The sequence below is a fragment of the Muscardinus avellanarius genome (assembly GCF_963383645.1).
Source record: "Muscardinus avellanarius genome assembly, chromosome: 4".
NCBI lineage: Eukaryota > Metazoa > Chordata > Mammalia > Rodentia > Gliridae > Muscardinus > Muscardinus avellanarius.
This window is the reverse complement of record NC_137789.1, coordinates 62,121,325-62,193,413: the sequence shown is the minus strand read 5'-3', so window position 1 is coordinate 62,193,413 and position 72,089 is coordinate 62,121,325. Positions and strand designations below refer to the sequence as shown.

Genomic DNA, 72,089 nt, shown 5'->3' with positions numbered 1-72,089 from the left:
TTTTGTTTGGAAACAGTATTGCTAGGTTGCTAAGAGTCTCATTATGTAGCTGAGGCTATCCTTGAACCTGTAATCCTCCTGTTTCAGCCTCCCAAATACTGAAACCACTGGCATAGGCCACCATGCCCAGCTAAAATATATAATAAGAATTCTGCTTTTTTAAAAAATTGGGTAAAATTCAATACTTCCTCTTCTAACCTTATTAAAAATGTGGTGGATAGACAGCCTCAACTGCTTAGCGAGGGGTTTCGCAACTCAGTGAGACCCTGGGTTTTTTTTGTTTGTTTGTTTGTTTGTTTGTTTTTTGGTGGTACTCGGGGTGGAACCCAGAGGCTTTCTACCTCCGGGCTATACTCCCAGACCTATTTTATATTTTATTTGGAAACAGGGTCTCACTAAGTTGCTGGAAGCCTCACTGAATAGCTGAGGCTGGCTTCGAACCCGTGTGATCTACCTGTCTCAGCCTCCCAAGCACGGGGATTACAAGTGTGCGCCACCACGCCCGGCCAAGAGACCCTGTTATTTTTATTTATTTATTTTTTTTAAAAAAAAAAGACTAAAAACTAGGGCTGGGGGTATGGCTTGGAGGTATAATGTCTCTGGGTTTGATCCCGAGTATTGAAAAAAAATTAAATGCTTCTTGAATTTTGTTATTTGATGGAAATTTAGTACTCCAAATAAATAAATTAAATCCTTGCCTTCAACTATTTTTCTTTGTGAAGTATTAAATAAAGGCTATAAACATGATTGCAGTACCTTTATCTCTTACTCTTTTTTTTTTTTAAGCGGGTCTGGGGATGAAACCCAGGGTCATCCGACCTCCAAGGTACACCCCTGACCTATAGGCATTTGACCTCTGAGCTACACCCTCTGCCCTATTTTTTATTCTTTATTTTGAAACAGGGTCTCACTGAGTTGCAGAGGGCCTCACTAAGTAGCTGAGGCTGTCCGCGAACTGTGATCCTCAGGTCTCAGCCTCCCAAATGCTGGGATTACAAGCGTGCGCCACCACGCCCGACTTCTTACTCTTTTCATGAGAGAGATTTTATGAATTTTGCAGTTTCTTAGTTTAACTTCTTTTCTGCAACATTTTTTCTGTTAATTTTAAAGCCAGTAGAAGGATAATGTATGGGTGTCAGGGTGGAGGGAGAGTTCTTGGGTATAATATGCATGTTTTGGTACTATTGATACAGTATAATATGGACTTCACAGGGCTCCCAGGAAATTTTTTTTTTAGTCTTCCAGATTTTATTTTTATCAGATGTCCCCTTTATATTTACTTGTAAGAAAGAGGTGAGACTATAACATGGGAAAATGTGAGTGAATACATTCAATCCTACCTGTTAGAGACCTTCAACTTAAGGTAAAACCTCAATGAAACATATCTCTTTTGTTTTTGTTTTGTTTTTGTGGTACTGGGTATTGAACAAAGGGGTTTTCCTCCTCTGAACTATGCTTCCAGCCCTATTTATTTTTTATTTTGAAACGGTTTTCACTAAGCTACCTTGAAGTGGCCTGGAACCTGCATCCTCCTGTCTCAGCCTCCCAAGTTCTAGGATTATAGGTGTGTGCCACTCTGCCGAGGTTTTATTTTGTTTTTTTAATATGCCATCTGAAGACCTTATCAACTCTTTAATAATGTTTACCGTGAACATCAAATGACGAGAAAACATTTTTAAGAGTGTACATTTTTTTCCTTGAAATACTTCACTTTCTCTATGTTTAAAACATGGGGTCCCTTATGAACTAAGGCCAGTATTAGGGGAAAAGTGACTTTATTCTAAACTGTTTCTAACATATACAAAAATATCTTACAATGGTCCAAAACAGACTATATATTTACTCATTGTGGTCCAGGGGACTGAATCCAGAAGCATTCTATCTCCAAGCTATATCCCTAGCCCTTCTTAAAATAATTTTGGTTTGAAACAAAGTCTCACTAGGTTTTTTAGATTCTTACTAATTTGTTGAGGCTGCTCTTAAATCTGCAATTTTCTTGTTTCAGCCTCCTTTGAACTTTATTTATAAAACTGCTATCCTGTTAAAAATGTAAGGCTGAGGAGACTGAGGGTGGAGTTTAGGTGCTATTGTCTATTCTAGTGGGGCTGAAGTTGCTTATTAGTCCTATTATTCTACTGTAGAAATAGATAGCAATAATGTAAACAAAATTATTACTTAACTAAAATTGGCCTGTGAAAAGAAAGAAAAGGGTCCCTTGAAATATAAGTACAGAGGAAGTTTTCTTTCAAGTATATGTGAATTTCTTTTCATTATTTTTTACTAGACTCAGCTAGGCATACTCAGGACTCTGTTATATTCTTATCAATTTTTAGCATTTATATTTCTTCTTAGAGAGTAGCTATGAATCTGAGTTGGGATAGTATTTTTCTTTACAATATTTGTCTTTTGTGATTTAAAATAAATTTTGTTCAAGAGCTGGGCATGGTGGTACATGCCTCTATTCCCAGTACTTGGGAGGATGAGAGGCTAAGAAAGGAGGATCCCAGGTTTAAGACCAGCCTCAGCAATTTAGTGAGACTCTCAGCAACCTAGCAAGATCCAGTTCAAAAAAAAAAGAGAGAAAGCTGTGGATACACCTCAGAGGTAGACTGTTCCTGGGTTCCATCCAGATAAATAAATAAATAAATAAATAAATAAATAAATAAATAACTGAAAAAGATACTGGTTCCACTTGACTTACTTTGGAAGTGTCTACATTTTTTTTCTCTAAATCACTGATTTGTTGACATTGTTTCATTTATTTTTTTCTCTACTGCTGCCAATGAAGCTATACTTCACTTTTTTCATTTATATTCTCCTTAATTTCTCGTATAAATCTATGCAGTATTTTATTTTACATTGCAGTCTATTAGCTTTGAGTTTCATCTTATTATCCTTTGACCTTAGTTTATGTATTTGAAAGATTAGGAGGTTATTACTTATCCTTGCCTTTCTGGTTCTTTCTGGTTTGCAAAATATTAGTGCATACATGTGAAATTCCTAATAATATTGGAAGAAAATTTAACATTCATCACCTAATTAAGACATTTAAATCCAACTAATGAAAACAACATTAAGGCCAGATTTATGAAATTATGGTAGCTCAAATACTTAACTTTGTTGCCCTCCCCTCATAAGTTCTACTCAACCATTTGCTTTTTTTTTTCAAGAGGAGCGTCTTTAACTAGCAATCAAACCAGGAGAGTGTGAACAAAGCAAGTCAGAGTGAGTCTGCAGAGGCCATTGTCCTTGGACTAGTTACGAACCTGGGGACCTGGGCCAGGAGCTCTTGGGCAGGAAGCAGGGTTTCACCTGAGATACCTACCTTCTAGGTTAGGGCGTACCAACCCAAACATACTGTCATCAGATGACTCCTGCTCTTCTAATCCCCTTTGAAAAATTGGAGAACTGTGATGTTAAACTGGGCTCCCCTATTCTCGAGACCTCGGGGCACTGGACACAGATGGCTTTGCCTTTCACCAAGAAATGGCAACAATAACTTTGTAGCTAATCTCTCACATGCCCACAGGGCTGCTGCGCCTTCCACTCCTGTGTGACTCTTCCATTTATGATACTGGAGCAGGCAGATCTGAATCTGAGGGTGAGTAGGGTCATGACTAATCAAAATGATAAGTGCTTAAGAAAACCTAGCAGCCAGAGAACTTCTGCAGCTAACTGATGATAATTATAAGAAAATGAATTATGTATTTATGTATTTATTTGTACTGGAGATGGAACCCAGGGGCATTCTACCTTCAAGCTATACCTTCAGCCCAATTTTGTTCTTTCAGGGTCTCACTAAGTTACTGAGGCTGGTTGTGAACTTGTGATCCTCCTGTCTCAGCCTTCCAAGTACTGGGATTACAAGCATGTACCACCATGCCTACCTAGAAAAATAGTATTTACATTTAAATAATATAGTGTGATTAGTGAGCATGATTTTAAGTTTATTTATATTTCAGAGACCATGGTCTCTGTGGAGGTCCAAATTAGTGGGCCATAAAACGTATTATAGTAAATGTGTGTGTGTGTGTGTGTGTGTGTGTGTGTGTGTGTGTGTGTGTTGTACTGAAGATGGAACTCAGGGGTCTTCTATCTCTGGACTATACCCCCAGACCTATTTGTTACTTATTTGGGAACAGGTTTTGTTTGTTTGTTTGTTTGTTTGTTTGTTTTTTGCAGTACCGGGATGGAGCCCAGGGGCATTGTACCTCTGAGCTATAACCTCCATTTCTAATGTTTAGTCTTTTTATTTATTTTAATTTTAATTAATTAATTTATTTTTTGCAATATTAAGGATGAAACCCAGGGGCATTCCACCTTTGAGCTGCATCCCCAGCCTTATTTTTTATTCTTCATTTTGAAACCAGGTCTCACTGAGTTGCCAAGAGACTCACTAAGTAGATGAGATTGACCTCGAAGTGCAGTCCTCCAGTGTCAGCCTCCCAAATGCTGGGATTACAAGCATGCGCCACCACCACGCCAGCTCAGCTTTTCTTTTTATTTTCAAAACAGGATCTCACTAAATTGCGAAAGGCCCAGCTAAGTAGCTGAGGCTGTCAGCAAACTGCAATCCTCTGATCTCAGCCTCTGAATGCTGGAATTACAAGCGTGTGCCACTATGCCAGGCTTGGAAACAGGGTATTGCTAAGTTACTGAGAGCCTCATTATGTTTCTGGGACTGGCTTCAAACCTGTAATCCTTTTGTCTCAGCCTCCCAAGTACTGGAATTACAAGCATGAGACACTATGCATGCCTATCTCTGTAGTAAATATCTTAACGTAACCAAACTTGAAAGAAATGGAAACCAAAAAGAAAACATGAGAAACTTGGAGGGTGGGTAATAGGACCTTACCTTTCTGATGTCTGCCTTGTGCCAAGCATTGTTTAATGTGCTTTTCAGTTTCCAGTTCATTTAATATTCATAAGAATCCTTTGAGATATAAATGCTAGAGAAATCCAACATGAGAATAGCAAGAGATTTTTGAAAGAAAAGATAAAGAAGAGGAAATAACCATAAAAATACTTAAGTCTATGCTGGGCGAGGTGACACACGCTTGTAATCCCAGCATTCTGGAGGCTGAGACCAGAGGATTGCAATTCGAGGACAGCCTCAGCTACTACTTGGTGAGGCTCTTTGAAACTCAGTGAGACCTGTTTCAAAATAAAGAATAATAAATAGGGCTGGGGGTGCATCTCGGACGTAGAATGCCCCCCGGGTTCCATCCACAGTACCGCAAAACAAAACAAAACAAAAATATAGAAGTCTCCTTGATGAAAAATATTTACTACAGATAGGGCTTACCAAGTTCCATAGAAGACTATTTTTAAAAAAAGGAGACAAATTCCTAGAAAATTAGTAAAATTCTTTAATTATAAATATTGTTCAAATTTTGTTTTTCAATACATGAAAGTAGAATGGATAGGAATTACTTTTACATCTTGAAACGAAAAGTCTTTGACATCTTTTCCTTATCCAATATATTATTTATCAGTATAAAAGCAAGGTATTTCTACTTAGTATGCATTATTATACATTGCCATCATTTTCCTACTTATGTATGAAATTTATATTTATTTGTAATATGCCGTATGAGTCCAATTTAACAATTTCCAGGAGATTCAAAATACCAAACCAATTATTTAGATGAATTAGCCTTTTCTCCTCACATTGAGTTAAAATAACCACCTTTGTAACTTCTTATGTAGAACAGATAGTTCTCTTCTGTCTCCTATCTATCTATTCTGCTACCATACTCTTTGTATTATAGTGCTTTATATTTTGTTTGCGTATCATACGAGATCAGCCCTGCTTTTTTCATTTATTATTTTTGACTGCAATTTTTAAATTCTTCAAGATGATTGTGAAGTCATGTCATCTAAAGCCACTCTACCCCATCAAAAATAAATCAATAAAACCTAACCTATAATTGGCTTTTTAATTGGAATTACACGTTATTTTGAGAGATTTGTTAATTTTATGGTACTAGATTTTGTATAAAATAATTTTGTACCTTTCTGTCTTTATTTTTACCTGAACATTTTCTAATGATAATCTTTACATAATTTTCTAAGATGTACCAAGGATTTAATCTTATTGCCCTTACAAATGCTAAAACCTAGAAGTACTGGTGAAATTGGACACTTCTTGTAGTATTCTATGATTCAAGGGAATGGCTTTAATGCTTCATGATTTAGAACACATTTAGTGTTGAGTTTTGGTAAGCATTCTTTATAAGATTTATGTGGACACCTGCTATTCCAGTGTTTGCTTTTTAACCACAGGATCATGCTTCCCAAAGATGACCTCTGACCTTTATCTCTAGAGTTCAAGTGACTAGGGCAACTAGAAGAATGTTTTTGGTGTTTTGGAAAGTCTCAGTATTGATATCATGATATAGATACCCAATAATATGCATGAGACTGCATCACAAATCAAGTAGCCCAACAGAGTGACCCATGCCTGAAATCCCAGTACTTGGCAGGTTGAGACAGAAGAAAAAGAAGTTTAAGACTAGCCTCATCAACTTAGTGAGACACTCAACAATTTAGTGAAACCATGTTTAAAAACAAAACAACATGGGGTTGATGGTGTAGTTCAGCAATAGAATGCTCCTCCCCTGGATTCAACCCTGCTACAAAAAAAAAAAAAAAAGAAAAGAAAAGAAAAGAAAAGAAAAGAAAAGAAAAGAAAAGAAAAGAAAAATCAGGATAAGGGATAAGTTTGACTTTTGATTTAAACTAGTAGTAAAGTTGACTATAATATATATGACTATATATATATTGTAGTCAACGTTCCATCGACATACCTTAGAATCAACAACAATGCATTCAGAAGTCAGGGGGCTTCCACCCTTTTTTATCTACATGCAAAACAAGTGTATTGCTGTTTCAGAAGTCTTTATGTGTAGGACATCAATGTTTTTCCATTCCTGAGTTATAGATATTGTCTCTTTCTAGAGCTATCATCATCAGTATCCATCATGAAAGCAATAGCTCCCAGACTTGGCTTTCACACTGAAACCACCTAACGAGTTTTTAAAACACAAATAGCAATCTATTATCACCAAAGATTCTTATTGAGTTGATATCTGATGCAAATTGGACCTGGGCTGGGAAGTATTTAAGCTTTCCCGAGGATTCTGATGTGCAGCAGAACTTGTGCATCACTGGACTGATGTGTAAGTTAGGCACTAAGCCATCTCAAGCTAGATGAGAGTGAGAACAGCATATGTTACAAAAGCCACCACCTTACCTAAGATGCTTAGTTCATATTAAATTCATATGTATACTGCTGACCTCATTATAATTGTGCCTATATTTTCATCCAAAGGCAGTATTTTGTTATGGTAGTTTCTAAAAACCAACCAATGCTTTAAATATGTGTATATACATATATAAATTTATTAAAAGGAGGGGAATATATAGCATTTTCGTTGAGTAAACAATATGCCTACCTTTATTAACGGTAGGTGCAGATTTTGCTTAGTTTCATCAAATCTACATTCCCAAGGTACCTAAAAAAGCTCTAAGGAGAAATGCCGAGCAGATCTAGACTGCCCGACTCTACATATTTGAACCTATTATTGCATTTTTAAATGGAGAAATTGCAACTCTTACTTATTTGGCTTCCAGTTGCTAAAGTTTATGGTTATTATAGTTCATTTGTTTAAAATGTTCAAGTCTACATGTGCACTCAGCATAATAAAACTGCTGCTATTTTTCTTAAACATTTATGCCTCTTCAGAATGTATTTGAAGCAGGTACCAGCCCAAACAGATAACTTCTATCCCTTCATTTTGCATAAAGCAGCAAATTTAGTGTCAGAGTGTTCCCACAATCTTAAATGTTCTGACTAGCTTTGCTGAGTTGGCAGTAGTGACAGTAACACCTCTTGTAAAAAACAAAACAAAACCAAAAAACTAAAAACAAAAAAAGGAAAGAAAGGAAAGGGGGAAAAAAACCAGAAAAGTACCTGTCCAATGTTAATACATATCTGCATGCTTCTCGTATCCATGATATTTTTAAATTTTTCTTACCAGTACAATCTATATTTCAGTTAATAATTTAGTGCTAATCAGTTCCTTATCTTCTGAAAAGGAGAGTCTGTTTTGAATCACAAGGCAACTGACCTTGAAAGTAGTTTTAATACATGCACATTTCTTTATCACCTCTAAGCTCTTATTCAGAGTATGTTCTTGGTTACACTAGAGTCTCAGCTATACAATCTTCATTTTGGCTATTTTAGCTGATTTAATTGTTATTCAGTTCTCATTCCTTAGTTATGAATTTTTACATTTTTAGTTTGAGGTAATAATCTGACGGCTTAATGAGCAAATAAAGATAAATAGTTGAAGTAAATAATAAATACCATAAAAATAGGCACATCTTTCTAAACAAATTCATTTATTTCACAAGGTGCTTGTGCAATTTAAATTTTACTATAAAATATCATTTCTAGCAGTGATACGAATGTTTGCATTGGCCAGAAAAAAAAAAAAAAGATATGGATTAGCTGTAAAACTAAAATAAGGATTTAAAGTCAGTTCCTTGGACTTGAGAAATAAGGTATAGAATATATTGTAAAAGTATGTTAGCAAAGCTATAAAAGTTCAATTTATATTTAAGAAATCTTCGGCAATGCTAGGACAGGAATATGTTTCCAGAAGAACAATAAAAATAGCCTTTTTAAATGTTGAGAATGACTTTAGTTAAATGTACTAATGGACTTATGTAATTCTTATGGTCATTGCATAGAGCTGCTACATCAAAAAACAAGGAGATTTATTCTTTTGTATTAACAATTGCATATAACCTGGCTTTTAAAACAGTTTATTACTCTCTTTGAAAATAGGATATCATTGTAAGCAATTTTTTTTTTTTGGTGGTACTAAAGATCTAATCCAGAGGCATTCTACCTCTGAGCGATACCTCCAACCCTTATTTATTTACTTACGTATTTATTTATTTTCATTGGTACATTTCATCCCACATCGCAGTGTAATTGAGAATGATAGTGACATACATGCCTACAGCACTTGATGAGCTTTCCCCGGCTCCCTCCCCACTCCCCCTCCCCATACAAGATATGGCCATTGGCCTTGGTATCCTCACGTAAATACATGATGTCAAAGTGTTTCCTAAATTAATTCTCCTTCTCACCCTGTCACCTTCCCCAGGACCACCTCTCTTGCTTCCCTGAGGATTTTTTCTCCATTATTTAAAGTTCCTGTCATATCCCAGGTACTCCCTAGTTTCCACATATGAGAAAAAACATACGGCCCTTCACTTTCTGTGACCGGCTAAGGTCTCACTAAAGTTCTGAGGTTGACTTGAACTTGCCGTCCTCCTGCCTCAGCTTCCCAAGTACTAAGATTACAGGTGTGGACCACCATGCCTGGCTTGATGACAGTCAACTTTAAATTTTTTTATATGTCAGTGACAGCAGCTTACTTTGAAGAATAATATTCCTATTTTTATTTGTTTTAAGTGGTGTGTGTGTGTGTGTGTGTGTGTGTGTGTGTGCGCGTGTGTGTATTTTACTGCAGATTGAACCAGAGCCTCTCTACCTCTGAACTACACCCCCAGCCCTATTTTATTTTTATTTTGAAACAGAGTCTCACTAAGTTGCCAAAGGGACCAAGTTGCTGAGACTTGCCTTGAATCTGTGTTCCTCCTGTCTCAGCCTCACAAGGCTGGGGTGTTTTATAGTTTTCATAATCTTGTTTTCTCACATCAAAATTAGGAAGAAGAAAAGACTAAATTTTTTATTTTCAAAGAGGAGTGAGAAATGTTAGTGGGAAAAAGGAGACACGATGTTTTTTTAAAATTGAGAATTGACTTTTGAGAAATAAAAAAATTGCTTTGCTTTGGGTTAATGAGCATTTTGGTTGGATAGAGTTCTCCACTTAATCGTGTTCTTTTTACAGTGAAAAATACACTGGTTTGATTTGGGTTGTTATTGTTCTTTGTCTAGCTTTTAGTGATCATATTTATGTAATCTTCATACTTGAAAAGTGGGATATGGGAAAGACAAAAACTACAGGTGTGCTTTGGGGATTAATATTTTACTTTGGGTAGTGTAAAGTGATCTCAAAGGAATGAATTTAATGAACAGATTTTATTAACTATACTTTAAAATAATTGTTTTTAAATTGGTATTACCATTCTAAATTGTTTTCATGAAAATTCTCTTATGGAAATAATCTCAATTTTTATTAGCTTGTTTTCTATTTTAAGTCATGCTATGAAGGAATGACTAAATCAAATATAAAGTATAGAACCATTTAACAGTCTTAATAGTCTTACAGATAAGATAGAAATGTTTCTGCTATTACCTTAACAGTCAGTAGTGAACTGAGTTGTCTTTTTAAATGCTGTGCTGTTTTCATCTCTTATTATGTTGCTTTAAAGAAATTTCACATGCCAGTTTATAGAACCATTGCTTTGAGAAAAACATTTTTCATGATCATTAGTTTGTCTCTTTAAAATTGACCTTTTATCTACAAATAACATTGTCATTCTCTCTGGAATATATGACTTGATTAGGGTTAAGACAGGACATCTTACCTTACAAAACATGAAATCTCAGTAACCAACAGTAATATTTTGCTCAGCTTTGAGAACAGATGCAACAAAGTATGTTTTCTTATATTGGGAGATTTTTAGCAAAGATGCAGATTATCCAGACCAGATACAGAAAAGCATCTGAACTCTTCTGTTTAGAAATTTCCAGTGAATCATAGTTCATCAGTTACATTTTTGGATGTAAAATAAGTTTACATATTTCTATTTTTAAAAATGAGTGCTACTTTTTCTGAATAATTATTTATTAGAATGTAAACACAATTTATTTTTCCCATTAAACTTTTAGAAATAAGGTACTCATTAATTTATGTTAAATGTAGGATTTAATAAAATTAAGTATTATTTATTCAAGGATAATTGTTTCTAATGTCACTCATGCATAAAATTAATTTTTTTCTTTAACTTAAGTGCTAAATCTAAGGTAGGCTTAATGAATTTGCCATCAGGAATTACTTGATAAAGCAGTAACAAACAACGGCCTGGCTGCTGCCCATCTGCCCTTTTCCTGAAAAGAACTAAATTTTAATGTTAAAGCATACGAACAAATACTATTATTTGTTTCTTGTATCTAGGGCTTCTTTATACAGTTTATAATTTCATTTTGATGAACTGTGCTATGGATGTATCTTTCAAATTATGAAAACTTCACAGTCACCACTGAATGGAAACCACAAGGCACACCAGAGAGCAATACTTGTTTTGACTGTGCCGCGTAACTAAAAGTCCCAATGGCGACTACATTTGTTTCTTTGTGACATTTTCTTCTTTTCTCCTATTTTTTTGTTGTTGTTTTGTTTTTTCTTCTTTATTGTCTTTCATCTTCACTTCCTTCTCGGCACAAATAAAAATATTCTTAATAATTGAATAACTGAATAACTAATTGGTTTAGAAGTAGAGAATAAAGATATTCATAAAGAGAAATGTAAGTTAATTTATAAATACAAATTATCTTAAGTTAAAATCAATACACGAACAACATTCATCTTAATAACAACTCCTAGGATTATCTCAAGTTTTCTTTGTTGAACATACTAATTATTTTCCAGGTTAGCTACATGGTACCAAGTTTATATACCTATCAAGAGTCACATATGTTTGTTATCTAGCATATATATTATTGCCTTTTCTTTTTGTTAGTTCATTTCATAATTTACTTAAATATTGTAAAATTTTTAAAAATGAAAGGTAGGACAACTTTATTCTCTTCGATGAACTAAGGGAAATACTTGGAAGTGAATGAAAGTAAGTTGACTAAATTATGTAAAACACATCAAGAATGCTATAAAATTCAACAAGGCTTTTGTTTATAGTTTTCTTTACAAGAGATTTGATTTTTTCCTTAAAAAATACTACTAATCCAAAGTAGCACGTGAGATTTATAAAATTAGTAAAAAAAATCTCAAACAATACGTTCTTATTCAAATTTTTTTTTTTTTGGTTCTACAACAAAACTATAGCACTTCTATTTACTTAAGCCAAATATGCCATTTTTGATTCTCAATTTTTTTTTTTTTTTTTTTTTTTTGCGTACTGGGGATGGAACCCAGGGACATCCTACTTCTGAGCTCCACTGCCAGCATATTTTTATTCTTTATTTTGAAACAGTGTCTTAGCGAATTGCCAAGGGCCTCACTAAGTAGCTGAGGCTGTCTTCAAACTACGATCCTCCTGTGTCTGCCTCCCAAATGCTGAGATTACAAGCGTGCACAACTATGCTCAACTAGATTCTCAATTTTAATTATTGTTTACTTAAGTGAATCAGTAAATCTAAGAAAGGTGGACTTTTATTTTACTTTGTAATGCCTTAGAAAAAAGAAGAGAATTCTACTGTTGCTAGACCAAAGCTGACTAAATTCTGTGGGTGTTTTAGCACCTGAATATCATTAGGAAGACAAACTGCCCACTTGAAGAGATCCGCCTGCCATTTTGAATGTTCTATAGCATTTTGAATCTCTCAGGTTCTTAGTAAATGAAATCAGTAAAGTAATTTATAATACAGTGGTTGGTGTAGTTTTCTCTTAAAAGCAAGCTCTGCAGAGATGACCCTTGAGCCCCTTCCACCTTAGAGCAGGATGTCATGCCTGCCATTGCAAAAGGATGGGGTAGAATAATAAAGCAACGACAACATTATTCTACTGAGTTATATCCACACTGTTTTTAGTGTTTGCAGTCTTGGAGGCGAACATTTCCCTAAATTTTCTTTTATTTTTTCCTTCTATTGATACCCTTCAGTTTTAGTTAGTTACTGGATAGATGAAAAGGATTGTGGCCTGTGATTAATTCATTCCCTACAAGAAACAGATTTTTTTTTTTTTTACCACAAATGAGAACTGCTTCACACAAATGAAAATGAAAGGATTTTCTTGCTGTCACTTCTCCCAAAACTGAATAACTGCAACTTGTTCTTGTGCCTAAAATATATTAAAAATTATTAGTATAAATAAAATAAAAATATTGTTATCATATTATTAATACAGTCCAAGAAAACCAGTCCCTAAAATTTGTTCAAAATATTATTATATTATGCCGGGTGTGGTGGCTCACACTTGTAATCCCCGCGCTTGGGAGGCAGAGACAGGAGGATCGCGCAGGTTGGAAGCCAGCCGCGCACGCTGGCTTAGGAGACCCTGTTTCCAAATAAAATTGTAAAAAAATAGGTCTGAGAGTGTAGCCCGGAGATAGAAGGGCTTCTAGGAACCCCAATACCACCAAATATATATACACACATATATATGTATATATGTATATATATGTACATATATGTATATATATTATATTATTATATTAGTAGTATAATTAAAATATACAAAATAGGAGGGCAAGAGGACTATTCTAGTGATCACTAATCACTATTGAATTTGGTGAATTTGACTAATATGACTACTGTTTTCTTCGCAAGACATTAAGTTTATCTGAGAGACCAGCCTTTCTTTCTTTCTTTTCTTTCTTTCTTTCTTTCTTTCTTTCTTTCTTTCTTTCTTTCTTTCTTTCTTTCTTTCTTTTGTTTTGCTGTACTGGGGTTGGAAACCAGAGCATTCTACCTCCAGGCTACACTCCCAGCCCTCTTTTTTATTCTTTATTTTGAAACCAGGTCTCACTAAGTTGTAAAAGGCCTCAATAAGTAGCTAAGGCTGTCCTCAAACCACGATTCTCCTGTTTCAGCCTCCCAAATGCTGTAATTACAAGTGTGTGCCACCACGTGTGAGACTAGTCATTCTGAATGAAAAATATAGTAGTATCTAAGAGTATCCACAAGGTGTATGGGTATTAAGAAATTGATTAACAAAGATTGTTTTGTTGTATTATTTAATAATTGTGGAAAGTGAAATTCTTAATTTATAATGTAAAAGGGGCTATAAATCTTTCTTTGAAGATAAAATCTGTAAACATTCAGAAGTGATATGTACTCATTGAATACTATGAGTATTCACGTTTAGATATATCATTTAAATATTCCCCAAACTCTAAATGATCCTAGCTGTATATACACATAAAAGACAAGATATGCTATACAAATGAAGGTTGATGGTAATGTGTTAGGGGCAATTTTGGTTCAGTTTAATAACTGATATGTAATAAGGATGACAAAAAATGAAACCTTATTCATATAATAATTATTAATTGAATAGCTACTACATACTATCAATGGTACTGTTTCTGCCCATGGAAAGTTTACAAACATGGAGGGGACACAAACCTATAATCTAACAAAAGGGATATTTTAAGCCAGAGTGTTGGTGCAGGCATGTACTTGTGAAGTTAAGAAAAGATGATTGCAGCTTTCCAGCCAGCCCTAGCAACTTGACAAGACCCTCAGCAACTTAGCAAGACACTGCTGTAAAATAAAATATAAAATAGAGGTGGGGTTCTAGTTCAGAGGTAGAATACTCCTGGGTTCAGTCTTCAGGAGAGAGAGAAAGAGAGAGAGAGAGAGAGAGAGAGAGAGAGAGAGAGAGAGAGAGAGAGGGGAGAGGGGAGAGGGGAGAGGGGAGAGGGGAGAGGGGAGAGGGGAGAGGGGAGAGGGGAGAGGGGAGAGGGGAGAGGGGAGAGGGGAGAGGGGAGAGGGGAGAGGGGAGAGGGGAGAGGGGAGAGGGGAGAGGGGAGAGAGGAGAGAGGAGAGAGGAGAGAGGAGAGAGGAGAGAGGAGAGAGGGAGAGAAAACTTTAATGATGACATTAAATTCCTGCCAAGAACCTATTAGAATATGCCATAAATTCCTGTCAGTACAAATTAAAATTTGTTTTACCCTCAAATAAACTAGTTTTATTGTATATGTAAGAAAACCCCAAAGTGTTAAGTGCTTATATTATATATTAAGTATTAACTTAGATTCACAACAGTAAAATCCATCTCATGTGATATGTGGTCTCAGGCCCCTGAAATGGGCTACTACTCATCATAATTGTAGCTTCAAACCTGAGAGATTCTCTTTTCTATGTTTAATCCTTCACTTAATGACAGCATTTATTGTCTACAGGAAATCAATTTAGGAAATCATATTAGTCCACTAAGCACTTCAGATAAGGCAATTCCATGAAACATTCCAAGATTATCACAAGGAATTACTCTCAGATGCCATAAAAAGAAATAAGCAGAATATGGCCTGCTAGGGAAGGTTACAGTTTTACAGCCCCTCCCACTGCACCACCTAGGTCACTCAGTTACAGTTAGCTCCGGATTATCACGCACAGATTGAAAGTAAAACACTCTGGGCTCCTCTGGGCTTGTGGTGCCATTTCTATGTGTGTCTCAGTCGATGATGAGGGTATCAGAACCGATGCTGGGCATGGATATGGGAAACTACAGCGAGGTTTTGGACCCCACTTACACAACTTTGGAGTTTGAAACTATGCAGATCCTATATAACTCAAATGGTGAGTTCTCTTCTGCTTCTAGGTATGTTAAAAAAAAGCAAGCACAGGGGAAGAAGTCAAATTGAGCTTCCCGAGATGGAGGCTCAGTGTTTTATTGCTGGAGAAGTCGAGAGCACACATTTCTGTGTGAGGCCACAAATCTGAGCTTTTGCATTTCATCACGAAATTTAAATTAATAATGCTCTGGCTACTTTATGTGAGAGGTAGAAAAGACTAGTTTTGTGTAATAAAGCAACCTTGGAATTCTGTCATGAGCCAGTTAGAGAGGCAGAAAGAGTAGTTTCAGCAGATATTTTATTTGCTCTAAATCATAGTAATAAATAACATTGGCATATTGTCTGTGAACGTATATTTTCTCTGTGATATTTAAAGTGACTTATGGAGCAAAGTTGTTTTAGGACACTGGGGAGTTTCAGGGATTGTTCCTCCTTTTCTTATTCCTCTTCTCAATTGCTGCTGATGAGAAACTACATTTAAATTTACTGTCAAATTTTTGCATGGGACACAAATATGAAAAGAAATAAAGGTTTATATTATAACCTCACTTGACAGGCTAATGTTTAGCCAGACAAAAACTCTGGTATTTATCTGTTGTAACATTTTAACTTTAAATGAGGTATGAATTGTTTGTATATAAGCAGTTTACTCTTGTCTTTGAATTTAGATTTTTTTTCCAAGTAAATGTCTCATCCAAGACAGATTTGAGATTGCTAGAACTTATAAAATCTCATAATTATATATACTTTGGAAAAGTGTGTGTGTGTGTGTGTGTGTGTGTGTGTGTGTGTGTGTGTGATTAGTTCAGGACTGAGAAAGCATCTTATAGTAAGAGTGTCTTAATATTGGACTATAATGTGCAATTTGCATGACTGAAGTTTAGTATCCTGGTTATATTTCTAGTAAGCAATAGCTTATTAGTGGTTAGATTTTTAACTATTGTCATGAGGTCTAAAACTTAAAGTTTAAAATTAAAGAGTTAATATGAACCAAATCTTAGAAAGTCACTGTTTTGGTTAAACATATTTAATGGTATTCATCTTAGTAAAGTGATGACTTTAAAAAAATATTCTAGATTTTTTAATTCATAAGGACAGATTTACCACAAATATTTACCAATATATACTAAAAAAAACTAACTTGTTTGACATTTTCTAATTGTTAATTAACTTGTTTAATTATAAATCAATTATTTAGTATTATTAAACTGAGAAAGAGTTGAATTTGTTTTCGGAATGTCCATATCATCTCCCAAAACAGTCAATTTCAAGTACTTCTAAATTCCACACTGGTAGTATCTATTTTGTTAATGTCACCAAGAGAAAAATCTTTAGCATTATTTTCAGTACTGGGGATTGAACCCAGGGGCATTCTACCTCCAAGCTATACCCCAGCCTTATTTTTTATTCTTTATTTTGAAACAGGGTCTCAAAATGTTGTGGATGGCCTCACTAAGTATCTGAGGCTGGCCAGGAGCCTGTGAACCTCCTGTCTCAGCCTTCCAAGTACCGGGATTACAAGTGTGCATCACCACCCCTGGCTCTTTGCTTTTAACTGCTAAAATGTCACATGATTAGCCTTAAGTATATTCTCTTTAAAGTTTTTTTCCAACTTTATGAAAGTATATGACTGCATTTGCTCACAAATATTAGTTAATTAGAATATATGTAATGTCACAGGAAATGATTAGGATCTGACAATCTTTTACCTATTATTTTGTTATACTAAATAGAGAGATATGGTGAATATTATGTCTATATTATTATATAATTTATGATAAATTAAAATTTTAGTATATTACCTTCTTTTGAGGTACGGAGGATTAAACCCAGGGGTATTCCATCTCTGAGCTGCATCTCCAGACTTTTTATTTATTTATTTATTTTTTGAGAAAGGTTCTCACAAATCTGCCTACCAGAGGCTGGCTCTACCTTGCAATTCTCTTGCATCAGCCTCCCCAGAACCTGACACAACAGGTCCACACCTTATATAGTTAAAATATTTTGAGTCTATACAGACTTTTAAAGATATTTTCAGCAATATTAATTTAAGAAATATTTATTTTGTATAAATACCTACATATATATTTTTATTGAACCCTCCTTTAAAATTATACATTAGATACTTGCTATATGTTGGACACAATTCTAAGAACTGGAAAATAGCACAGTGAAAAGACAGAGATCTTCTCTGATATCATTAAGTTTATATTCTGTTTGTAAAGATGGGTAATAAATATACAAACCTACACATAATCCTAGGTAAGGACTTTATTATTAAAAGAATAATAATATGCAAGTTTCCAGGTTATACTTGAAGGGCAGATGGCAGTGATTCTTTTAGATTTGTTTTCAGAGGTTTTATACAAAATGTGACATTTGAACAAACACCTCAGAGCTAGCTCAAAGAAAGTTTGGAAGAACTTTCCTTATAGGCAAGTGTCAAAGTTTTATAATAAGAATTGAGATTTAAAGAAAAAAAAAAGAAAAAAGTTAATATTAATGGAGAATGGGGACAGGATGGAAAGTGGTACCAGATGCTGGGATCAGAGAGGTGGGGCTGGCAAGGGCTTTGCAGGTCATAGTGAAGTGCAGAGACTTTATTATGTCTCTAGTGAAAAGTCATGGCCAGGTTGGATTCAGAAGAATAACAAGATAGGGGTTTCTTATACCAAGATCATATTGGTGGTTTGGGGCTCATAATTAGTAGAGGCACAAGCTTGAAACCAGATATTAGGAAGCTTTTGCATAAGTCATAGGAAGGGTGATAGTCAACAGAATAAGGGTGATCATGTAAAAGGGTGCAAAGTTGTGGATTAATATGTATTTCAAATATGTTTTAGTACTATGGATTGAATCCAGGGTCATTCTGACTTTGAGTTGTACCCCTAAACTCTCCTCCACTTATTTTTTTTTTCTTTCTTTTATTTTTTTGGTGGTACTGGGATGTAACCCAGGGGCATTCTACCCCAAATGATACCCCCAGCCTTATTTTTTATTCTTTATTTTGAAACAGGATCTCACTGAGTTGCAAAGGGCCTCACTAAGTAGCTGAAGCTATCTGCAAACCACGATCCTCCTGTCTCAGCCTCCCAAATGCTGGGATTACAAGTGTGCGCCACCATGCCCAGCTCCTCCACTTATTTTTGAAACAGGGTCTCACTAGATTGCTTAGGGTCTAACTAAGCTACTGAGATTGGTCTCAAACATGTGATACTTCTTTCTCAGCCTCCAAAGCACTGGGATTACAGTTCTGTGCCATCACATCTGGTTTAAATATTTATTTTAAACGTGGATATGTATTTTAAGCTGGGTTGGATAGGAAGGAGAAAAAAAATCAAGGAAGACTCCACAGATTGGATTGAACCATTGGCTATTATCAAGAAGACTGAAGGAAGAACAAGTTCTACAGGACAAAAAAGTTTTGTTTATAATACATTAAATTATGATTTTTGTGTGTGTGTATGTGTGTGTGTGTGTGTGTGTGTGTGTGTGTGTGTGTGTGTGTGTATGGTACTGCAGAATGACTTACTTTAGGGACATTCTACCTCTGAGCTATATCCCCAGCTTTTTTATTTTTTATTTTAAAACAAAGTCACCCTAAGTTACTGTGTTGGTGGCCTTGAACCTGCCATTCTTCCATCTCAGTCTTCCAAGAACTGGGATTACAGGAGTACATCACCATACCTGGATTTAATTTGTAATTGTTATCTGACTCTGAAGTGAAGTTATCAAATAGGCACTCAAGCATTTCAGGCTGATGCCTGTGGGAAACATCAGAGTAGAAATGAAATTTGAGTATTTTTCCATCATAGAGATAATATTTAATGTCAGGTTATTGCATGGGTTTCCCTAGGGAAAGAATGTAGTTGGGGGACTGAGCCCTAGAACCCTAGAATGTTTCCAAATTTAATGGTCAGAAATATGAGATGACAGCTGGGAATGAAAATGACCAGTGGTTAAAAGGTAAACCCTAGACTGAAAACTCCAGGAAGCCGGCCAGTGGACTCACTGGGGCCTATCAAGAAATACTCAGTAGTGATGGTAACTCTAGTTTTCACTTTTTTTTAACAGATAGTTCTGCCCCAGAGACAACAAGTATGAACACCACAGACAATGGAGTCAACTGTTTGTGTGCAATATGTGGAGACAGAGCAACGGGAAAGCACTACGGGGCATCGAGCTGTGACGGATGCAAGGGCTTCTTCAGACGCAGCATACGCAAGAGCCACGTTTATTCCTGCAGGTACTCGGGTGCTCCTTTTAGAAAGTCATCCTCATAAGTGCTTGAAAAGGGCATTGTTCACTCAGCATCCTTGCTGCTGTCAATCAAAACAGCTGGCAAAACACAATGTAGAGGAAGGGAGATTTATTTGCTCATATAGATTTCAAGTCTTCAGTTTATGTGAGGCCAGGTTTATTGAAGTAGCTCAGGGTGTGGTTGTGGGAGGACAGAGGGAGAGAGCAAGTGCTGTGCTGTGATATCATGGAGGCCAGAAGAGAAAACAAGGGCTTTGAAAACACAAGCCCAATCTTTTTAGCCACACCCTCAGAAACTCAGCTCCTCTAGCCACACCTCACCTGCCTAGTTACCACCCAGTAAATCCATTACAATGGATTTTTCTATTGATGAGATTACAACCCTTATAATTTAATTTATCAGTGTCAAACATTAATACATGAGCCCTTCAGGGAACAATCTATATCTAACTATAACAGGCATGCAAGAAGCAAAGGAAGGAAAGTTAGAGCTTTCATGTATCTGTCACTCTAGGAACAAAATCTCCAAGTAGCAATAAAAGTGAGAATGTGTGGATATGTTTGCAGAATGCTTCCACATAGGTAGGCCTGTCTATGAAGCATTTTAGACTTATAAAATATATATTAAAAATCCACTCCCCCGCCACCCAGTTCAAACCAATATTGTTGACTCCTCCAGTGGACACTTCCCCTGCTGCTTTCTCTTTCTCCCTCCTGTCTGGGAGGTAGCTACATCTGGAATTTGGTGTTGATCTTTTCCTTGTGTCTTTTTATTGTTTTACCATATGATCATATACTACTTAACAGTTTAAAATCTGCATATAAACAATTTTCAAGGTATGTATTTTTCCATATGTTGATTTTATTTTCAGTGCCACTACATCCTGGGTCTTTTAAAACAAAATTATAAAAGTGTGGATAATTTCAGAGCTTGCTGACTTTCAAAGAATAAAATTTAATTTTTAGTGCTAAAATTTAAAAGACATTTCTCATACTATATTTTTATCACTGAATTTAAATATTTTGTGTACATCTTACTTAATGAACCTGTCACATTTCTAATAGATTTTTTTCAGTATTGCCTAAGCAACATATGTCACAGGTTAGGTTTAGATATTGCACCCTAATTGATTATCATGAAAGTTCTTGAATACATATTATATCTAGGTTGATTTTTGACTATTGGCAAATATGCCTGATTTTAGCAGAAGAAAATATGTATTTGCTCTATGAAAGGAATGTTCACATTGTTAAATTGATTTAAGAGTAAGTTGGACATTTGGAAGGAATGTATCTCCCTCACAATGAAGTACTATTTGATTTCTCAGGATACAATAAAGTTAACTCATAACTCCACAAATACCTACCTAGGGTTCTCTAATAAATTTTCTAGAAGAGTGCGATGTAGGTTAAAAATCATAAATCATCTACTTTAAAAACTTGAGAGCTGGCTGTGATGGCACACACTTGTAATCCCAGCATTTGGTAGGCTGAGACAGGAGGATTGCTGTTCGCAGACAGCCTCAGCCACTACTTAGTGAGGCCCTTTGCAAGTCAGTGAGACCCTCTTTTAAAATAAAGAATAAAAAGTAGGGCTGGGAGTATAGCTCAGAGGTAGAATGCCCCTGGGTCCCATTCCCAGTACCGTAAAAAAAAAAAAAAAAAAAAAAAAATCTTGATAAACAACAAGAAAAGTATTTAAATGTGTTTTGCTTATATATGTCTAGAGGTTAAAAATAAATTTTCTTCATTATAAGCATTTTTCTATCATTACATTAATTATTGAGTATCCCTAAGAAAGGAAATACTAAAATAAAACCAAAGTAAGATGTAAACAACATTTTTTTGAAGTCATGTATTCTGTTAAAAATGAAATACTCCTATATGAAAAATGACAATTTAGATAAATAAATCCAACAACAACTTTTGTAAGAAGCTGAGAGGAACAGCACAGGGGCTTTTGAGATTTGTGCCCTTTTTGTATGGGAAGAATAGGAAGTACTGTTCTTCAAGCAGCATTTGGAAATTTAAATGTTATCCTGAGAGTCTTGCTAAATTGCTGAGACTGTTCTCAAATCTTCAATCTTCCTGTCTCAGCCTCCCAAGTACTTATATTACAGATGTGCACCACCATGCCCAGCTGCATGCTGCTATTTATATTGGCTATTTAAAATTGTATATTTCATGTTATAAGGTTGTATTTTCCTTAAATGGAGGAGACAGGTGGAATTTATCTGTTTAATCTTTGTGCTATCAACTTGTACATGGAACGTACATTCAGTCTTACTACTAGTTTAGTATTAATTGGATATATTTTACTTGTTGTGATTTTTAGTCATTGATCCTCTTTCCTGAGTTTCCCTAGCATGCATTCAAAATCAACAATATAGCTGGATTGTTGGCACAATCCTGTAATCCTAGTACTTGGGAGGCTGAGACAGGAGGATTGCAAGTTCGAAGACAGCCTCAAGAAGTAGTGAGACTCATCAATCTAGTGAGGCCCTGTTTCAAAATAAAATATAAAATCTGGCCGAAGTTGTAGCTCAAAGGTAGAATGTGGTACTGGGTTCAATCCCCAGTACCGCAAAAGAAAAACAAAAAACAAAAAAACAAAAACAAACATAGCCAGGTGTGGTGACACACACCTGTAATCCCAGTTGTTGGGAGGTAGAGCTAGAAGGATAGCAGGTCTAAGGCCAGCCTCAGCAACTTAGTGAGGCCCTCTTTCAAAATAAAAATAAAAAGGGCTTGGTGTTTAGCTTGGAGGTAGAATGCCCCTGAATTTAATCTTTAGTACCGTACACAAAAAAACGAACAGTATGTTTTTTTCCCACTCTGCAAGCACATCTCTTTTAGCTCAACTCATTTGAAGTAGGTTCCCTTATTCTTAAAATTTAAGCGGTCACCCATACATTTTAAATAATTTTGTATAGATTGCAAAATATATTGCTTTATTCTCATCATTTAATAATCAACTACAAATAATCAGGATAAGCAAGTAATCATATGGGTAATCATTTTAGAGAAATATTTATTGCTATATGATCAATATAGTTCTCAAACTCTAAAATACAATCACACAACAATCTTTTAAGGCCAGATCTCTTTTCTATTTTACAATTGTAAATACATTGTCATTTAACGTCACCAAGTTCTACCAGGAGTGAATGGTGAGCCGGGGAGTCAGGCTTAAGTCTAACTTTAGCGACTATCTATACATAAGTATATAATACATTCTCTTATCTTATTGTGATCTGTGTGAACATCATTACAATTGATTTAGAATATTTTCATTACACTGTATGTAAACTCTTAGCAGTTACTTCTCAATTCCCTAACTTCCTCTCCAACAATATCAGGCAATTACCAGTCTACTTATAATATCTGTAATGCCTCTTCTGAACATTTCATATATATGAATCATACAAATATAAGGCCTTTTGTCTGACTCCATTTAGATTAGAAGAGTGTTCTCAGCACCTCCCCACCACTGTAGAATGCACCAGAATTTATTCCTATTTATTGGCAAATAGCAATATTCCACTGTACAGGCATACCACATTTGCTCACCACTTCTCTTTTGGCTCATATGAATAAAGCTGCTATGGACATATATTTTCTCTTTTGAGTGTATACCTAGTATATCATATGACAGACTTAAGAAACTGCTAAACTTTTCCAAATCAGCAGTATCAGTTAATATTCTAATTTAAATGCTGTCCTCAATGTCACTTTGACATGTAATTTGGTTTTTAATTCTTTTTCATTTATTGATAAGGGTGGGAATTGAACCAGGGTCTCACGTATGCAAGGCAAGAACTCCACCACTGAGCCACATCCTCAGCCTTATAATTTGGCATGAAGAGTAGATCCAGTTGGACTTGAAACCATTTAAAATTAATAGAAGAATGTTTAAAAAGATAAAAAGCACAAAAGTGTTGGTGAATGAAGTTCTGAGTTTCCATTACAGTGAAATTGTTTAGCAATAAGCAACAAGAATTTATATGCAGAAGATTTTTTAAACTATGTTTGACTTCCATGACTCATGATATAAAGGATTGTGTATAATGACCAAAAATGAGATAGTCATTCAGTTTTATTTTATTATAAAGACTGTGTGAGAGGTGAGGATTGTATTTCCATGTACATACTGATCATGAGATTAAAAATGTCTTCGGTAATTGTTTTTCACATTCTTTCTGTTGAGCCAAATTTGACTATACTTACTTAAAGTTTATCTGTTGGTTTATTTGTTTTTTGATAATTGATAGTTTTCTGTAAGCTAACCTATCTTTGTTTGATGTTACAGGTTCAGTCGCCAATGTGTTGTTGACAAGGATAAAAGGAATCAGTGCAGATACTGTCGATTAAGAAAATGTTTTAGAGCAGGAATGAAAAAGGAAGGTAATAGTAACAACAATATTGATAATGATATAACTGAGGAAAAATAATGAGCATACAAAACCTTCTCTTAAACAATAGTGCCCTTCTTACACAGGTTCTCCTTTTCCTCTGAAAAAATTTTAACTTAAAAAATTTAGCCCTAGGATATCCAGCTAGTTAGAGGCAGAAACAGACTGCATCTGGTGACTGTCTAATTGGTGACACATTCTCTCAACTCTACACTACCGCCTACATTATTGTGTAAATAACATTCCAATAACATTCTCTTCAAATGATAAATGGCAAAATCTATGAATAGATTGAAGTTATAAATGTATTTTAAACAGTTTTACTCGTAATAACAAATATCTTTATTCATTTCATGAACATTAACAAAACATCTACTTTTCATACATTGATCCATCTAACAATTACTTATTGAGTTGCTGCTGCTTCTCAAATATTATCCTAGGTGCTAAGCTTTCTGCACTGAACAGAGTAGAAAAAATCATCCTTCCTCTTAGGGAGTTTATGTTCTATCAAGGGACAGAGATAATAGATTTTTTTTTAGTGTGTACAAATTTCATTTTGAATGTATTAAATAATCTGATTATATTCTTGTATATTCTGAATATGGTTAAGTTAGACACAAATATGTTGAACAAACTCTAAACTCTGAGCACACATAGTAGCTACAAGAGTTTATACCTATTCTGCTGCATGCCTGTGCCTATCTCATGTGCAATAAGATATTGTTCACAGTATATTACAAACTTAATAAATCACATTAAATTAACTCACTCTACAATGGAAGCTTAAAATGTATCAGATACATATGGAATATAGTTAGCTTTGTTTATCTTTCAGTATTTTAGAATTACAAAAATTATTTATTTTAGTCATGCTTCTAGTCTTCAAAAAGATGACAAAAAATGAAGTTCACAAAATTAATGGGAAAACACTCTCCTATTTCAAAAATGACATTGCTAATGTTCCAAAGCTCTATTGAATAGTTTACGGGATTAATCACATACTTTGTCAATTGTCTTTATCCATTTCTGTTTGAACTCCAGTTTTTACCCCTACAAAATTGCAAACAATCACAATCCAATTTTTTTATACATTTTACAATTTTAAAATAATATTACTTTTGAAAATACTGGAATTATATGGTCTACATTCATGAAATGATGCTTTAATTTTTAAAAATAGATTGGAAAGTAACTTTAGAGTTTTAAAGTTGGTATATTCATCTTCTATAGAGTAAAAACAAAATATCAAGATTAATTAAATAGAAACATGTAAACTTGGATTTATGTAGAAAATGAGAGTAATGAAAATATACCAAATGTTAACTGTAACTTTTAGTATTTTCATAAAGCAATAATATAAATGAGATTTGCAAAGCATGAAAACATCTATTTTTATCTAATCACATATGCATTTCCAAATTAGACAGTTTAGTTTGAAAATCAATAACAATTTCTGTTAATGAAAAAAGAGTAATCTACCAGTAAGTATGATTTTAAAATAAAATATTAACACTTCACTTCAATTTAAAAACTATTTACTATTCCTTAAAGGCAAGAAATCTTAGTATATTCTCTTCTAACTTAATGGAGTTGATAGTTCTAAGTTTCAGGCATCTATTATAAGACTTCGGCATAGAAAACAGAAAAATGATAGTTTAATGCCTTATCTTTTCAGCAGAAAAGATTACAATATTAACCTGTAAATAATATGAGGCCATGGGCCTTGTTTGTATTCTCTTTGGTTAATGGAAGATAAGTTTACTTCCTAAGTTTTGAAATCAAACTTTGATATCTGACATATATTATTTCACATGTGAATAGGGTTTGTACAAAAATATGTGTTAATACTTCTCATTCTTATTCATACTTAAAATTTAATTTTCAATAAAGGATTAAAATAAACATGTTATTTTTTCTTTTTGAAATAAGCAGACATAGCTCTCAAAGAATTTTTTTAATAATAAAAGAAACTTCTTATTCGGGTGTGGTGGTACATGCTTGTATCCTGGTATTTGGAAATCTGAGACAGGAATATTATGGGTTCGAGACCAGCCTCAGCAATTTAGTGAGGCCCTCTGCAACTTAGTGAGACCCTGTTTCAAAATAAATAAGTAAAACATGGCTGTAGGTGTAGCTCAGAGTCAAAATGCCCCTGGGTTTTGTCCCAAGTATTATGTACACACACACACACACACAGAGAGAGAGAGAGAGAGAGAGAGAGAGAGAGAGAGAGAGAGAGAGAGGAGAGAGAGAGAGAGAGAGAGAGAGAGAGAGAGAGAGAGAGAGAGTATTAACTTATTCACCTTTCCAAAAAACTAATACTAAAACCTTGGTCTTCTCAGAAGATACCTCTGACTGGGACTTTTTTTTTTTTTAAATTAATGCCTATCTCAAGGACAGGGTTTTATAAGAGATCATGAGGTTGCTATCCTAAACTACCTTAACTAAAATGAACTTACTTTCCATTTTGGTGGTGTTGTATAGGAAAAAGAAAATAGAATTTCAAAATCTATGACTCATTTCTTCTGACAGTGAGTACTCTTATCTTTGACCTGGTCAGTTTCATACTGATACTTTTCCTCTAGTTATCTCATAGTTTTATTAATGTTGAGGGAATAGAAAGCCATCTTACTACAAATACAGCATGGCATAACTGGTTGACCCTACACTGTCTAATATGCATATCATCATGAAGTTCCAAAGAACCTATTTACGAACTGTGGTGACCAGCCTGGCTTTCTTTACTTTCGAAAGTGGTACGGAATGAAAAATACCTTACTTTCTACCACCAAACCATTTTGTAAAGACTCTTTCTTACTATTTGTATACTTCTAAAATTTATAATGTATGTCCTGACATAGATTAAGGAAATCTGACCATCTAATCCTGCAATTTTTCTTTTCTAGCTGTGCAAAATGAACGTGATAGAATAAGCACCAGGAGAAGCACATTTGACGGCAGCAACATCCCTTCCATTAACACACTGTCCCAAGCCGAAATCCGGTCTCGCCAGGTACCTGCTACATACCAACATCCAGCTCTTTAAAATAGAACCAAATTTCTATTTGTGCATAATGCTGAAATAATCTTTCATTCAAATATCTCATTACTAATGAACTTACATCTGCACAAATTCAAGAGTTTTACTTTGATAATATTCATGGGCTGCTGGCTTAATTTTGTGCTATTTTTATATGGAATATGAAATGTTTGACAAAAGTTTGTTTATATAGCACTGATTAATGCATTAAGCTTTTATTGCATAGCACAATGTTCTAGGGGAGGAGTATTTTATTGGTTGGATCTGTAAAATTGGCTGGTACAACTTTTGGGAAGCTTGGTTGAGACTTGTCATCAGAGTTTCTTTCCTTGAAAATGATTTCAGAATTCAAGAAGTCAGTCACCTTGACATCTGCCTTGGAAATGGGTTTTTAAATGTAGATCCAGAGCCGGGCGTGGTGGCGCACGCTTGTAATCCCCACACTTGGGAGGCTGAGACAGGAGGATCGCACAGGTTCCAAGCCAGCCTCAGCTATTTAGTGAGGCTCTCAGCAACTTAGTGAGACCCTGTTTCCAAATAAACTATAAAATAAGTCTGGGAGGATAGCCTAGAGGTAGAAAGCCTCTGGGTTCTACCCCAGTACCATCAAAAATAAATAAATAAATAAATAAATAAATAAATAAATAATTGTAGATCCAGAATTCAGAAACCATAGGAAAAAGACAGCTTTATTATTTAAATTATTTTAGAGTATCAGGATTAATGTTTAAAAGGTCATTAGCCATATATATATGTATAATATATATATAATATGTATATATATATATATGTATAATAAGTCATTTCAGAGTGCAATAAATCCTTTTAAGAAGGTTTATTTTAGCATCACCCCATTAGAAATGTTAATCATACTTTTGTATTATAAAGCAAATTATGAAGTAGGTAAGCAGTCAGTTCCTATAAGAGTCAGTGAGACTACTTTCGTTTTTGATAACACAGGGGTAATATGATGAGGTTAACATTCCTATTATCATCATTATTACTTGAAGATTACTTGATGATTCAATAAAGCATTTAGAGGACGATTTAAAGTGAAATTTGAGGAAATATCCTTATGCACAGAAAGACACACTCACACATATGTGTTAAAAAATTAAGTTCATTAAAACTTTAGATAGTGTTTTTTCCACCACTTTTAACACACTTATAGTTTAATACTATATGCAATTTAAAAAATGTATCACTGTATGGTAATCTCGTCAACATTTCTGAATCAAAGTTTGGTTACTTTATTTTATAAGCTTCCACTTAATGCAGCATCAGAAACAGTTCTGGCTTCTTATCTAAATCTTTTATTTGCAGTTTGATAAACTTCACCCACTGTATATATTTTTGTCATTAAGACCATCAAATTAAAAATGGACTTCCTAAAGGGAAATATCACTTTTTAATTAAAAATACAACTGCAGAGCAAATTTCATGGCAGTACTACCTAGCTCTTTATATAGCTTACTGAAGTATCAAACACCCCCAAGGTTGTAGTAACTTAGTGTACAGATTTGGCTTTTAAAATCAGATACTGCTCCCAGAGCCTGGTGCTATTTACTGAATTCTTTCAATTTTATCTGTATTTTATTTTTCAATCTAAAATGTTTACTATAATTTAAGATACTGTGGTAATGATAATGCCTGCTTCAATTGTGTTCACTTAACAGTCATAGCAAAAAAGGGAAATAATGACCAACTACTCGTTTAAATGATAAATTAATATGATGTTCTTCTTAATGCTAGATTTCGGTCTCAAGCCCTGGGGCAAGCACTGACATAAATGTTAAGAAAATCGCAAGTATTGGTGATGTCTGTGAATCCATGAAACAGCAGCTCTTAGTTTTGGTGGAATGGGCTAAATATATTCCTGCCTTCTGTGAGTTACCACTAGATGATCAGGTAAAGCTAAAGAAATTATAACTGCTTTAAAAAGTGTTTTATGAACTCTAAGATTTGTGTTCAGTGACTCATATTTGTGAACCACTTACTATAGTAGACACTGGATAAAGTATCTTATAGAAAAAGATTGGGTTTTCATATTTTTTCAACTTCTGTTTCTATCAAGAGGCACAACTGTTTGACTTCTGTTTTAGGGGTCTAGCCAAGTTGGATAGATTGGATAAGAGTTAGTGGAGACACTGCTCTCTGCCCTCTTGGAGTTTAAAGTGCTTATGTAAGAAAGAAAGACAACAGGTAACTACCATTGCAAGACATGGTACTGGAAAATTAAATATCTGGGAGGTAAATGTATTATGTAGCTATTGGGTTTTCTGAAGCTTCCATACAAATTTCTTCAGAAGTACCTGGCCACTCCTGGAAAGAAGCCAAATAAGATGTGTCGGTGGCCGGGCGTGGTGGCACACGCTTGTAATCCCAGCATTTGGGAGGTTGAGACAGGAGGATTGTGGTTTGCTGTCAGACTCAGCTTCTTAGTGAGGCTGTCTGCAACTCAGTGAGACCCTGTTTCAAAATAAAGAATAAAAAAAAAAAATAGAGCCGGGAGGTAGAATGCTCCTGGGTTCCATCCCCTGTACTGTAAAAAAAAAAAAAAAAAAGTGTTGGTGTCTTTGTAGACACTTTATACAGTTAACATAAAAGTTTTGACTTTTGTACTGTCAAATTTGTTTTAGTGTTCATTGTGTAAAATTGTAGGTGTGACAACAATCTGTAGATTCATGATCTAAAAATCTATACTGAAATAGAGCTAATTAGATAGAGTTACCTTTCCCTAATATATGCATTTGTATTCTTCTTCATAGATACATCATATTTTAAATGGATAATTAGAAACTCACATTTTCTAATTAGCCTATGAAGATTAGAACATTGACAGATTCATTTGAACTTTTTACTAAGTACTTTTGTCGATGAAAATTCCCATTTTTCTCATATTTAGAAAATTAATCATAACAAGTATTATACCCAGCACATAATTATATACTCTTTGGCTGGTATTCTTTATTTTGATACACAAAATTAAAGAAAAAATAAAGGAAAAAGAGCATAGTTGTTTAAAAAAATCACAAAATATTTATACATCAGAACAAAAATCCTCATAGATAAATTGAAGTTATATTTTTAAGGGAACATTTCACCTAGTTACAGGAAAAAAATACTGTGAAATCTGAAGTCATTCTTAAAATGTTCTGTAACTGTCTTCCTGGAGTGAGTCATTGTTATTGGCATATCATAAAGATAGCTTGGCTAGGAAGGTAATGCCAGAGTGAATAATGCTACATTGCTAAAACCTACTAGTCTCACCCCAAGCAATATAAGTAAAGTTATGCTATTTATCAGTTTTATATTTTTATTATCATTCTTCTTTAATAGTTGCTGAGTTATGTATGAAGACAATGATTTAAATATGGGGAGATTAAAACCCAGGAACTAGTCATAAATAGTTTGCATTTGCTGATACTTACCACTAACAGTACAACATTAATTGCCATAGATTATTAAATGTGTATCATGGGTAAGGCGCTGGGGAATTAGCTTTCAGATTTCTGGTGTACATGTGATCTCCATTTTATAATTTCTAAAACAGAGCCCTAGCTCATCTAAATTCATTCTCCAAATTCATCACATGAGTATGTATTAGGAGACAAATGTTCAGTTTTAGGAACTGTGGTGATTTCTGTAGTAAAAATACAGATTGCCTCACTAGTCTCATAAAGTTTGTGTTCTATTTGGAAGAGACAGACAATAAAAAATATACAAATTATGAGTAAGTTATTTCTAGGTGGGGATAAGTTCTATAAACTGCTATAAAGTGGAATAGCTTGTGTTGCTGGAAAATGGCTGGGGAAGCAAAGAGACAGTTTGTAGTGAGAATCAGAGAAAACCATCCTGAGACCTGACTGACAAGGGCCCAGCAGTGAGACCTGGGAAGAGCATTCCACTGCCAGAACAGAATGTTCAAGGGCTCTGAGTCAGGCAGAAGCCAAGAGTGTTGCCAGATAAAGCCAGAGACTCGGAGGAGGTAGAAGGCAAAGCCTTGAGCCTCCCCCACCCCATTCTTTCTTCCACCTCTGACACCATGTTGAACAGATTGGATTTTATTTTAAGGACACCAAGAAACTTGAAGAGTTTTCAGCAGAGGGGTGATATTAAGTGATAAACCATTCTTTTTTTTTTTTTTTTTTTTTTGCGGTACTGGGGATGGAACCCCAGTACATCTGAGCTACACCCCCAGCCCTATTTTTTGGTCTTTTTATTTTTGAAACAGGATCTCACTGAGTTGCAAAGGGCTTTGCTAATTATCTGAGGCTGTCCATGAACCACGATCCTCTGGTCTCTGACTCTAGAATGCTGGGATTATAAGGTGTGCCACGCCCAGCTGTGATTACCATTCTTAAAACATCATCTTGGAATTCTGTCAAGAAGGAAGTAGGACAGGAGGTCCAGAAAGAAAGCAGGAATACCCCTTGAGTGTATCAGGGTGACCTAAGCATCAGATGGCAAGGTGTGAACAGGGGTTTACACCTGGGTTACGTTTTGAGAAACAGGAGAAAACTCAAGAAACAGCCTCAAAGCTAGGGAGAAAAAAGGTCATAGGGGAAACTCTAGATGAAGGAAAAACCATAGATAAGCAAATAAGGTGACCAAATGGAACGGAATGGGTGGGGGAAAGAAGGAAATTCTCTAATGTACATAACATACATTCACAATTATATCAATAACTAAGCCAAACACGAGAAGGAATGGGGTGGGAATTGGGGAAGGGCCAAATGAGTGATGTGTGCATGTATGTCTCTATCATCTTCTACCCCATTAAGATGTATGACTATAAGCTGGGCTTGGTGGCACACGCTTATACTGCCAGCATTTGGGAGGCTGAGACAGGAGGATCTTGGTTCACGTACAGCCCCAGCTACTTAGTGAGCCCCTTTGCAACTCAGTGAGACCCTGTTTCAAAATAAAGAATAAAAAATAGGGTTGGGGGTGTAGCTCGGAGCTAGAATGCCCCTGGGTTTTATCCTCAGTACAACAAAAAAAGAAAAAAAGAAAAAGATGTATGACTACAACGCTCCGAGAAAGGAAAGAAAGAAAGAAAGAAAGAAAGAAAGAAAGAAAGAAAGAAAGAAAGAAGAAAGGGAAAGAAAGAAAGAAAGGGAAAGAAAGAAAGAAAGAAAGAAAGAGAGAAAGAAAGAAAGGGAAAGAAAGAAAGAAAGAAAGAAAGACTTGTTTGGATGTAAACAGCCACTTTGGATGGTGGTATCCTTTACTAAGGCGATGAAAGCATCAGAGAGCATCACTTTGGTGCACATCACATTTGAAATCCTTCATCCCTCGTCTTTCTAGTGGCGATGCTCAGCATGCCCTTGAGCATATATATGAATGAAACCCAGTGGAGAACTTACTGCCCAATCAGAAACTCAATATAGAAAATGACAGAACCCAGACCTCTGTCTTTTCTTCTTGCTTGACTTTTGATTGCTCAATTTATTAAGTATAGGAGATTATGTTTTACATATATTTTATCCTCTTGAGTGAGGTCTGTTTTTTTTTTTTTTTCATTACTGCCTTCATTTTATAGTGAGTCTCAAACATACAGGTCAATTTAACAAAAGTTAAGCAGCTCTAGATCTGAACTTTAGCGTGTTTGCTTCTCTTTCTGTCTACAATAGCCAACGGGTCTGCTTTTTTTCTCCTTCCATTGTAACTCACTGTTAGGTAATTTTTAGAAATTCTGAAAATAAACTCTATTGCCATACTAAGATAGAAAACTAGAAGGCCGAAAGATGGCACTTACAAATTATAGTGTGTTAGAACAAAGGGAAAAAAGTAAAAGTTAATCAGACTCATATTATGCTGTCTTTTAATCATTATATTCCATAATTAATTGTTAAGCTTGGAATTTTTCATTAAGGTGGCCCTGTTGAGAGCTCACGCGGGGGAACACTTATTGCTTGGAGCTACAAAGAGATCCATGATGTATAAAGATATTTTGCTTTTGGGTAAGTTTTTTTTTTTAATTTAAGAGGAGAATATGCATATTTCATCTGTATAATAATATGCAGGATCTCTCTTGAATGTTCCAGGCAGTGAAGACTGTGTCAAATGGTGCTTTTGCTTCACAGGCTGGACTTAATTGTGTCCTCACTCAGCCTGTTTGTCCTTGTCTTAACTGCATGGAAGTCTAGAGTGCAGTGAGATGAGCAGGGAGCATTACGATTTAAAAATCGGCCGGGTGTGGTGGCGCACACTTGTAATCCCAGCACTTGGGAGGCTGATGACAGGAGGATCACACAGGTTCGAAGCTAGCCTCAGCCATTTAGTGAGGCTCTCATCAACTTAGGTGAGACACTGTTTCCAAATAAAATATAAAATAGGTCTTGGAGTGTAGTCTGGAGGTATAAGGCCCCTGGGTTTCATCCCCAGCACCACAAATAGAAAAAAAAAAAAAAAAAGATTTTAAAACTGAGATGTTGCTCAATAAATACAATATTGAGGTGTGTTTACATCTTATCAGGATGAAGAATTAGTGATTGAAATGACCACCTATGAAATCCCAATGTGAATTTACACTCTGTCACTGCCTAATTATTAGTTCCCACTTTTATGTAACATGTCTGTCCCCCATGATCTCTTTACCCATTATAAACTATAAAATAATCAGGCAAAAAAAATTGGTGAAATGTCTGAGAAAGCAAGTTCTAGAAAAAGTAGAATGGCAGCAGGAGAAGAGTAAAAGACACAAAGGAGCTGGGCATGGCGGCACACACCTGGAATCCCAAAATATATATTTGCAGGTCTGGGGATAGAACTCAGGGGCATTCGACCTCCAACCTATATCCCTTGCCCTATTTTTTAATTTTTATTTTGAAATAGCGCTATGTAACTGAGGCTGTCCGTGAACTACTATCCTCCGGTCTCAGACTCCCGAATGCTGAGATTACAAGACTGCGCCACCACACCGGACTAAATCCCAATATTTGAGAGGCTGAGATAGGAGGATTGCAGGTTTAAGAACACCTTCGACAGTGTAGCGAGACTTTCAACAACCTAGTGAGACCCTGTTTCAATATAAAATAAGGCTGGGGTTATACCTCACAAGTAGACCCTGGGTTCAGTCTCCAATACTACACACACACACACACACACACACACACACACACGACGGAAAGGAAAAACTTATCTTCTATAAGTAATGATTCCAATTGCCCACTGTACTTAATTCATAAAATTGGGCTTCAAGGACTGAGATTCTTCTAATGCTTTTTACATTTACCTCTCTGTGGCTCGTACAAAATGAGGACTGAATTGTTTTGTTTTTTGTGTGTGATAGATATTTTGGCCACAAATACAAATGAGCTAAACACAGTATAATAATAGCAGTGAATAAAAAATTGAGGCCTTACTCTCAGTGTGTTCATGTGCACGTATTCTTATTTCATCATTGAAATAAGTCCTCTTCTCTCCAGCCCATGTGCAGGTAAAGAAACAGAAGCCAAGGTAGTATATATATGAGCATAAAGCTAGGAAAGGAGAGAGCTGGGATTCTCAACCACTGATGTGACTATGCCCTGAAATTCTATTAGTTACTTTGCATTCCTGGCAAATACATCAAATATTGCTTTCACTATGAGCCTGAGTACAATATATCCTAGAAAACAAAGTATCTCCTATGTCAGCTTAAATTATTTTACCCTGAATAAATAGGTAAGATCATTTTTAATAGGAAGGATTAATTAAGACTCATACAAAATAAAATAAATAAGTGAGGTGATGGATATGCTAATTAGCTTGACCATTGTAATAATTTCTCAATGTGTGTATATCCAAACATCACATGGTAAACTTTAAATATATATACTATTTTATATATTTTTGTTCAGCATACCTCAATAAGCTGGGTAGAAGAAAGAGTAGGGTTTATATTGGATGAAAATATTTTTTTTGTGTGTGGTACTGGGAATTAAAGCCAAGGGCATTTCACCTCCAAACTATACTCCCAGCCCTTATTTACTTATTTATTTTTGTTTTAAAACAGGGTCTCACTAGACTACTGGAAGTCTTGTTAAGTTGCTGAGGCTGATCTTTAACTCACAATCCTAGTTTAGCCTCCTAAGTATTGGGATTACAGCTGTGTGCCATCACATCTGGCTGAATGAATACTTCTGGACATCTTGTTACCCTGAAAACTCTTATATTAATCAGCTTTCCATGGCTGTGACCTGAGATGAGGAGAGATTCATTGTGGCTCAGAGTTTTAGTTCAGGTCACTTTGGGTCTCTGGCAAGGCAGGACATCATAGCCAGGATTGAGTTCATGGTGCAGAACAGCTGCTCACTTAATGGTGGCCATGAAACAGAGAGAAAGAGGGAGAGAGAAGAAGAAGGAGAGGTCAGGGTTCCAGTATCGTCCTCAAGGGCACACCTCCTGTCACCCAACTTCTGCCCCCTAGGTCCCACCTTCTAAAGGATCTCCCAACTTCCAAAAGCACCATGGCTGGCGACCAAGCCTTTAACATGTGCGTTTGGGGGACATTCAAGATCCAAACTATAACAATCATCTTTGCCTCCAATGGAAGAATTTAGAATATTCTGCTTTATACAAAACTCCCAAGAATCAATCTATCTTGCTTTTAGAAGACATAATAAAAATTCATCATATCATAGCCAGAGAATATTAAAGCTAGAAAGATCTTGAGGAATTGGGAGATTGAGCCTCTCTAGCCAGTCTCTGAACTCCATTGAAAGTGGTCATCATGCTCTTGTTTTAAAGAAGCCCAGAGAGAGAATACATTATCTAGCAAAGCAACTCATGAGAATACATGCACTCATTTTTAAAAGCCAGCCTCCTTTACCAAGGCTTGTTGGAACTGTGTCTCAATAATCCTTGCTCCTTCATAGTCCTAGAGCATCAAAGGAATGCTGTTGTTAGTTCTCTGCAAGTGAGGAAGATTCCTTAGGATTTGAATTATGTTCATTAATGAGTAAAACACTAATAAATAACTGACAAGGTGGAAAGCTAATCATTATATTCTGATTCTCCCTGGTCAATCATTACCTTGTTATTGGTCTGTACTTTTTTGTTATCACCAGTGACTGAGGCTGTTAAAATGCATGTGATCACCTTATCATGATTATTGATCCTTTAAGTGTTCTTACGTTCTTCTCACACCACTAGCTGAACACTACTGAGAGATAAAGTATTGTTTCCTTGAGAGTAAGCCATTTTAAACATTGATCTGTAAAAAGTTCAACAATGTCTGGCAATTTTAGGAAGGAGGTGGTTAATTTTTCTTTTTCTCTTAGGAAACAACTACGTTATTCACCGCAATAGCTGTGAAGTTGAGATCAGCCGTGTGGCCAATCGGGTTCTAGACGAGCTGGTTCGACCATTTCAAGAAATTCAGATTGATGACAATGAGTATGCTTGCTTGAAGGCAATTGTGTTTTTTGATCCAGGTTTGTTTTCAAAATCGCATTAAAACAATAGGATGGAAAAGGAAACTACCTGCTCATATTAGAATATTTACTCTCACACTCTAGTTAGAGTAAAACTTCAGGTTACCTCTTTTTTTCCTTTGATAGATGCAAAAGGGTTAAGTGACCCCGTAAAAATTAAGAACATGCGGTTCCAAGTGCAGATCAGCTTGGAGGACTACATCAACGACCGGCAGTACGACTCCCGGGGACGGTTTGGGGAGCTGCTGCTGCTCCTGCCCACACTGCAGAGCATCACCTGGCAGATGATCGAGCAGATACAGTTCGTGAAGCTTTTTGGCATGGTTAAAATTGACAACCTACTTCAGGAAATGTTACTGGGGGGTGAGTGCATTAACGGTTTTCTATTTCATTGATTGACATCATACTAAGTATATTAGAACGAGTTGCTCTATTTATTTACTTTTGTCCATATTATTTTCATCTTTCGAAGTTGTTGTATGTTCTTGCTTTTTTTTTTTTTTTTTTGGTGGTACTGGGGTTCCTGGAAGCCCTTCTACCACCACGCTACACTCCATGACCTATTTTATACATTTTTATTTGAAGCAGGGTCTCTTAAAGACAGAAAGGCTGGCTTCGAACCTGTGTGATCCTCCTGTCTCCGCCTCCCAAGCGGGGGGATTACAAGCATGCACCACCACGCCCGGCCTATGTTCTTGCTTTTTAAAAAAAAAAATTCCCGAAGGTTTAAAGCCAGACACACTGGCTTAAGAGACCCTGTTTCCAAATAAAAAAGTATAAAAATAGGTCTGGGAGTGTAGCCTGTAGGTAGAAGGGCTTCCAGGAACCCCAGTACCACCAAAAAAATAAAAATAAAAATAAAAAAAATTCCCATGACACAATACATTTAATTTGTTACATTTAGAAAGTCTGCAAAGCTCAATGGAATCGGATAAAAATACTTGAAAAGATTGAAATCCCCATTCTTACCAGCCTCAACCACCTTTCTTCCACTAAATCCATTTTACTTCAGTTTTCAGATCCTTCCATATATATGGCAAATAGAAATCTACTTCCTGATTTTAGGCCCTTCTGAAGTAGTGTGTGTGTGTGTGTGTGTGTGTGTGTGTGTGTGTGTGTATTTTATTGCCTAGGTGCTGTAAAACTTCAAGAATACAGGAATTGCAACATAAACTCTATTTCTCTCTCTCTCTCTCTCCCCACACACACTAGCTTAAAAATGAACATTTTGCTTCTAATTTATTAATTGGCACAACAAAGTAGAAAAGGAAAATGATATTTTAATGCTGCAATAAATGTCAGGAATAAGTTAAGAAACCATTTATTTTAGGTTCTGATTGAGATTAAATTTCCTTGGAAAATCACTTGTACGTATTTTTAGTTTTCTGTTGCTTAATGTGTTTCTAATGATATATTTCTGAAATAAAGGTTTATCATGCTATTAGGGTTATCCCAAATACTATAAACTTAAGGTAAGTGATTCTTGGAATTGTTTTAATAACAGACAGAAAACTCAATGATTCCAGGAAACAGTATACAAGATCCATTAGTAATATACAACATTATGATACAATATTAATCTAACCAGTCTAATGGTGAAAGCTGACATTGTTTTAATATGGTGGCAGTGATTCTGTCAATTTACATTTAAATTCTTAAGTACTTTGAAAAAATAGCAATATTTAGGTTGTCTGGCAAAGCATTTGTGCCAAAGTAAACTTGCCATTCTTGATAAATATCTCTAATGCAGTATTTTTTTTTCTCTAGGTGCTTCCAATGATGGTAGCCATCTCCATCACCCAATGCACCCACATTTGTCTCAAGATCCATTAACTGGACAAACCATACTTTTAGGTCCCATGTCAACACTGGTTCACACAGACCAGATCTGTAAGTTTCTGGGCTACTTTTCACCATAAATTTTTGTAAACTTTGTTATTTAAGAAAAAGTGAAATTTGAGGGAAAAATCTAGTAGTATCTATAAGTTAAAAAAACTGGGTATAACTTCCTTTTGGGGACTCAACTGTGGGAGATTGTTAAGACTGTTATATTCTGCTACTCGCTTGTTACACTAAAGGTGTAAGATCTTAAAGTTCTCTAGTACATGGGTTTTAGGACCACACAAAAACCATCAGGTAGTCCTAGTTTTGCATGGAAGTACAGGATCATAAATATGGCCACGCAAGTTGAAACCATGCAAAGGTATTCTAATAATCCATGGGAAAATTATGGTTTTTTAGCACCTTTAAAAAGGTCAAAGCAGCCAGGTATGTTAACACACAGTTGTAATCCTAGTACTTGAGAAGCTAAGACAAGAGGATCACAGGTTCATGACTAGCCTCGTCTACTTAGTGAGACCCTCTGCAACTTAATGTGACCCTGTTTCAAACTAGAAAATAGGGCTGGGGGTGTAACTCCCAGAGGAGAATGCCCCTGGACTCAATCCCTAGCACCACATATACACACAAAAGAAAGTCAAAGCACTTAGCTCTCACTAAGCATCCAGTCTCCTCGTTTTATGTGGATATGTTTTGCTTCACTAAGTTTCAAGCTGCATATTTAGAGACCCAGACAATGGCACTGTCTCGCTGCCCATATTTCTATGCTCAGCTTTATTTTCTATGACTCCACCTTCGTTTGGAACTTCACTTCTAGCATTATCACTGTGTTTCTTTGCTCCACTTTATTTTCTTTTCGGTACTACGGATGGAACCCAGGGGCATTCTACCTCTGAACTACACCTCCAGCCCTATTTTTTTCATTCTTTATTCTCATTAAGTTGTGGAGAGCCTCATGAAGCTGCTGAGGCTGACCGAAAACCTGCGGTCCTCCTGTCTCAGCCTCCCAAGTACTAAGATTACAAGTGTGTGCCACCACACCCGACTTCATCGATGTTGGACAATTCTCTTTATCCATTTTTGTAAAATACTACATCAGTTTACCTCTGGGAAGCAAGGAATCAACACAACACTATACTTCGTCATCAGCATGTGAACTAAGTAGAAGATGTTAGGTGACAAATCGCAGATCGACTGAGAGATGTGCCTGTGGGCAGTGACTGACCACAAAGCATATCTGTTATTTAGGGAGTTTTTTGAAGAGTTGGCAGTGAAGTTGGTATTTATACAGTTATGTACAGTGAATTATGACTTACTATAGTAATTGAGGTTTGAACGACTTTTTTTTTTTTTTTTTTTTTTTTTTTTTTTTTTGCAAAAGTCTGCCATTTAAGCCATGGTAACCGGAATTTCCACACATCAGAATTGTGCAGAATGGGGGCTTCTTATGGAAAGTCTTTGCACCTCAAAGGACTATCTAAGCATTAAGAGTTATTAGTAGCTAAATTATCTGGATAATATTTCAGCTTTAATGCAGATTCTATTTTAGTCTGAGCTACTACAGGGATAAAAATTTTATTTCACAAAATATCTACAATTGATTAATTGCTTTTAAATTTAACTAATGAACTCCAAATTTTCTTTGATCCATTGCTTCTGAATACTAACTCACTGAGATAACTTGAGTTATTATGATGTAATTATTATGCATTGTTGTATTACCTACTGATTTTTTTTTACGATATTGAATGCTGAACCCAGGGGCATTCTACCTTCAAGCTACACCCCCATCCCTATTTTATATTTTATTTGGAGACAGAGTCTCACTAAGTTGCTGAGGCTGGCTTTGAACCGGTGCGATCCTTTCTCAGCCTCCCAAGTACTGAGATAACAAGTGTGGGCCACCATGCCCAGCTACCTACTGATTTTATAATGGTCTTTAATAACTAGTTATTCTCCCATTTTACCAAAATTCTCCATGCTATGCAGCAATTGGAAAGTATGACCAGTGAGCTAGTAGCAGGTAAAGCAGAGGCCACAAAACTGCATGTTATCATACTGTCCTTTAGATACAAGCCCTGGTAGACCTTAGGGTAAATTCTGTCTGAACCACACAATATTCTCTGAGTATATGAGAGAGAAATTAAATTATTTGGAAAAAATAAAAATTCTCGAAATAATATGGCATACTTAATATATGACTTTCTAGGTACTTGAAAGATATTAATTTGAGACCATTTTACTTTTTTCATTTAATAAATAGTTAAGATCAGAGAGAGAGAGGAGAGCCCAATACCATGGCAGAAAGCAAGTGGAATTGTGTCTCTTACAGGTCAGTTATTCATAAACTTGAAAAGTAAAACACATTAACAACACATCAGACATGGTAGGCATCAACTGGCGAGAGACTGACAATTTTGCTGACAATTCTGCAGTAGAATCTTTTACCTTTTAAATGCTAGTGTTCTGGTATTTTAAAAAGCAAATTTGCTGGCCCTGATATTTTGAGAATCACATCATCACAATGTTCATTTTTACTTTTTTAATACAACATATGTGAGAATCACTTGTAAAGGAAAATCTGGCTTTTCTGTACTTATGAAAGTGGTTTATAGTGCATGCAAGGCAAGACGTTAAATTACTTCAATCAAAAATTTAAGTTAATGCTTATAGTTTGGTCTTTCACAGAAGCCTGCTCCAATTTTAATTCCATTCTAAATATCCATAAATAATTTTAAAAATTTTTGAAACTGAACTTTTGTCAATTAAACTTCATTTTTTTTTTTTTTGGTGGTGGTGGTACTGGGGTTCCTGGAAACCCTTATACCTCCGGGCTACACTCCTAGACCTTTTTTATACTTTTTTATTTGGAAACAGGGTCTCTTAAACCAGTGTGGCTGGCTTCAAACCTGTGCGATCCGATCCTCCTGTCTCTGCCTCCCAAGAGTGGAAATTACAAGCGTGCACCACCACCCCAGCTAAACTTCATTTAAGATGTTATTTCTAAGCAATTACTAATCTATGTTTAACAATAATATAATGTTTGTATATTAAAGAACACCAGTAAAAGGAGACTGTTTTTGGTTTTGGAATTTTTTTTTTTTTAACTAAGAATTGAACCCAGGGGCATTCTTCCTCTGGCTATCCTCTCACCTCTATTTTATTTTTAAACAGTGTCTTAGAATTGAAAAGGGCCTCGGTAACTGACTAGGGCTAGCCTCAAACCTGCAATTCTCCTGTACTAGCCTCCCAAATACTAGGATTATAGGCATGCACCAGAAAAACTGACTTAAAGTTTTTTAAAACTCTGAAAAAGAAGAGAAAATCTCCATGTAAAGTTTAGAATGCCATATTCTGATCACACTTTCTATTAGTTCCATTTACTATAGATTGTTTGTGAGTACAAAAATATTTCAACTTTTGGAAAAATACAGAAAAGCTTCTAGATTATCTTGTAACATGGTAAAAATTGATATTAAGAAGAAATCCTATTCTAGACAATGAAGTATTCAACCTACAACTTTTTATATTCAATTCAATTTTTTCTATTAAATTACTTTCTATTCAATTATTCAGCCTTGCTTTTTTCAGTGAAGGGGAAGGGACAGGCAGGTTCAATTGTAATAGAATAACTGTGAAGCAACAAAGCCACTAGGTTTCAGATGCTTTTGATTATAGCCTAGATTTCAAAACACTTATAAAGTATCTTAACTCTAATTGTGTATGTCACCTAATATATCTGAATTACTGCAATCTAAATCAAATATATTTAATTTTTTGTGTATTTTGATTTCAAACATTATGAAGATTGTTTCTAATATTTGAAAAGCTGGCTGGGCAGGGTGGTGCACGCTTGTAATCCCAGGACTTGGGAGGCTGAGACAGGAGGTTCCCAGGTTCGCAGCCAGTCTCAGCTACTGATGCCCTCCCCAACTTAGTGAGACCTTGTTTTAAAATAAAGAATAAAAAAATATGGCTGGAAGAATAGCTTGGGGGTAGAATGCCCCTTGATGCAATTCCTAGTACTGCAAAAAAAAAAAAAAAAAAAGGGAGAGATAAGAGTAAAAAAAATCACTGAAAATCACTGACGTTTTCCCCCACAACTTCTTTCTACTGAGCTGTTAGAGAATTAAATGCTTATAAATGCTTTTAAGAAAGGTTGAAAATAAGCTGGGGATGGTGATTCACATTTGTAATTACAGTATTTGGGAGACTGAGACTAGAGAGAGTATCACAGGTTCAAGTTTAGCTTCAACAAGTTATCAAGATCCTGTTTAAAAATTAAAAAAAAAACATAAAAAGGGCTGAAGATGTAGCTCAGAGGTAGAATGCCCTTGGGTTCAATCTCAAATACCAAATAAATACATAAATAAATAAATAAATACATACATACATACATACATACATACATACATACATAATTGGTAGAAAATAAAACGGGCATGTGGCATATGCCTGTAATCCCAGTTCTTGGGAAGCTACAGGTTCAAGACCAGCCTCAGCAATTTAGGAAGACCCTGTTTCATATAAAAATTAAAAGGTTTGGGGTGTATCTAAGCAGTAGAATGCATCTGAGATCAAGCCTCAGAAAAAATTCCTAAAAAAAGAAAGGTAGAATATTATCTAAAGTGATTATGAAGATATTTTAGCTTGATCTATTGCTGTTTAGTTCTCATGAGGGAGGTAAGCGAGATTGCCTCTCCATCAGCGTGCCAATGGGCTGATGATGCATTTTACAAATTAATATTTTATCTATGATCTTTTAAAAACATTTCAATAATATAATAGTGCATATTGGCATTGTGTAGAATTAAATGGTATGTATGTATATGGGGCTGCAGTTTGAGTGTAACTGTCACATACAATTCTGATTCTTTTCCAGCAACTCCTGAAACTCCACTCCCTTCCCCACCACAAGGCTCTGGACAAGAACAGTACAAAATAGCTGCAAACCAAGCTTCAGTCATTTCCCACCAATCCCTCTCCAAACAAAAGCAATTGTGAGAACATTTTTCTTCTGCACGGCACTGTGTCAATGTGAAAAGTTGTTGGTTTTGCAATATCTCAGGATAGTACTTTTGGCAAGCTCTTAGCCAAGGCTTCTTCATGGTGCTGTTTATAAGATGGTATCTCATTTTCTTGTTTATATGCTCATTTTGTTTGTTGTTGCTATGGTGTGGATTTTACATGCAACCAATGTATATTTAAGTTTGAAAATGTTTATATAGTGTATTGTTTTCAACTGCCTCTGCACTGTGCCCGAGCCAGTTAAATCTTATGTACTACTTTCATTTGTTTTCGTAATATTAATTTAAATCTGTAAATAATTGCTTTATTGTGATGTGATGCAGAACTAAGTGTTCTTTTTTGACTAAGAAGAGTAGATCAGAAATCCAAGGTTAATGTAAAATGAACCATGTTGTTTTTATAAATTATAAATTTACAGATTAGAAACCTAAAGCGGTAGAGTAGAGAATATTTCTTTGAAGAATCAGGCGTTCTGTGGCTAGGAAGCATCTCTTCAGTGCACAGTTCGATGTCTATACAGTTCAGAAAATTATAAAAAGACATTCCAAGGATGACTGGATATTCTTGGAAAATTAGGTTGGAAGATATGTCTTCAGCTATCAGGATACAAGCTAAACTGTAACAACAAAAAATCCAAGAGAACAGTGGTTCAACTAAGAGACACATTCATCTCTCCTAAAGCAATCTAGAAACAGTTATCCATTGACTAGAAATTAGCACATGCAGCTTCGGGGAGGCCAGAAAAAGTAGTCCTGAAGTGGAAAGCCTGTGTGGGCTAAACAGGACAACTCTGGGAGACCCATACTAGGATAGGAATTTGCCATCTACCACACGTGTGCCTCACTTAATCCTCACAATCTCATAAGAGAGGTAGTCTCTCTCTCTCTCTCTCTCTCTCTCTCTCTCTCTCTCTCTCTCTCTCTCTCTCTCTCTCTCTCTCACACACACACACACACACACACACACACACACACCCCACACACAAAACACATACACAGAAACCTTCAGCTTGCGGGTTTATGTATTATAACCAAAATTCATAAACTTAAGGGATAGGAGAGCTACATGTAGACCCAGCTCTAGTCAGCTTCCATGAGAAAATTTCTTTGGTGTGGAAAAACAAAGGTGAACTTCTTATTCACAGTAGTGTGTTTTTAAAATAAATGTCATCAAGTCATGATTGAATACTATCCATTATGCTACCTGTAAAACAGTGTAGGTAGAACTGTTGCTACGTGAAAAAAAAAAAAGACCACTTTTGTACTTTTAACAAGAATCTTCCCCTTACAAAAAGCAAAACAAAGCAGTAAAGAATTTAAAAACACTAGAATGAACATCAAAACAGTGGAATTACTGCCTTAAAAGAGTTCCAAAAACTCAATATTTCAGGAAGATACTGAATGTCTGATTCCAGGCTGAGAAACATGTTCATGATAGACCTAAACAATCTGATATCATATGAAGCTGGAGTTTATTTTAAACCAGTTAATGAAGGCTGCCTTATGAAGCAGTGATTCTTCTCTGTCTCTTACCATTTCAGAGGCAGGGTAAGCCAGATATGCAATTGATGATATAAAAGAAGAAAACAATATTCCAAGCTCTATGATATTGAATCAAATAATTTTTCTCACCTCAGGGCACTTCAAAATTTCTAAGAATATAATTTCATAGCTACCATTTATCCTACAAAGAAAAGTGTTGTGTTAATGTTAATTTGTTGGCTGTTAAAGTAAAATTGAACTCCAGAAAACTTTTATGTAAAGCTACCATTGATTTAGTAGAATCAATACTATTCCTTTAAGAGATGGTATCTTGTGTAACTCTAAATATATGTATCACTGAGTAAAGGAAAATTGACAAAGGGAGAGAAAGTTTTTTAATTCTTATTTTATGAAAACTTACTCTAGTGTCTATTTCATGAATAGGAATGCTTTTTATTTTTATAAATACAAATATCTTTTTGATTTTTGTTTACTTTTATAGGGTTGGTCTCTTAGAAATTATTTTTTAAAAAATCTTAGTCCCTTCAGGTTCCCATAACAAATACCATATACTGGGAAGTATATAAATAAGAGAAATTAGTTTCCTCTGGTTCTCCACCTTGGGAAGCCTAAGGTCATGGTGCTGGTTCATAAATGGAAAATTCTAGTTTATGTCCTTATGTGGTGGAGGAGCAAGGCTGCTTTCTGGGTGTCTTGTTTAAGGGCACTAATCCTATCCAAAAGGGCTCCATGATGTTCAGACCATAGTAAATATATTTCAAATGTAAAACATAAAATTTGGCCTTGATGAATCCTCTAATTTATCTACAAATATTTACTAAACAGTTATCTTTTAGAAATTATTACTAATGATTTTATTTTAATAACTAAAGTCAGGGAATTTGTAATATATTTTTATATGCTGGACTGCCAAAATTGCTAAACAAAGAGGAAGTAATGTTTTCAGTACATTTCAAAATGTTGATAAGAAAAGTTTTTGCTTTTATATAATATACTGTTTTTAGGTAATAGAAATGAATAATTTATTGTGAAATAAGAATTCATTTTATAAATGTAAAATTATTTTTATAAATTTCATTGTTGAAAATCAAAAATTAGATTTTTAATGTTAAATTATAGTGAAATTAAAATATTTCTAAACTATGATACTTTGTTGTTTCACTGGACTTTCTAAATAAAAACAGAAAAAATTAACTGAAATGAGTGCTGTATTAGTTATCATAAATGATTTCATGATCTAAAAGATATTGAGAAAAATTTTCATATGTTATTAAGTTGATATAGAGTCTAACACTGGTTGTTAATATCAAATGCAAAATTAATTAACACATTCTCAAATAGAATAGAATTGGATGGTGATTGAAGAGACAATTCTCAGCATTTATACTTTTAGCATTTTTTTTTTTTTTTTGCTTTTTGGTAAGTTACATTAATTAAAATATGTGCCCTTAGTTTAAATGGTATATGTGACTACTTTGATGCAGAAATTGTTAACTTAGATATCTTAATTGCTGGTATCCTCTATATTTAAAACTTCTTTGTAAAATTTCTAAACATGAGGATCAGTAAATCTTATTTTTATAGATTTCTACTGTTTTATTTTTACTTCTGTGAAGGTGTCACTTCTGCCCTGATGCACCAGGGCAGTGGGATAGGTCGCTAGAATGCCAAAGAATGTGCCCGCAGACAGTATGGCGGCATATGGTTTATTAGGGAAAACTCAGGAGAGTTCAGTGACTGTTTCCTGGTGAGAGGCTCACAGATAGTAGCATTGTTCCTCAATGTACTTTTTAAGCAGTGCCTTAGTCCCTCACAGTGCTTTGTCCAGTGGTGACCGACTGGATGAATGCCATATGTTTTCTCCATGATGCCCTTGATTCTGCACCTTTCTCCCCTCAGAGAGGGTTTATATGTGGGCTGCAGAAGCAGCCATGTCATCAGCATCAGCTGGCTTATAGCTTGTATGAACACCACCCCAAGGAGTGACTGACCTGGCCCACATGCAAGATGGTGGATTTCTACAAATGGCATTAGCTTGCCCTCAGTCCCACTGTGAGTAAGAGAAAGCCAGTGTCCTTCAAGATAATACATATCTGGACTTTCTGCCCAGGCTCGCTCTCATTGTTCCCTTAATTTGGCTAGGATTTTGGGAGCAGAAAGGGATCATTCTGGAACATGTGTCCCCCACTTAAGGGCAGTCCCCTTGTAGCCCCTCTTGTAGTTGTCTATCTCTCTGTTCTGTTCTTCAATAAAATTAAAATACTATAGTTATTTTATTTGTTATGTTTTATTCCATGATTTGAAAACACATTTATATCATACTTTAAAAAAAAAAAACATTTGAAACCTTACCGGTTGACTTTCTACAATGAAAGAACCCACCTACATTTTTCAAATGTTCTTTTTTCATGGGGTATTAAGGGTTTGAACCCAGGGTTTTGTATATATAAGGCAATCATCTTTCCATTGAGATACATACCAGCTCTAAGTTTCCTCTCCTCTCCTCTCTTTTCTCTCTCCTTCCTTCCTTCCTTCCTTCCTTCCTTTTTTCCTTCCTTCCTTCCTTTTTTCCTTCCTTCCTTCCTTCTTTTCTTCCTCCCTCCTTCTTGCTTTTTGGTACCAGATACTGAATCCAAGGACATTCTACCTCTGAGCAACACGCCCAGTCCTTTCTTGTTTTTCATTATTTTGAAACAGGAGTTACTAAATTACTGAGGGGATCCAGTTGTTGAGGCAGCTCTCAAACTTGTGATCCTCCTGTCTCAGCCTCTCAAATACATGGATTACAGGTGTGTGCGCCACTATACCCATCTCAATTTCTTAATAAATATTTTTATTTATTTTAGCAGTTACTGTTCAAAAAACTTCAAGCCACTTTTTAAAATCAAAACAAATATTTTTATTACCTCAATGGAGAGTAGAGAGCATATATCCTAATGCCATAAAATGAGAAGAGAAGAAATACTCCTCCCTGTTTCCAAATAAAATGTAAAATAGGTCTGGGAGTGTAGCCCAGAGGTAGAAGGCTCCTGAGTTTTATCCCAAGTACAACACACACACACACACACACACACACACACACACACACACACACATACACACACAAAAAAACCCCAAAAAACACAATTCATCACACTATAGAGTGTAATATAAAAGTCAAATTAGTAAAAGTCATATTTATGCAGTATAGGCTACATTATCATCAAAATTCAAAGTTATAATCTATTGAGTAATGTTTATGCCCAAATGTTGACAATTATGAAAGAGTTCTGATTTTAATTCATTTCTAGGTAAATTTGAGCATAAAGATGTATGGATTGGGAAAGAAGGAAGATGTAAAAAGATGTTAACAATGTAGATAAGACTGAATGACAGCTGTTTGGAATACAAATAACATGGAAATGCTGGCCAGATTTGAGTTTTGGTTAGAGAGAGAGAGAGAGAAATTGTAGTTGAGGATGTTCCAGTGGAAGAATCCCACATGGCAAATGTCTAGGTTCATTCTTTGTGTAGATTGCTTCTTTTGACCAGCTTTTCCTTTCTGATTTTCAATCTCAGGGCTTCCTCCTTCATCTCCATAAAGATTCAGTTAACATATTAGACTCAACCAACTATGAACACTTTTACAAACTTTTGAGTAAAATTCATGACTTCCCTCTTGTGCCTTATTGTTTCATATACTTCTGTTTATAGCATTTATTTCTACATTGTTGTTTATTGCTAATTACAACAAATCCCAGGTGAGCAGGGGCCACATTGGATACATTTCTGAATTTCCAAGATAAACTGAATTCTCAGCAATTATTAAGTGACCAATAGTGATTTCTAAATTATACAAGAGGATAGTCACAATTTTCTTTTTTTAATAAATATTTTTATTGGTGCATTGTAGTCAAACATTTTAATGGAATACAAGACTTGTGAGGGTATACAACCACACATCATCCAATTGGCCTTTATCAGATACCCATACCATTCCCTCCCCATCCCTCGAGCCCATGCTTGATTTAGTGATTAACTTTGATATATTTGTTTACATAGATCATGTGCTTTAAAGAGATTCCATCTTCCCCCATCCCATCCCCTCTGATTGGTCACCTTAATTGCTCCTCCATAGAGCCCTTTCTTCAACTGGATTTCCTCCTATCACCCATTTCTTTCTAGTTTTTGCATACTAGGGAAAGCATCTGATTATTTATTTTCTGTGATATTTCTCTAAGTATGCTGCATTGTAAGTACCTATCCCACTCTTGGAGCCTCCGGCACCTGCCTCACCCCTCAGCAGGCTCGAATCTCAGCCTTGGAGGCCCAAGCACTGGCCTTGCCTCACAGCAGGCTCTGATCACAGCCGTGCTGGCCCTGGCACAGGCCTCACCCCTCGGCAGGCTTGGATCCTGGCCTCGGAGGCTCAAAGCACAGGACTTGCCTCATGGCAGGCTCCAATCCCAGCCTCACTGGCCCCGGCACTGACTTCACCCCTCGGCAGGCACCGATTCCAGCCTCAGAAGCCCCAGCACTGGCCTTGCCTCACAGCAGGCTCCGATCCCAGCCCCGCTGGCCCTGGCACCGGCCTCACCGGCCCTGGCACCGGCCTCACCCCTCAGCAGGCTCTGATTCTGGCCTTGGAGACCCCGGCACCAGCCTCACCCCTCAGCAGTCTCTGATCCCGGCCTTCTACCTCCTGGCTACACTCCCAGACCTATTTTTTTTTTAAATATTTTTGTTTGGAAACAGAGTCTCTTAAGCCAGCGAGGCTGGCTTTGAACCTGCATGATCCTCCTGTCTCTGCCTCCCAAGCACAGGGATTTCAAGCATGCACCACTATGCCCGGCATTCTTTCATTTTCTTTTTAATATGACAAAGCAGTACATGGCTTTTGCAAAAGCTGGAACCCCACATACCTAGTGGCAATGAATTTTTTTCTTCCTCCAAAGGCAGAGGTCCACAGCTTCACTTCAGAGAGCAGGCTCTGCTGCTCCATGTGCACCTTTGTGTCCTGCTCTTTGCAGAGGAGTGCGGTGGCCATGAAGGCTGATGTCTCCCAGAATACGCAGCATGGCAGCCCATCCTGGCTATGCGGGCCTCACTCTGATACCACCCAAACCCTTTTACCACTTGGCAGGTTGTCCAGAATTCCTGAGCTTGTGTGGCAGAAGCAGTCTACTTTTGGGGAGATTTCCGCCAAAGTTAAAGGTGTATTGGGCTGGTTCTGTCTGCCCCTCCAAATATTGGTCACCACCTCCGCCACTGCTGCCACGCCACCTCGGATCTCTCCTGAACATCTTTCCCCCACAGTATGATTTCCAGAACTCTGGAGCATGTGTGGCAGTAGCAGTCTACCTTTGAGGACATTTATTCAAATTTTTTTTGTTTTGTTTTTTTGGTGGTGCTGGGGTTCCTGGAAGCCCTTCTACCTCTGGGCTACACTCCCAGACCTATTTTATATCTCTTATTTATTTGGAAACAGGGTCTCTTAAGTCAGAGAGGCTGACTACGAACCTGGGTGATCCTCCTGTCTCTGCCTCCCAAGTGTGGGGATTACAAGTGTGCACTGCCACACCTGGCTAATTTTTTTTTTTTTTTTTGTGGTACTGGGGTTCCTGGAAACCCTTCTACCCTAGGCTATGCTCCCAGACCTATTTTTATATTTTTATTTGGAAACATGGTATCTTAATCCAGTGAGGCTGGCTTCAAACCTATGCCATCCTCCCATCTCTGCTTCACAAGTTTGGGGATTAGAAGCATGTGCCACCATGCCTGGCATTTTTTTTTAATTTTTATGATGGGTTGGATTGGATCTCTATATCTATCAAATACTGACTGCCACTGCTGCTGCCACAGCCATCTCAGTTCTCTTCGGAGCACCTTATTCACAAAGCATGTTGTCTCAAATTCCCGAGCATGTGCGGCGGTAGCATTCTACTTTTGAGGCAATTTCTTCAAAAGTTCAAGGTGGATTGAATCAGATCTCTACCTCTCCTGAATACTGGCCATCACCATTGCGCTGCCTCCACCATCTTAATTCTCTACCAAACATGTTTCCCACATAGCATGTTGTCCAGAATTCCTGAGCATGTGCAGAGGTAACAATCTACCTTTGGGGAGATTTCTTCAGAATATCAAGGTGGAATGGGTCAGATCTCTGCCTCTCCCAAACACTGTCGGCCAAATTGGCAAACAATTGGCAGCCATTGTCCCTGCCGCCAATTGGGTCTAATCTCTGCCTCTCCCAAATACCCACCTCTGCCACCCCTGCCGCCGCCACCTTCCTCCTGGTTTTCCACTGGGCTCCTTCCTTACATGGTATGAAGTCCAGAATTCTTAAGCATGTGCAGTGGTAGTAATCAGCCTTTGGGACAGTTTCTTCAAAATATCACGGTGGATTGGGTCTGATCTCTGCCTCTCCCATGTACTTGCTGCTGCTGCTGCGACAGCCATCGCTGCCACTGATTGGGTTGGATCTCTGTCTCTCCCAAATACTGGCCTCTGCCACCCCTACCACCGCCACCTTCTTCCTGGTTCTCCACTGAGCTCCACTGGGCTTACATGGTATGAAGCCCAGAATTCTTAAGCATGTGTGACAGGAGCAGTTCCTCTTCCCAGAGATTTTTTTCCCCAAAAAGTTCAAGGTGGATTGGTTAGGATTTGTCTGCATCTCCTGAATCCTGGCTGCCACTGCTGCTATCTTGGCCCCTCTTCAATATATTTAATAAGAGAAGACAGTATATGTGTTTTGAAGAGGTTGTGAGATCGAGCCCTCAGCAGCAATGAATTTTATCTCCCCTCCATGAGTGGAGGCCACAGTCTCACCACAAAGAGCAGGATCTTCTGGGCTCCCTCTACCATGTCCGGATTATTTTTCTTACAAGGTATGTTGTTAAGAGTTCCCCAGCATGTGCAGCTGAAGCAGTCTTTTCTCTAATCTCTTCTGGGATGTTCTTCCAAAAATCACTTTTCTTGCGTGGCAGGTGCCTCCTTATCATATTGCTTCTAATTCCGCCATTATCCACTCCTAATCACAACTTTCAATTATTTCATTAGAATTAGTTAAAAATAGAAATTTGCTAAAAAATATACTTCTCATCTGATGTATTTTAGATAATTACATTAATTTTATTAAGACTATCTTGTCATGTTAATTTTTTAATGAAAATAAAATTAGTAAAACAATTCAACTTTTTAGTAAGTGGAATATTATCACTAATCTCCATTACTAATCTGCATTACTTGCTTAATTTTCCCACACATTTCCAAAATAGATTTCAACTTACATAAACTTCATAAAATAATATTTTATTTTATTTATTTATTTTTATTTATTTATTTTTTAATTGGTGCATTGCAGTCATATATCAATCACATTGGAGTACAAGACTTGAGAGGATATACGAGCACACATCATCCAATTAGCCCTCATCCAGCCCCCATCACATTCCCTCCCCCTCCCACGATCCCATGCTTGTTTGGTAATTATCTTTGATACATTTGTTTATGTACCACCTGCGTTTTAAAGAGGCTCCATCCTCCCCTATTTCATACCCTCTGATTGGTCACCTTAGTTGCTTCACTATAGGGCCCTTTCTATAGCTCAACCTCTTCCTGTTGCCCCTTTCCTCCAAGTTCTTGCTGATTAGGGGAAGCATCTGATTTATATTTTCTGCGATATTTCTCTGTGCATGCCGTGTTGCAAGTACCAATCCCATGCTTGACAGCCCCAGTAGTGGCCTGGCTACCCGGTGGACTGATCCAGACCTCACTGGCTCAAGCAGCGGCATTGCCTCATGGGAGGCCCCGATTCTGGTCTCACAGGTCCCGACACCAGCCTAACCCCTCAGCTGGCTCTGATCCCAGCCTCGGAGGCCCCAGTAGCAGTGGCCTTGCCTCATGGCAGGCTCCGATGCTGGCCATTGGCCCCGGCACCAGCCTAACCCCTCGGCAGGCTCCGATCCCAGCCTTCCTGGCCCCAGCACCAGCCTAACCCCTCGACAGGCTCCGATCCCGGCCTTGGCAGCCCCAGCACTGGCCTAGCCTCATGGCAGGCTCTGATTCCAGCCTCGCTGGCCCCAGCACCGGCCTAACCCATCGGCAGGCTCTGATCCCAGCCTCGGAGGCCCCAGTAGCGGCTTTGCCTCACGGTGAGCTCCGATCCCGGCCTTGCTGGCCCCGGCACCGGCCTACCCCCTTGGCAGTCTCCAATCCCAACCTCGGAGGCACCAGCACCAGCCTTTCCTCACGGCAAGCTCCGTTCCCAGCCTCGCTGGCCCCAGCCCCGGTCTAACCCCTTGGCAGGTTCCAATCGGGCCTCGGAGGCCTCAGTAGCGGCCTTGCCTCACAAAAGGCTCCAATGCTAGCCATTGGCCCCGGCACCAGCCTAACCTCTCGGCAGGCTGTTATCTCAGCCTCGTAGGCCCCAGCACCGGCCTTGCCTCACGGCAGGCTCCAATGCTGGCCGCTGGCCCCGGTTTCGGCCTAACCCCTTGGCAGGCTCCGATCCCAGCCTCGGAGGCCCCAGCACCAGTCTTGCCGCATGGCAGGCTCCGATGCCAGCCATTGGCCCTAGCACCAGCCTAACACCTTGGCAGGCTCCAATCTGAGCCTCGGAGGCCCCAATAGCGGCCTAGCCTCATGGCAGGCTCCGATGCTATTCATTGGCTCCGGCACCAGCCTAACCCCTCGGCTGGCTTTTATCCTGGCCTCAGAGGCCCCAGCACTGGCCTTGCTTCATGGCAGGCTCCAATGCCAGCCTCACAGGCCCCAGCACCGGCCTAACCCCTTGGTGGGGTCCGATCCCAGCCTCGGAGGCCTCAATAGTGGCCTTGCCTCATGGAAGGCTCTGATGCCGGCCGCTGGCCCCAGCACCGGCCTAACCCCTCGGCAGGCTCTTATCCTGGCCTCGAAGGCCCTAGCACTGGCCTTGCCTCATGGCAGGCTCCGATGCCAGCCTCGGAGGCCCCAGCACCAGCCTTTCCTCACGGTGAGCTCCGATCCCGGTCTTGCTGGCCCGGACATCAGCCTAACCCCTCGGCAGACTCTGATCCTGGCCTCGATGGCCCCAGCACTGGCCTAACCCCTAGGCAGGCTCTGATCCCAGCCTCAGAGGCCCCAGTAGTGGCCTTGCCTCCTGTCAGGCTCCGATGCCGGCCACTGGCCCCTGCATTGGTCTAACCCCTCGGCAGGTTTCGATCCCAGCTTTGGAGGCCCCAGCACCAGCCTTGCCTCATGGTGAGCTCCGATGATGGCCTCGCTGGCCCCAGCAATGGCCTAACCCCTCGGCAGTCTCTGATCCCAGCCTCGGAGGCCCCACCACTGGCCTTGCCTCATGGCAGGCTCCAATAATGGCCTCGCTGGCCCCAGCCCCAGTCTAACCCCTCGGCAGCCTCCTATTCGGCCTCGGAGGCCTCAGTAGCGGCCTTGCCTCACAGAAGGCTCCAATGCCGGCTGCTGGTCCCTGGACTGGCCTAACCCCTTGGCAGGCTCTGATCCCATCCTTGGAGGCCCCAGCACCAGCCTTGCCTCATGACAGGCTCCAGTCCTGGCCTCGGAGGCCCCAGCACTGGCCTTCCTCACGGCAGGCTCCAATGCTAGCCAATGGCCCCAGCACTGACCTAACACCTCAGTTGGCTCTTATCCTGGCCTTGGAGGCCCCAGCACCGGCCTTGCATCACGACAGGCTCTGATACCGGCCATTGGCCCCAGCACCATCCTAACCACATGGCAGGCTTTGATCCCAGCCTCAGAGGCCTCAGTAGCAGCCTTGCCTCAAGGAAGGCTCCGATGATGGCCTCGCTGGCCCCGGCACCGGCCTAAATATTCAGCAGGCTCCTATCTGGCCTCGGAGGCCTAAGTAGCGGCCTTGCCTCATGGAAGGCTCCAATTTCGGCCACTGGCCCCAGCACCGGCCTAACCCCTCGGCAGGCTCTTATCCTGGCCTCGGAGGCTCCAGCACTGGACTTGCCTCATGGCAGGCTCCTATGCTGGCCGCTGGCCCCGGCATCAGCCTAACCCCTTGGCAGGCTCTGATCCCAGCCTTGGAGGCCACAGCACCGGCCTTGCCTCACAGTGAGCTCCGATCCCGGCCTTGCTGGACCCGGCACCGGCATAACCCCTCAGCAGGCTCTGATCCCGGCCTCGGAGGCCTCAGCACCAGCCTTGCCTCATGGCAGGCTCCGATCCCGGCCTCGCTGGCCCCAGCACCGGCCTAACCCCTCGGCAGTCTCCGATCCCAGCCTCGTAGGACCCAGTAGCGGCCTTGACTCCTCTCAGGCTCCAATGCCACCTGTTGGCCCCAGCACCGGCCTAACCCCTCAGCAGGCTCTGATCCCGGCCTTGGAGGCCTCAGCACTGGCCTTGCCTCATGAAAGACTCCAATGCTGGCTATTGGCCCTGGCACCAGCCTAACCCCTCAGCAGGCTCTTATCCCGGCCTCAGAGGCCCCAGCACTGGCCTTGCCTCATGGCAGGCTCCAATGCTGGCTGCTGGCCCTGGCATCAGCTCTGATCCCAGCCTCAGAGGCCCCAGTAGCGGCCTTGCTTCATGGCAGGCTCAGATTTTGGCCATTGCCCCAGCACCAGCCTAACCCCTTGGCAGGCTCCAATCCCAGCCTCGGAGGCCCTAATAGCAGCCTTGCCTCATGGCAGGCTCCAGTGGCGTCCATTGGCCCTGGCACCGGCCTAACCCCTCGGCTGGTTCTTATCCTGGCCTTGCTGGCCGCAGCACTGGCCTAACCCCTCAGTAGGCTCCGATCCCAGCCTCGGAGGCCTCAGTAGCGGCCTTGCCTCATGGAAGGCTCCGATGTCAGCCACTGGCCCTGGCAAAGGCCTAACACCTCAGCAGGCTCCGATCACTGTCTCGAAGCTGCAGCACAAGCCTTGCCTCATGGCTGGCTCTGATCCAGGCCTTGCTGGCCCCAGCACCAGCCTAACCCCTTGGCAGGCTCTGATCCTGGTCTCAATGGCCCCAGCACAGGCCTTGCCTCACAGCAGGCTCCGATCCTGGCCTCACTGGCCCCATCACCAGCCTAACCCCTCGGCAGGGTCCGATCCTGGCCTCAGAGGCTCCAGCACCAGCCTTGCCTCATGGCAGGCTCCAATCCCAGCTTTGCTGTGTCTGTCACCGGCCTCACCCCTCAGCAGGCTCCAATCCAAGCACCCTTTTCCCCAACCAATTGTCCCACATTCTCGAGGGTGCATGGTGGTAACATTCTGCCTCTGGGGTTATTTCAAAGGTACCAGGTGTAATACATCAGATCTCTGCCTCCTCTGAGTACAGGCCACTGCCATTGCCACTGCCTCCACCATGTCAAATCCTTCCCAGGCTCTTTTTCCACTCTGAATGCTGTCCAGTGTTCCTAAGCATGCGTGACGGTAGCATTCGACATTTGGTGTAATTTCTCCAAAAAAATAAGGTTGGTAGGATCCAATTTCTGCTTCTCCTGAATATAAGTCTCCACTGCCATTGTGGAGACCGCTTTCAACACCGCCTTTCTCCTTGTTCTCTGCTAAACTCTCTCCTTACAGGTGATGTCCAAGATTCTTAACATTATAGAGAAACAGCAGTCCTTCATGGGGAATTTTTCCATAAGTTCCACTGCATTTGGATAAGTTTTGTCTGCATCTCCAGTGTCTTGGCATCCGCCACAGCTTTCTTAACTCCTCTCCAATATTTTTTCCTTTTCTTTTTATTTTTCTATTCCTTTTTTTTTTTTTAATAAGAGAAGACAGTATATGTGGTTTGAGGTTTGAGGAGGTAGTGGGATCAGGCACTCAGTAGCACTGTGACCCGGTCTGTTTCCCCATGGGTTCAGCGTGCTCCGCACTACTCCGCCTGGGGCCCAGAGTCCTGTGACCCAGGCCCCGGCTGGTGTGCCCCGCGTGACCCCCAACCGAGACCCAGGGTACTGGGCCTGGTTTCTCCAGGGGTCTGGTATGTTACTCGTGGTCCGGCCTGGGGCCCATAAAATACTATTTTAATGTAAATAGTATTTTGTTTTATATGACAAATATCCTTAAAACACAAATGATTTTTTTCTTTTTCTCTTACAGTATGTCAGAATTTCATATTCACTTAATCCAAAATATCATTCACACAAATAATTTTTCTGCCTGCTTCAGACATTAGGGTCACAATCATCTTAGTAAACACAGTTATGATATTGCCTTCTTATTTTATTTTTTAATTACGGAATAACATAGATTCAATAGACTGATAATATTAAAAATGTAAAACCTATTTGCTTTAAGATAATGAAAGAAAAAGACCGAAATGGGTTAAAGTTAATTATTGCCTTATTTATACCTTATTTATAAATCACTGTATTTTTAATATTTATTTACTAATTCAATTTGTGTGAGAGTGTGTTGTACTAGGAATTAAAGCCAGGGGTGTTCTTCCTCAGAGCTATACCCTCACACCCTTTTAAATTGTTTTTAAGTTTGGAAACAATGTTTCACTAAATTGCCAAGGCTGGCCTCAAACCTGCCATCATCCTGTATCAGCCTCCCAAGTACTGGGATGGAAACTATGTTCCACCATGCCAGGCTATAAGAATACAATTTAAATAAAGTTTATGAGCACTTAACTGACAGGTAATTATGGTCAGAAGTGCATATCAAAACCTGTAGTTCTATTTCTTTGGAAAAACACTCATTTTCTTCTGAAGTCAAAAGGCTCCATCTAAATAAAATAATTTTATTGTTGTTGCTGCTCTGCTGGGCATCAAACCCGGGGCCTTGACCATTAAAGAATGCCATTCGGATGGGGTACACAGCTGCATGGTATTTCAGGAGCATAAGTACGGTGTTACTGCATTCACACAAAGTTGTTTCCACATTTCTCTACCAATATACAGAGCAGATTCTTCCAATAAGAGGCATTATGGTTATTCTAGAATAAAAATGTAACTAGAAAGAAATGTAAGCATAGATAATACTTCAGAAATATTTATCTTGTACATGCTATGATCAAGAAAGACTCTTAGCAGCATGTGCTCAGAAACACAAAGATGAATGGCATATCTTTGTTCTGTAGGAGTTAGAAATCTAGTGAGGAAGATTGGCATGTTGTTAATATTTACAGTAGAGAATGCAATAAATATTAGGATGCATTGTATTTGAGAAATCAAGAGTATAGTCTTAGCCCATATTTACATGTAGAGTCTAGTGTGTAATTGATATAAAGTTATTTGGAAGTTTTTCCAGAATATTAACTTCCAAACAAAGCAAAGAGAACAAAACAAAACAGAATAATAGTTATTATAGTAACTACAGTTATATTATTATCAGGGCAAAATAAAATGTGATTTTCCAGTTCCATCCATTTCTCTGTACATGACATAATTTTGTTCTTCTTTATGGCTGAGTAAAATTCCAGTGTGTACATAGTCCATAGTTTTGTAATACACTCATCTACTGATAGACATCTTGGCTGGTTCTATAGTTTGCCATGCATTAGTTTGGGAGTTTGTTTCCATTCTTTTGGATAGATATTTAGAAATGGTATTGCTGAATCATATGGTAAGTTCATTCCTGTTCTTCTGAGGATCCTTCATACTGTTTTCCAAAGTAGTTGCACTAATTTTCAATCCCACCGACAATGTATTAGAGTTCCCACTTCTTCACATCCTTGCCACCATTTGTTATTTGTGTTTTGAATGATTGCCATTCTAATTGGAATTAGGTGAAATCTCAGGGTAGTTTGGATTTGCATCTCTGATTGCTAATGATGTTGAGCATTTTTTCATGCATTTATTGGTCATTTGTATTCGTCATTCTACCATCTTGTACTCCATCAAGATGCATGGCTGCAATGCACCAATAATAAAAATAAATAAATAAAATGTGATTGTCATGGAATCTGGAGATTAGTAAGCATGAAACTAAAAGATACTATCAACTATTATTAAAGGTACAATGAGTCCTGAGAGTACATATAAAATATCAGTACATTTTGATTCTGAATACTGGGGATGCTTACTTGTGGTCATCATTGTTTGAATTGAGCTTATAAACAGGATTTGGATACAAGCCATAGAGAAAGAGTGGAAAGTACATTTTTGGCTAATGGAATATAACAATTAAAGATAAAAAAAAATGACCATTGAGGGAAATTTTAAGTAGCCTACTACAATCAAATCATGGGAAAAATGTATCAAAAATAGGATTCAGCTAAGAGGCAAGTTGCAAAACCAGGAGAAGGTAGGTGGATATAAACCACAAATGGACAGATGATGTATAGTTTAGGAAAGAATCTAGAAGGATGCAGAAATTATTTCTGAATTTGGGAAACCTATTGAAACAATAAGAACATACAACATTGGAATAACCTCTTAAAATTTATTTTAATATTATCTGGGTAGAGTTATCTTCATGGCTATGTTTGATTAAAGAAAGTCTTAATAAATGAAGACACTAAATTATTGTCTTAAGAATATTTTAGAATTTTGTTCCATTTGTTCCATAGAATATATTTTGGAGAGATTTTTCTTTAAAATATTTTGAAACATGGAAGCCAAGCATGGTGGCACATGCCTGTAATCCCAGTTCTTGAGAGGCTGAGAGAGAAGGATCCCAGGTTTAAGGCCTAACTCAGCAACTTGGTAGGACTCTCAGCAATCCAGCCAGATTCTGTTTCAAAACAATAAATAAAAAGGGCTGGGGATGCAGTATATCTCTGAGGTAGAATGCCTCTGAATTTGACCTCCAGTTCAATGGGGTGCGGGAAAATTACTCAAGGACATAAGTGAGGGTTTCAAGTTTTATGTGGCAATACTTGAGATATGGATAGTCTGAGTGATATAATCTGTTCTCCTGATGCTCTTAGTGCCATAAATAATTACACAGGTGCAATTGCCAGAGTGCTATAAATGAGAACAACTCTAGTTTCTACAGGTTGAGAATGTCTAGTTACAAAAAGCTCAAAGTGCTAGCCTTACATGGATTTTGAGAGTTGGCCAAGTAATCACAGCAATTTGCTGTGAGGCCAAAACTGTCTCCTGACTCCCACATAGATTCAGATAAGATTCATTGCAGAGAATAGTCTTTTCTAGGAAATTATTTTTAAAAAATGCAGAAAATTATTTCTTTGATGGGGACATTTTAATAGCTAAACAGTCACAAAGTAGCTGGGTGTGGTGGTGCATGCTTGTAATCCCAGAATTCAGGAGGCTGAGACCTGAGGATCTTGGTTGGCAGACAACCTCAACTACTTAGCAAGACCCTTCACAATTCAGTGAGATCTTGTTTCAAAACTAAAAAGACTAAACAATAGGGCTGGGAGCATAGCCCAGAGGTAAAATGTCCTTGGATTTTATCACCAGTACTGCAAAAAATAAAAGAATAAAAAAAAGTCAAAAAATTTTAGCAGTAATAAATTTAAAATTGGACATATATGCTTAAAATTAGATTTTTATTTACAATTCATAAAATAAACATATTTTTGTTTGTTTCAAATGTATTTTTTTGACTTCTGGGAAGATGGCAACTGAGGGAAGCTCCACATACCAGTCCTGCTGACAATTGATTTCCATTGCCTTAAAAACAGCATTCTACAAAAGTCAGAAAGTAAATACCATAATTAGAAAACTAACATGATAAGTACAAAGTAATCAGAGAGCTGAAGATAAACCTGCTTGCCTTGTGGCCGCAGATACCTCAACAGCACCATCTTGCTTCACTGCAACCAACTCCAAGGACCAACAGGAAAACAACCAAGGATGTGAAGGAAGCAGCTGCAGATAATCAGAAGTGTAAGTCATCAGTTTCTCCTGCGCAAACACCTGCTACAACTTCCAGCAGTGGTGGCCAAGCTCACCATGCCCTCCAGAGATCCAGAGTGGTGCTCAACCTTACCATAAGTGAAGCCACTGTCCCCACAGAAGAACACCCAGTGCAGCACCCTCATGGATTTTCACACCTGCAATAAACTTCCTGGGGTCTAAGACTTTGACATTCAACCCAGAGAAGGTGAGGGTGGAGTCTGTTTTTGGACAGGGCAGAGGCTCAGACAGACTTGGGCTCTGCATCAGTGGAAACTGTGGGGAAAGACCTACACTTAACACTAGATATAACTAGTAGGATCTCTGAGATCACCACAGACCACCCAATCATGGTGAATGGGGAGAAGTCATACCAGCCCAGCCCTAGCTGTAGAGAACGGAGATTCTTACATTGAGTTTGGTCTCAGAGGCATCCACCACCTATGGAGGCTAGGAGAGACCAAGACTCCACATCTGTGAAAAGCATGGAGGGTGACCTACATGTAACACTATATCTAGCCCATAGATAGATACCAGCCATCAGCATAGACTGCGAAAGACTCAGAGAACCAGGCTTGCAGCAGGAAAGGTGCCAGTGTCACATGGTATCTGCACAGAGATAGATTATAAAGGCCCAGGCTGTTAAAATTAATATATTTGTAGAGTTGCATTAATTAGTTGTTGGTGTTGTTTTATTTATTTATTTTTGTGTGTGTGAGTATATATGCCTGTTTGTTTATTCTCTTCCCAATCCCTCTCCCAAGCTTCTTCCCTGTTACATACTAATTCTTTTCTCTCTATCCCTTTTCTTTCCTTTCTTCTTTTCTCTTTTCTGTTCATTCTCTTGTATTACATCCATTTCATATCACTATACCAGAAACACTACATTGATTACTACATATTCACTATCTCTAATATCTACTAAACCTTACCTAACACATACTCTCATTTTATTGATCCTATCTGAGATTTTACCCTATTCTTCACTTCCCTCCTCACTCAACTTTCACTGTTGAATACAATACAACTTGCCCTTAGATATATCAGCTGGTACCTAGAGAATGAGAGATATATATCAAAAGCTACAGATACAAACTTCTGAAATCATTAGCAGGAGGAATAACACAAAAGCAATGAGTTTCCACACCACCACAATAATAGAACCTGACAACACAAAATTGCATAGATCTCCAAAAGGTCAAATCAGGAATGTAACTTTAGAAATAATACAGGACTTCTGAAAAGAATTTAGAGAGAATCTGAAAGAAATAAAGAATGCAATTATTGAAGTAAAGGCATCAATTAAAACTATAAATAAATGATTAGACCACATGGAAAATAGAATCTCACTCCTAGAAAATGATCACTCCAAAAACGAACACATAGTATATAACTTAGAAAAAAAATTGATAGCATGAATTGGACATTGAAGAAGTATGGGCCCACTTTAAAAGAGTTAACCTAAGATTAATTGGCATAAAAGAGGGAATAGAAGGTGAAACCAAAGGGATCAACAATTTTTCCAAGTAGTAATATCAGAATATTTTTTCAAACATAGAGCAAGAGGTCAATACAAAGGTACAGGAAAGTTATAGAGCCCCCTTTAGACAAGATCAGAGAAAAGATTCCCCATGTGACATAATAGGCAAACTGACCAATGTAGAAGCCAAGGAGAGAATCTTAAAGGTAACAAAAACAAAAGACCAAGTGACATTCAGAGGCAAACCAATTGAAATTACTCCAGAATTCTCAAACCAAGTCATGAAATCCAGAAGGGCCTGGGATAGCATATTCCAAACTCCGGGGGGGGGGGGGGCACAACTTTCAGCCAGAAATTTCCTACCTAGCAAAACTATCTCTCAAATTAGATGGGGAAATAAAAATCTACCCCAGCAAATAAAGCTGAAGAAATTTATGTCTTCCATGAGAGAATGAGAGAAAATACCCAAAGAGATTGATTGCAAAGAAGAAATAAGTAATACACAATAGAACCAGAGAAACAAGAAATTTTATCCAGCAAACAACTAAGCAAAGAAGAACAAACACTACCTCAAACAGAAGTTAAATCTCAAGACTTATGGGAAGATGGCAACTGAGAAAAGCGGGGCTTAAGAGCCCCGCTAACAACCAATCTCCATTACCACAAAATCAGCGCCTTTCATAGCCAGAAAACACCATCACCAGAGAAACAAAAAAATCACCAGGCTCCAGAGAGAAAGCGGACTGAGAACAGAGCTCAGAGCCACAGAGGAGATACACCAGCCTCACGCCTGAGGACATTGCAGCAGCGCCATACTGTCGGTGGCAGTGACGAGTTCACCGGACGGCTACAGCAAGCCGAGATGAGCCGCTGCGGAACAGCCAGGTGGGATTTCTCGCCGCAGGGAGCATCTAAAGCTCCCAGTGGCTGAGCTCAGCACACGCTGCAGGGATTCAGAGTGGAACTCAAAACCAAGAAGAAATACGCCAGTCTCACGGCCGAGGGCGTAGCAGCGGCAACATATTGCCACCGGCGGCAGCAGCAGTGAATTCACCAAGTCCAGTACAGCTACATCTGCGTACTCAAGAACAGTGAGTCAAATTGCGGGCCACAGAGGAGAAATCCCAGTACTGTACTCCCTGGGACTTGACCCAGTGAGGGAGTGGCAATGGCAGAGATATCACACCATAGGAGAACGTGCAACCTGGCACCCCCCACAGTCTAAAGCAGCCTCTATCAACTCTCTGGGTCGGAGACTCTGTGATACAACCCAGTAAAGGAGTAGTGGGGTCTGAGATACTACTGACTCGAGATCCAGAACACCTTAAGTGAAGTCATAGTGACCCAAGGCAAGAACCCAGAGAAGGCACAAACTTCCGAAATCATGGGAAAGAGGAATAATACTGGAGCAATGAATGCCCACAACCCCACAACATCAGAACCCGATAAAAGAGAAAATCAGAGATTTCTAGAAGATCAAATCAGGAAAATAACTGTAGAAATAATAGAGGTGCTTCGAAAAGAACTCAGAGAGAGCCAAAAAGAGATAAAAGATGCAATTAATGAAGTAAAGGCCTCAATTCAAACACAAACAACCGATTAGACCACATGGAGAACAGAATCTCGCTCTTAGAAGATGATCATTCCAAAAATGAACGCATAGTTTCTAAGCTAGGAAAAAATATCCGACAGCAGGAATCTGATATTGAAGAAATATGGGCCCATTTTAAGAGAGCTAACCTAAGAATAATTGGAATAGAGGAGGGAAAAGAAAGTGAAACCAAAGGGATCAACAATCTCTTCAAGGAAGTAATAGCAGAAAATTTTCCAAACATAGAGCAAGAGGTTGATACACAGATCCAGGAAACTTATAGAACTCCTTTTAGACAGGATCGGAGAAGAGGATCCCCACGCCACATAATTGTCAAAATGACCAATGTGGAAGCCAAGCAGAGAATCTTAAAGGCAACAAAAGCAAAGGGCCAAGTGACATTCAGAGGCAAACCAATTAGAATCACTCCAGACTTCCCAAACCAAGTCATGAGAGCCAGAAGGGCTTGGAGTAACATATTCCAAACTCTGAAAGAAAACAACTTCCAGCCAAAAATTTCCTATCCAGCAAAACTTTCTATCAAATTAGATGGAGAAATAAGAAGCTTCCATGACAAACAGAAACTGAAGGAATTTATGTCTTCAAACCCCACAACATCAGAACCTGATAAAACAGAAAATCAGAGATTTCTAGAAGATCAAATCAGGAAAATAACTGTAGAAATAATAGAGGTGCTTCGAAAAGAACTCAGAGAGAGCCAAAAAGAGATAAAGGATGCAATTAATGAAGTAAAGGCCTCAATTCAAAGCACAAACAACCGATTAGACCACATGGGGAACAGAATCTCGCTCTTAGAAGATGAGCAATCCAAAAATGAATGCATAGTTTCTAATCTAGAGAAAAATATCCAACAGCAGGAATCTGACATTGAAGAAATATGGGCCCATCTTAAGAGAGCTAACCTAAGAATAATTGGAATAGAGGAGGGAAAAGAAAGTGATACCAAAGGGATCAACAATCTCTTCAAGGAAGTAATAGCAGAAAATTTTCCAAATATAGAGCAACAGGTTGATACACAGATCCAGGAAACTTATAGAACTCCCTTTAGACAGGATCGGAGAAGAGGATCCCCACGCCATATAATTGTCAAAATGACCAATGTGGAAGCCAAGCAGAGAATCTTAAAGGCAACAAAAGCAAAGGGCCAAGTGACATTCAGAGGCAAACCAATTAGAATCACTCCAGACTTCCCAAACCAAGTCATGAGAGACAGAAGGGCTTGGAGTAACATATTCCAAACTCTGAAAGAAAACAACTTCCAGCCAAAAATTTCCTATCCAGCAAAACTTTCTATCAAATTAGATGGAGAAATAAGAAGCTTCCATGACAAACAGAAACTGAAGGAATTTATGTCTTCAAAACCAGCGCTAGAGAAAATACTCAAAGAGATTAACTACAAAGAAGAAATAGGTAACACTCACCAGAACCAGAGAAACAAGAGTTTCCATCCAACAGACAACTAAGATTGGTTATCTGTGGAGATTCATTATTTATGTTAGTCTTTTACCTATCTCTAAGTTGTATTATTTGCCTTTATTGTTGTTAATTTTTAGGATTTCTAGTTGGAATATTAATATACCTTCAGATATAGCATTTGGAAATATTTTATCCAATTCTATTAGTAACTTTTAACTCTGTTTACATTGTCTTTGGATATACAATATTTTCTTTTATTTTTTAGGGAGTTTGTATATTCTTCTGTTGCCTGTGCCATTGAAATCATATCCAAGAAATCACTGCCAATTTCAATGTTGTGAGGTTTTATGACCCAGATTTTCTCCTAAAAGTTTATAGTCTTAAGATTTATATTTAGGTCTTTTATCTATTTTGAGTTAATACTTGTATATGGGATTAGGTAAAGGTCCAATTTTATTCTTTTCCATGTAATTATTATTTTTCAACAATATTTAGTTAAAAGATTATTATTTCCACCACCAAATGTTCGTGGAAACCTTGTCAAAAATAACTTGACAATATAGGGAAGAATTTAGCTCTAGGCTTGTATTTAACTCCAATGGTCTATATATCTGCCTTTAGAACAGTACTACACTGTTTCAATTATTGTAGCTTTATATGGTTTGAAATCAGAAAATATATATCTGCTAGCTTTGTTCTTTTTCAAGATCGTTTTGGTATCTAGAATTCATATTCCATATTAGGATAGATTTTTTTCTGAAAAATAAATATATAAATATATGATAGTTTCACCTAAAAAAACAGAAAAAAATATGCTCTAGTAAGAAAGAAAGCAAAAAGAAATATTGAAATGCTATCTTTAAATCATCAAACGCTTGGTATCAGACAAATGAAACTGTTATGTGAGATTACCATTTTTAATTTTGGATAAATTGCTATAATACTAGATGTCAACCACTAAGCCAAGCATGGGGAGGAGGGATGGGGAGAGAATGGGGTGGGGATCGGGTGGGGGCTGACTGGGCGATGTGTGCATGTATGTCTACAAAAGTTTGTATCCCACTATGATGTATGAATACAGTGCACCAATAAAATAAAATTAAAAAAAAAATCAGCACTAGAGAAAATACTCAAAGAGATTAACTACAACGAAGAAATAGGTAACACACACCAGAACCAGAAAAACAAGATTTTCCATCCAACAGACAACGAAGATTCGTTATCTGTGGAGATTCATTATTTATGTTAGTCTTTTACCTATCTCTAAATGGTATTGTTTGCCTTTATTGTTGTTAATTTTTAGGATTTCTAGTTGGAATATTAATATGCCTTCAGATATAGCAGTTGGAAATATTTTATCCCATTCTATTAGTAACTTTTAACTCTGTTTACATTGTCTTTGGATATACAATATTCTTTTTTATTTTTTAGGAGTTTGTATACTCTGTTGCCTGTGCCATTGAAATCATAACCAAGAAATCACTGCCAATTTCAATGTTGTGAGGTTTTATGACCCAGATTTTCTTCTAAAAGTTTATAGTCTTAAGATTTATATTTAGGTCTTTTATCTATTTTGAGTTAATATTTGTATATGGGATTAGGTAAGGGTCCAACTTTATTCTTTTCCATGTAATTATTATGTTTCAACAATATTTAGTTAAAAGATTATTATTTCCACCACCAAATGTTCGTGGAAACCTTGTCAAAAATAACTTGACAATATAGGGAAGAATTTATCTCTAGGCTTGTATTTAACTCAAATGGTTTATAGATCTGCCTTTAGAATAGTACTATACTGTTTCAATGATTGTAGTTTTATATGGTTTGAAATCAGAAAATATATATCTTCTAGCTTTGTTCTTTTTCAAGATCGTTTTGGGTATCTAGAGTCCATATTCCATATTAGGATAGATTTTTTTTCTGAAAAATAAATATATAAATATATGATAGTTTCACCTAAAAAAATAGAAAAAAATATTCTCTGGTAAGAAAGAAAGTAAAAAGAAATATTGAAATGTTATTTTTAAGTCATCAAAAGCTTGGTATCAGACAAATGAAACTGTTATGTGAGATTATCATTTTTAATTTTGGATAAATTGCTATAATACTAGATTTCAACCACTAAGCCAAGCATGGGAGGGAGGGATGGGGAGAGAATGGGGTGGGAATCGGGTGGGGGCTGACTGGGCAATGTGTGCATGTATGTCTACAAAAGTTTGTATCCCACTATGATGTATGAATACAGTGCACCAATAAAAAAAAGAAAAAGAAAAAAAATACAAGTTAAATCTCAGTATGTTAGGAATTAAAATTAATCTCTCAATAATTACACTGAACATAAATGGTCCCAACTCCCAATAAAACAACAAAAGGTGGCAAAATAAATTAAAAACCAGAATCCATCTATCTGCTGCCTGCAAGAAACACACCTTATAAGTAAATGTGTAACTTAAGGTAAAGGGCTGGAGCAAGTAACCCATGCCAATAAAACTCAAAGAAAAAAAGGAATAGCAACTATGATATCAGACAAGTTAGACTTCATCCCAAGCTTATTAGAAGAGATGAAACAGGTCATTTTTTATTGATTACAGGAAAATCCAGCAGGATGAATTAATGATAGTGAACATTATGCCCCAAACATAGGTGCAACTACATTCATAAAACAAACTTTTTTATATCATTAAGTCACACACAAATCCCATTAGAATAATACTGGGAGACCTCAACACCCTTTTCACACCATTAGAATGATCTTTTAGACAAAAGGTCAGTAAAGATGCCTCAGATCTAAAGAATATCATCAACTAAATGGACTTATTAGACACAAATAGAATATTCCATCCAACTACAGTAGAGCAGAGTTACATTTTTCTCAGATGCCCACAGAACCTTCTCCAAAATAGATCATATCTTGGGCCACAAAATGAGTACTAGAAAAATAAAAAAACGTGACATACTTCCCTGTATTTTTTCAGACCATAATGAAATGAAACTAGAAATCAACTATAAGAAGACTCAGAGAAACCAAATAAACAAATTGAACACCACACTGCTGGTGGTCATAGAGGGTCATAGAATGGTCATAGAATGGGTCATAGAGGAAGTAAAGGGTGAAATCAAGAAATTTCTAGAAACAAATACAAAAAGTGATACAATATATCAAAACCTTTGGGACACTCTGAAGGCAGTATTAAGAGGAAAATTTATAGCATTGAGTGCTCACATAAGAAGAACAGAAAATCACCAAATAAATAAACTACATGACATGCCTCAAAGCCCTTGAAAAACAGAAACAATCTAACCCCAAAGCCAGGTGAATACAGGAAATTATTAAAATCAGAGCAGAAATCAACAAAGTAAAGAATAAGAAATACAGGAAATCAACAAAACCAAAAGCTAGTTTCTTGAAAAAAATAACAAGATAGATAAACTACTAGCCAACTTATCCAAAAACAGAGAATCAACCCAAATTTCAAAGAGATAAAAAAGGAGATATTATATCTGACAGTATAGAAGTCCAGAAGATTATTAGAAACTACTTTGAAAAACTACACTCCAACAAAATGGAAATTCTGGAAAAAAATTGAGAACTTTCTAGATAAATGTAACCATCCTGAAACAAGTCAAGAAGATATAGAAAATATAAACCAACCCATAGCAATTGAAGAGATTAAAACACCCATAAAGAGCCTACCATCACAGGAAAGCCCAAGACCAGATAGATTCTCAAGTGAATTTTATAAAACTGTTATTGAAGAGCTAATCCAAATACTTTTCAATCTATTTCATGAAATAGAAAGAAACGGGACTCTTCCAAATATATTCTATACAGCCAACATCACATTAATACCCAAACCAAATAAAGACAGCATGAATAAGAAAACTACAGGCCTATATCTTTAATAAACTTGCATGAAAACTTCCAAACAAAATACAAGCAGCATGCATTCAAAACCATGTGAAGAAAATCATACACCATGACCAGTTATGGTTCATCCCAGGGATGCAAGGCTGGTTTAACATATGAAAATGAATCCATGTAATTCATCACATAAACAGAACCAAAGACAAAGATCTTATGATCATTTCAATAGATGATGAAAAAGCATTTGAGAAAATCCAACATCCATTCATGCTAAAAACACTGCAGAAAATTAAAATAGAAGGAACATACCTCAATGTTATAAAGGTCATGTACAATAGGCCCACAGCCAACACCATACTAATTGGGGAAAATCTTTGAGAATTTCCCCTAAAATAGGAACAAGACATGGATGTCCATTGTCACCACTTCTTTTCAATATAGTACTTGAGACTCAAGCCAGAGCAATAAGGCAAGAAACAAAATCAAAGGAGTACAAATAGGAAGAGAAAAACTCATGATTTCACTATTTGCAGAATATATAATACTATACTTAGAAGACCCAACAAATTCAACCAAAAGGCTTATAGAACAAAATTACAAATACGTGAAATTGTCTGAATACAAAATCAATCTTAAAAAATTGGTAGCTTCTTTAAATACTACCCATAAATCTATTTAAAATAGAAATCCAGAAAACACTTTCACTCAGGATATCCTGCAGGAAAATAAAATATTTAGGAATAAGCTTAGCCATAAAGAAGAATATAATAAACTTACTATAAATATTTATTATAAAGATATAATAAACTTAGTTATAAAGAAAATTATAAAATGTTGAAAAAATAAATTGAAGAAGACCTTAGAAGATGGAAAGATCTTTCATGTTCATGGATAGGATGAATAAATATCATCAAAATGACCATACTTCTAAAAGTGAACTACAGATTCAATGCAATACCCATAAATTTACCAAGATCATTCCTCACAGACATAAAAAAAAAACAGTCCTTAAGTTGATTTGGAACAACAAAAATCCCAAAATAGCCAAAGTAGTTCTCAACAACAAAAATCATGCAGGAGGAATCACAATATCTGACTTTAAAGTATTCTACAAAGCCATAGTAGTAAAAACAGTATGGTACTGGCACAAAAATAGATACATGAACCAATGGAGGAGAACAGAAGATTCAGAAACAAATCTGCCCAGTTACAGCCAATTTATTTTTGCCAAAGGAGACAAAAACATATGTTAGGAAAAGATAGCTTGTTCAACAAATGGTGTTGGCAACACTGGTTAACCATTTGCAGAAAAATGGAAATAAATCCCACATTCTTACCCTACACAAGAAACAATTCAAGATGGATCAAAAACTTGGAAAATTCACAAAGAGATATTGAGGCTCCTTGATGAGGGATTAGGTCTAACATTGCAACACACACGCACAGGTAAGAACTTTCTCAACAAGACCCCAAAGGCACAAGAAACTGAAGGGAAAATCAATATGTTGGATTGCATTAAACTAAAGACCTTCTGTACAGAAGAAACTCTCAAGAACCTCAACCAACAGCCAACAGAATGGGTGATGAGTTTTGCTAACTACTCCTCTGATAGAAGAATAATATGTAGAATGTGCAGAAAACTCAAGATACTCTGCACTAAGAAAATAAAAACCCAATAAAAAATGGGCAAGTGAACTAAATAGACACTTCACAAAAGAAGAAATTCAAATGGCCAATAAATGCATGAAAAACTGCTCAACATCATTGGCAATCAGAGAAATGCAAATAAAAACTACCGTAAGATTTCACCTAACTCCAACTAGAATGTCAAGCATTCAAAACACAAACAAGAACAAATGGTGGCATCAATGTGGAGAAGTAGGAACTCTAAAACATTGTTGGTGGGATTGAAAATTAGTGCAACCACTTTGAAAAACAGTATGAAGAATCCTAAGAAAAACGGAAACAAACTTATCATATGATCCAGCAATACCACTTCTGGGTATCTACCCAAAAGAATGGAAACCAAATTACAAAACTAATGCATGCGCATCTATGTTCATAGCTGCACGATTCACCATTGCCAAACTATGGAACCAGCCCAGATGTCTATCAAAAGATAAAGGGATTAAAAAACTATAGACTACGTACACAATGGAATTTTACGCAGCCATAAAAAAAATACAATTACATCATTTACAGGGAAACGGATGGAACTAGAGAACATTATGCTAAGTGAGACTAGTCAGTCACACAAAATAAGAAATTGGATGCTTTCCCTAATATGCAGAAGCTAGGAAGAAAATGGGTCATAGACAATTGGATATAAAACAACACATATCTAAATAAATATGTACCAAATAAGAAATTCTGATACATTTTAAGTATATGCAAATGAAAATATAATTTAATTTGTGAGATGCAGAGAAAACAATGCTTAAAAGGAAGTACATAATATTATGTAAATATATTAGAAAAATAAAATATCTAATATCATCAATATAAATCTTAACCTAAAAAGTTGGAAAAGAAAAACAGTTTAAATAAAAAGAAAGCAGAAGAAAATCGGTAATCAGACTTAGAGCAGAAATAAATGAAAATGAAAGGAAGGAACCATGATAAAATCTACAAAACCAAGTGGTAAGCCTCTGAAAACATATATTTCCATTTTCCATATGCAGAATAAATGGAAAAAAATCCTACTTTTTCACTTTACACAAGAATCAAATCGAGGTGGATTAAAGACCTGGAAATTAGATTTTGCAGTCACTTGAAGAGGGCATAAGACCACTGCTCCAACATCCAGGAACAGGTAAAATTTTCCTTAATAAGACCCAAAGGCACAATAAATTAAAACAAGGATTAATACATGGGATTACATTAAACTGAAAAGCTTCACCGGGTGCGGTGGCACACGCTTGTAATTCCCGCGCTTGGGAGGCAGAGACAGGAGTATTGCTCAGGTTTGAAGCCAGCCTCGCTGGCTTAAGAGACCCTGTTTCC

At 37.4% G+C, this 72,089-nt stretch overlaps 1 protein-coding gene across 2 annotated transcripts; it reads left to right on the top strand.

Moving 5' to 3' along the window:
- Nucleotides 1-15,342: 15,342 nt before the first annotated feature.
- Nucleotides 15,343-43,436, top strand: HNF4G (hepatocyte nuclear factor 4 gamma; the record flags this gene model as incomplete). 2 transcript variants are annotated; one of them, XM_080694646.1, is made up of 10 exons in its annotated part: nt 15,343-15,460; nt 19,531-19,702; nt 24,026-24,120; nt 27,038-27,144; nt 28,924-29,079; nt 33,050-33,137; nt 36,441-36,593; nt 36,720-36,956; nt 38,361-38,483; nt 43,315-43,436. In XM_080694646.1, the coding sequence occupies 10 exons, from the start codon at nt 15,343-15,345 to the stop codon at nt 43,434-43,436; spliced, it is 1,371 nt and encodes a 456-aa protein (XP_080550772.1). The 2 variants fall into 2 exon arrangements, with proteins under 2 accessions (XP_080550772.1, XP_080550771.1); XM_080694645.1 differs by having other exon boundaries at nt 15,343-15,482; nt 19,535-19,702.
- Nucleotides 43,437-72,089: the final 28,653 nt, after the last annotated feature.